The sequence below is a fragment of the Apus apus genome, chromosome 9, assembly GCF_020740795.1.
Source record: "Apus apus isolate bApuApu2 chromosome 9, bApuApu2.pri.cur, whole genome shotgun sequence".
In the NCBI taxonomy this organism is placed as follows: Eukaryota; Metazoa; Chordata; class Aves; order Apodiformes; family Apodidae; genus Apus; species Apus apus.
Window position 1 is genome coordinate 20056346 of NC_067290.1, and position 72089 is coordinate 20128434.

The 72089-nt window shown below is 41.5% G+C and overlaps 1 protein-coding gene across 1 annotated transcript; it reads left to right on the forward strand.

The window, feature by feature from the left end:
- The first annotated feature begins 533 nt into the window (after positions 1–533).
- On the forward strand, positions 534–21698 carry LRRN1 (leucine rich repeat neuronal 1). Its single transcript, XM_051627855.1, has 2 exons — positions 534–588; positions 14415–21698. The coding sequence occupies exon 2, from the start codon at positions 14648–14650 to the stop codon at positions 16796–16798; it is 2151 nt and encodes a 716-aa protein (XP_051483815.1). The 5' UTR covers positions 534–588; positions 14415–14647; the 3' UTR covers positions 16799–21698.
- Positions 21699–72089: the final 50391 nt, after the last annotated feature.

Here is a 72089-nt window from a genome sequence, read left to right on the forward strand (position 1 = left end):
CTGCCCTACATATCCCCACAGAGGGAGGCTTTCCCCTCTACAGAGGGCAGAAAAGCAAACACTTTAATCCTGCAAGGCCACTCCGACACACAGCACTTTGCTACTGTACCTTCTGGAGCTCCTAAACAACCTTCAATAACCATTAGAAGGGACGAATTTGTGAGTCAATCCTCTCCCAACAGCTGTTAACTCTGAAGCCTAATGACGATTAGCGCCACCTGCCCCGCCCGCCGCGGGGCGGGACGGGAGGCGGGGCGAGAAGGGCGGGGCGGGTCTCCAGGTCCCGCCCACGGCGGGCGGGGCAGCCAATGGGAGCGCAGCCCGTCAGCTGACTCCGGCCCCTATCCAGGTGCGCGCCGGCGGCGGCACAGAGCGAGCGGGAGGGCTTCGGGCACCGCATCCTCCTGCTGCTTCCCTGTTTTTTCTGGAAGAAGACGATAAGGAGGAAAAGGAGGGAGGAAGAAGAAGAAGAAGATAATAGGAGTCCTGCCCCCCATCCCGTTTTCGAACAGCAGCAGCGGATGTGCCGCCCCCCGCGCAGCCGCGGGGAAGAGCCGCGGGTGCGCGGCCCCCAGCCCCCGGCCGCCGGTAAGTGCCTGAGCCGGGCTGGGGGAGCTCCGGTGCGGCCCGGGGATGCTCCGGGGGGGCAAGGAGGGAGGGAGGGAGAGAGGAAAGTTTGCGGTGGCGGGGGGAGCCGGTGCCCCCCGGTCGCTGCCGGGGAAGTTCCAGCGGGCAGGAAGGTTTCCCGTGCCAAGGGGGGGTTTCGGACCGTAGCGGGACCGCTCCGGGGGGAGGTTGGGGCCGCTTCGCCCCTCACCCCCGGGGGACGGTGGATGCGGTTGTCTCCGCGGAGCAGCGGGAGCTGCAGCATCGCCCTTCCCCTCTCTCGCCGCTCGGCTTTCCCCCCACACACACACACCTCCCCCCGCTGTAGTTTTGGGATTAATCGGTGCTTTTTTTGCTGACCGCGTGGCCCCGGGGGTGGCCGCGTCCCCGCGGGGGAGCGGGGCGGTGCGGGGGGGCTGCCGGCGTCCCCACCGCCCATTTGCATGCGAATGGGAGCGTATCCCGGCAGATGTCTGCCCTCAGCCATTCACACGGAGGAATTTGAAAAGACAAGGAGTCTTCAGGCTAACAATAGCCCTTCAGAAAATGGCATAAAAGGCGCAGTGTGAGCGGGGCTGCCCGGGACCCGCGGCTCCGCCACCGTCCGCTCAGGGCCGCGGGTATTGTTCGGAGAGCGATGCGGGTGTCACTGCGGGGCGCCGAGAACTCCGCGTGTGCGGAGATGCTGCGCGGCCGCCTCCGCTCGCCGCTCCGCGGGAATCCCGAGCTGGGCTTTTGGGAGGCTCGGGAACCGAAAAGCTGCGCAGAGAAGCGCGGGGCAGGGGGTGGGAGCGGGACAAAGGGCGGGCGGCCCCGCTCCCCTCCCCTCTGTCGGGGCTGCCCCCGCCTGCGTAGCCCCCGGGAGGAGGAGAGGAGGGAGCTCGCATTGTGCCACCGGCTCTGCCTCCCCGGGGGAGCTCGGCAGATGTTGTCCTGCTATTTTCCATCTTTCCCTAAGTTACTTAGTGCTGCTTCGGTGCGTTTTTCCCACTAGGCGAGGGAAGGAAAAGTAACAGAATCAAAACTCAGAGTAGAAAATAGTGTTGTCCAAATGTGAGGGATCAGGCACAGGATGCTTCTGGTTTTGTCCTGGAGCTGCATGATAGTCCCCAAGTAATGAATCTCTCCAATAACAAGTAGTTTATGAACCTTCAAGTCCTTTCCCTACAGCTTAAAGGATCCCTATGAAACCAACATGACATTTCTAAACAAGACTATAAACATTTTATGGGGAGTAATTGAAACGTACATAAGGGCATCTCACAGACGCTCAAATGCCCGAAGTCACATCAGCCCCGACTGCTGTCTGAAGGGTCCTGCCAAAGTATGTCCCAAAGTCTTGTGCCTTGGAATTCTAATGAATTTAAAAGGCACGGGGAAAGAGAGAGAACCCAACACACACAGCTTTCCAGGTGACCGAGGAGTGAGGAGGACAGGATTTGTCGGTCCGATCAGACTGTGAGCTCCTCACCTTGGCCAGGCCACCCTCCCTGTCCCACATCCAGCAGTGTGTCACACCAGAGCCCCAGGGGAGTGAAACCTGCAGAGCTCAAGTGCAACTTTTGCCTTGACAGTTAAAAAGTTATCTGGATAAAATTTTATGTGGTCCCTATAACATGATATATCCTAGTAGGAATTTTCGACTGTAAGAGACCAGTTACTGTGATAACTGTATTTTCCATTTACCTAGGATAATATCACTGATTATTAAAGGAAATTTTTTTGTTTTGTATCAAGTTGTAGAGATTGTAAAAGGATAAAAAACTTCAACTGTGAAAGACATTTTGTAATTGACATGAACAATGCTGAGTGCCTCCAAACTTAGGCTGCAAAACCAAACTTGTGTCCAGGCTGGTGTAGCAGGGCTCAGACACCCGTGGGGCCAGCGAGCCTGAGTTTAAAACCAGTCAGATGTGCATCTGATTCCAGTTTGGGGAGAAAATGTGGTCATTTAAAAAGTGTTGTTAAAGCTTTTGTCGTCATATCATAAATAAACACCGAGCAGCCCTTGGTATTTGAGGAAATAGATAGATAGATAGATCTATAACTTGCTATGTCTGTAGCAGCAAGGGGGTGGGACGTGCAGCACGGTGGCAGCCCACGCCGGGGCACTGCTGCAGCCTTTTGTTTTACCTCGATACAGTATCGTGGCACTGCAGAAGTCGGGGAAAACTTTTGCTAATGGGCATGCTGTATTCCTGCTGCATTCGTCTGTCAGCAGGCTGCTGCTGCCAAGGCAGGCGGCAGCTCCCAGCTCCTGATTGTTTTATTGTAGGGACACTGAAAGCACCTTGGATGAATCATAACCCCACTCAAGTATTACTGGTGCTGCAGCTTGCAGAGTTTAGTATTTGCTGAAAAGGTAACTTATTTGCATTATTGAGCCTACAAAATAATTTTTGTTGTTGTTAGGGGTGATATAAACTCTAGGTTCGTTTAAACAATTATTTTTTTTAATGTATTATTATTATTATTTCTTGCATTAATTGTTTTGAAGCTTTTATTTCTGTGAATGGTATCAATGAGTAAAAAAAAGGTCATTTCACTTTGGCGGGTGAGTTAGAGCTCTGTGCTACTTTATTTCTGCCACTTTGAAACTGCTGCTTCCCCAGGCAGATGCCTTAGAGCGTGCCTGGTCCCAGGTCGGGCTTTTTGTCAGGCTCAGACTAGGACTCAGCATCAGAGATAGACAAAACCAAATAAAAAAAAGTTAAGTAACACTTAGAGAAGAGCACTGGTTGTTTACAGCATTATTTTTTTTTTTTTTTTTTTTTTTTTCAGCCAGCAAAGTAGCATGAGGCTGAAAATGTTTACTGAAGAGCCAAACATTTTCAGAAATAAAAATAATGTTCTTTTCCTGTGCCCTTTGTAACTATGGAGGGGACTGTTCTTTGAAGCCCTGATTAATATAAATGAGTTGTAATTTTCTGACCAAGCCATCCTAGTTCACATATATTATGCCATTGGCAGACATGTGGTCTCCACAGCTGTCCCCTCATTTGTGTATGAAATGGAAACACTGGTGGCATTTGTAGGTTACCATAGTTACACGAACAATACACGTGTGAGGCTTCATCCTGCCAAGCTCCAGATTTTTTCCTGGCAGACATTTTGTAGACACAGAACTGAAGAAAATCTTATGTAAAGTTTTTGGAAGCACATAAATCCTTTTCTCCTCCTATCTGTTTATATAATGCTAATTGAGAGGGAACCTGCATTTCAGCCTCACGACAGCTGATTTTTACATCTCCTCCCAGCTGGAAATGCCATCCTGGGAGATGCACGATGCTCCCAGGAATCGTAAATTTCAGGCTCCAGTCAGGAGCAGTGAAGTAATTAGCAGGCAAAAAAATCATGGCAAATACAAACCACAGCTTTCTTAAAAATAACTTGTGCCATAGCAAGGTCTACACAAACACAACTTTGGAGTTGCAGGAGGTTTCTCCTGGTTGTTTCACAGGCTGGTGTTGCCTGTCGGGTTCCTGGGGAGCAGCAGCAGGAAAGGACCAGCCCCCACCACTCTGCTCTGCAGGAGCAGCTGCACAAATTCAGGACAGTACACTGAAAACTGTACTTGGTTTTGTCTCTACAATTAACATGTACCCACTGTGAGTGGGTACTATGAGGAAAGAGAGACAACAGGAAAGAAAATCATGACTTGGGAACTGATTTTGTCTGTATGTCATAAACCAAGCAAAACCTGGTGTTTCTGTAAGACTCAGAGTGCTTAAATTCTGCAAAGAGAAATCAAAGGAATGCTTTGATAAGGAATAGTCTACCAAGGATGTGCTCGAGTTAGTCAATGATTTTTCCAGTCTCATTCTATTCCTGTAGCTGAGTAATTAAGTCCTCCACTAACCAACTTCATAAGGTCAGGAACAGAACACAAAGGTATAAGAGGTACCCAGACTGAAGTCCTTCTCAACCGTGTCCTCTTGTTCATGGCTGCTCAAAGCCCTGCACCTTCAGTCAAATTTTTTTGTGTGGTTTAGATGTCATCTTTCATCTTTCTACATATTGCACTGAAAGAAGAAAATACTGGATTGGGCTATTTTGGATTGGCCTCATTCTCCTCCTGTTGAAGACAGAAGCCTTTGGCATCAGTGGGAATAAAATTAGTATATTTTTTTTAATCCTACTGCAAAATATTTTTACAACTTCACCTTCTAATTCATAAGATCTTGTTTTCATTACATAAGCCAGTGTTCTATTGACTTCCCAGCCAGCTGAATTATCAAAAGAACAGGTCTAGGTTTTTACCTGGAGCACAGTTTCTAAAGATCAAGTATTTGAGATGGAATAGCTACCTACTGCTTTTTTTTCTTCCTTTTTTTTTTTTTTTCTTTTTAACCTAAAAAAAGACAGGGCAAAGCAACTGTAAGTAGCAGTCTGAAATATTTAACAAAAGGCTGTATCAAGAATGCAGAGAAGTTATAAAAGTGCTGTAGAGAAACAGCTCTTTCCCTTATTTTATTTGGTCCAGTGGTCTCGCTACATAAACTCTCTCATCTAAGGTGCCACCCTTTAGTCCTCATGGTAACACAGGACAGTATTTCCCCAGCCACTTGGCAAACTGCAGCAGACCATTTAACCCTGGAGGCAAAGATTACTTAACGGGGTTTATTGAGAAATCTAGAGATTGTCAGCATCCCATTTCCAGGTATTTAATTTAACAAACTCTGGTGAATCCAGCAATTTATGGATCTTTCAGCTTTGATTAGAGCAGGAATCCCAACTGCTTTTAGAAGCCAAGACCCCCAAGGTATCTCTGGTGACCCCAGGAGCAGTGCTGGGCTCTGTGGGGCTGGGCAGCTGCTGGTTTCATACACGCATCTTCAGTACCAAAGACATTTCAAGGTTAAGGCTGAGACCAAAAGTGGATTCCCCTGTGTTCAGTAAATACCTTTCAAACCTGGAGAAACTCCAGCACTGACAATGCAATTAACCCAGGTCTCCATCTCTGTCCCCTTCTCTAGAGCATTTCACCAGAGGTCACTAGTCCTTATTTTATCAGAGTCAGGTTGTAAAGATATCAGTAACAGTTTGGAGAAGAGTAAGGCCTGTTCCAGTTCCCTGTCTTTCTCCTCCATCTCGCAGATTGATATATCAGATATCACTACTTTTGTACACTCAATGTAACTTAAGTCATTAAGCAAATTGCAATCTTTGGAGTTTGTCCTCACATAAAACTGGATTCACTATAACTCCTCACTAGGCCAGTGGGCACTGCCAGGTCCCCCCAACCCTGGACGTGCACCGTGGGGCAGCTCTGCTCCCAGGCAGCCAAAGCTCCCACATTTGCCAACAATCCTAAAGACTTGGTCCATTTGGACCAAGCTCAGGTCTTCTATAGTCTTCAGGGGTTAGTCAGCAACAAGGTGAAGAACCAAAGTAACTACTAAGAAACATATCAAAGTTATTTGGAGGGAATTATTGGACGTCCCAACACTGGATAGAGTAGTGTTTTGGTTTTTACAAAATATCAGTCAAAGCTTGGATTGTCTTTTTGTAATTTAAAGATGTTTATCATTGATATAATGAAACCTAAATTTTCTGTTATTTCATGTGTCATATGATTCATCTGATTAAGTAAGTCTAAAAATACCTAGTAAGTGCATTGCATACCTTGCTAATGGGCTGCATATAATTACTAGGGTGCAGATGAGTTGGTGATTTGCCTTGCTAAATTTTTAAATTACAAATGATCCATCAGTCTTAACAGAAATAGAGTAAATATTGATAGTTACAGAGATCCACCACTCATAATAGGCACTGCAGTGGCTTGTAAATGCATTGCAAAAATAACTTATTTTACCCATAGATGAACAATAGTTAAATGAGCTAGTTGGAACAAAAATTAAACATCTGCTTTAAAACAGGTCTTTAAAATTAATTAATTCTAGTAAAAGGCACTGAGTAAAGCTAGATAAGTGCTCTTGATAGATTCAAAAATATGTTTTCCTGTATCTTTCTGCCCCCTTTAAGTGAAACCAGTGTAGCATATACAAATTGAACATGACTGTGCCTGAAAGAATCACCTTAATTAGGTAAAGACTTTATCTATAAAGCAACTCAAAATTTTGAGAGAAATAACTTCTATGTTTTCTGCAGTAGGCAGCAATTTTAGTACCTCTATATTTTGCAAGCACTTATGAAATAAACCCAACTTTGGAAAAACTGCTGACTTTGCGATGACAAGACTGAGAACTAAAGCTAAAGGAACAATTTATTGGTCTATTCTTAAACATACAAATACATTGAATATGATGTAAGTTCTCTTCATCTCATGAACTTCTCAAAGACTGTGATCTGTTTTCTGTATGAAACAAAGTTATTCCCAAAATCAGGTGATAACTTGAGAGAAATAACTAAAATCAGGCTATGAACATTTTTGCCACTCTTAGCTGACTGAGCCTTCCTTTCCTGATGACATGGCTGGTGACCTGCTCTGCCCTCCCAGCAACACTACTTGAACAATTTTGGAATGAAATAATGATGGGAAACGTACACTCCATGAAACGTGTTTTCTCAACACAGTCTAATGGTATGTTGGGTTATCAGTTGTGAAAGAAAAAAGGTCTTCTGAAACAAGAGAACGCTTCAGGTAGAAGCAGATTCAAAAGTGCGGGAAGACTGGTGGGAAGGGACAGGGGAGGGTGGTGTAACACAGCTATCTACCTGCAGAGACAAAAGCTTTTTTCTGAGATCAGAGGAAAGCCTGAGTTCAGAGCAGTACCAAAACCAAATTTGTGGCCATTTAAAGGAATTACTTCTATCCTATCTCCACTTGGTTGAGTTCCAAATCTTTGCCTTGGTGCTAATAGCCTTTATATTAGATCTCTCGGCACATCCCATGATAAATCCATTTATTTTGTTATTGGTGTGTTCACAGTCTTGAAAGAACAGTGACTCCGTACCAGTCAATTCCATATATGGTTTTCTTAACATTTGTATGTAACTGTAGCTCAGAAATGGAGAATTTGATCTTGCAACTATATAAATCCTTGGAAAAAACCCCAATAAAAGCCTGTTCCATTCGAAGGGATGCAGTCTGTGTAAGCACGCGACGTGTATACACTGAGCAGATAAAGATGTACAGGAGCATACAGTTTAATACTTAACCACTAATAACTGAAAACTAAACACATAGTACAGCGAAAGGAAGCAGAATTATCCAAGTAGAGAGCAACATGGACTAGAAAAAGAACTTTCTTTTTCTTGCTTGAAGATAACTGCCTGAAGCTCTCACTGGCTGGCTTATTGCATACAGGTCTGCTCAGACACGTACATGTAATTTTTAAATACTAAGTCTTATGCACTTCCTACAGCCAGCATTATTGTGTGATTTTATGAATACATACTGAGATAGATACTGACTCATTTCAGTTTTTATTTATTAGCTACCATGTTTAGCACAGGATTTTTTGGCATCCTTTATGGTAGTAACAACTAGTTACACACCAGGGTCTTTCCCAACTGTGGGGGATCCTGACTGACTCATAAAATGAGAGTTTTGATCTAGAACTGTGTAGGAAGCTAAATAATCACACTGCCAGAAAGCCAGTCAGCAAAAAGAGAGGAAGAGGATTCTCTTTTGCCTCATGAAAATCCTGTGGAGTTCTGGCATCCATGTTTCTCATGGGTAAAAGTATTTCTCATGTGCTCCTTATTTCATCATTAACACTTTACTTCCACTAGTCAAGCTGCCTTTTTTTTTCTCAAAGTAGCAAAAAAAACCCAAAACAAAACACAAATTCTGCTCCCAAATCCAACCCTGTCTTTTAATGGCCTTGTCCCTCTTTTAGAGCTATTTATCTTTTTTTAATTATTATTTTGATTTGAACTGAACTAATTTTGATAAACAGTAAGAAGCAGAGACTCTCTGAGTTCTTCTAGTATGAAATCCTCCAGAGGTACGTGCTCCTGTGGGTAACAAGATGTTCAGATCTTTCCATGTGGTTCTGAGATCCAAATTATGCCAAGACTGCATTCCATTTCTGTTCTTTAAATGAGTAGAAGATGAAGCAAGGTTTCTCTAGTCTTGGTCCTCTTTCATTCTTCAGTCAGCAGGGACACCGAGTACAAAAATAGTTAGAGCAGGTTTTCCAAAATTAGTTATGCTCCGTAAATTTTAGACACTGTACAAGCTAAAACCAATTAGGTTTAAATTCTCCTTTGCATTTAAAATATACAGAAACCTATGAATGCATTGCAGCATAAGCAGGTGGAAATGAAAGCATTTCCCCAGTGGTTTGTCCTCCATCAGCCGCAGGTCGTGGTCCTGCCTCTCCAAGCAGAGGGAAGAGCTGCAAGGAAGGTCTCATGAAAATGGCTTTTAACCTGACAGTGGAAGTTATTTGGTTGGCTGTCAGGAAAGCTCATCTAGTCAAATAATTTTATCTGGTAATTATGTGGAATGAAGATAATAATGACAGACAGGATTCTCCTCCAGTGAATGAGAAATGCTTTTACCACTATGGCTTATGAACAGAGGCAGGCACTGTGTAGCAGGACAGGAAACCTCTATTCATGAGCAATAAAAGAACAGTCCAGATTTTCCCAAGATTTATCCATTTTATGAAAAGAAACATAGTAAGAAAATAGATAGTAAGTTGAGTTTCCAATATAGGAATATTACTACTGTATGAACATATCTTGCCTTTCAGATTTTCAAGCTTTTAAATGGTTTTATGAGTTTTTTCATTCCTAAAGAAAAACAGACTATATATAATTTGACAACTCACAGTTTGGAAAGCACTTCTTATTCCTGGTGTTTCTAGAATGACTTGTTAATCTTGCAAGAGATTTTAAAACAGATGACAGAAGCTGGGTTGCAATTCCATGGTTGAGTTGACAGGCTATCAATATATTTGTGGTATCTAGCCCTTTGTGCTCAAGATCAGTGTATGAATGAATTTTTCTCTCTCCTGCAAATTTACTTCAATATTTTTATGAAAAACATTGTATCTGATGCAAGTCTTAAGAATAAACTCCAATAAATTACAAATTTTAAAGATTTAAATGCTGCTTCTGCAGTGCAGGCATTATGAATCAGATGCTCTTCACATTTCTTCTGTAGAGATAAGAGTAGTATTTTTCAAAAGAAAACAGATAAAGCATGCTAAGGTTGTCTTGAAATACAGCAAATTGCCTTCTCACCAGAGCTTTCCCTAAAATTAAACACTGACTTTATTTTGATGAAATGTGTGTACAGACAAGAAGAAAAAGTAGGCATTATTTGCAGGGGGAAGAAACCCCAAACCTTAAATGTTATAAATCTCTGAGGATGTGTTTTGAAGCTTTATACCGTTATTATATGTCCTGCAGGCTCTTCTTTTTCTATTGGCTGTTAATAACAAGCTCCCACTTGCAGATTTGGGTATGTGCTTTCAACTGACTCGCATCATTTGCAGCTTGGCTCTTCTGTATTTTACACAATTCAGGCTTGTAAACAGCGAATTTCCTGATGACATTGGAGACTTTAAAACCCCAACATAAAAGGCATACTCTCAGGCATGAATCCTCAATATTTTTCCAAATAGACAGGGTTGCACTTGTAGATACGATTCCTGGGAAAGGAGCCCATTCCATGGGTTAGCTGTAAATATCCTGGTTGTTAAACTCAAAAGTCCAGGTCCAGCCTCCTTCTGTAGGACGTGCAAGGCCACTGATGCTCATGAGTGGAGTGAGCCCTGATTTTACTTGTGTGATTTGGTGGGTGTAGCTACATCTCCCAGGCAGCAGTACCTGGATGCCTCTCTCTCCTAAAGCTCTGGCAGAGGTTCGCCTGTAACGAGGCATCAAAAACTGCATTTTTCTCTAAGCAAATGGGTGGCTTTAGAACTGCAAAGGCCCTGCTGAAGCTCAAAGCTAGGCATGGTATAGAATCATGAAGGCTGGAAAAGACCACTAAGATCATCAAGCTCGTTACAGGCCACTTCATCTCCAGTGTTGCTTCCAGTGTCAGCAGTTCTTCAGGCAAGATCTTTGCCACACCAACCAAGCCCAACCCCTTTCAGTGTACCCCATCTAAACAGGCTCTTACTTTCCCTGATGGTGAAGTAACACTTTTTATTGATCTCAGACTAAATTGAGTTTTCTCGATCACCCTGTTCCAGCTGGAGCTGCACCAGTTTTTGTGCCTTGGCACTACCACTCAGTCAAGTCAGTGTGCTCCAGATCCCAGAGGTGCTGAGCTGCCTGAGGTGCATTTTCCTCAAGACCCACCTGAATCCAGCAGCCCAGGATGAGTTTTCCCAAACTGACTGATGAGGGAGGGTGTTTATATGGCAGCAGCTTCACAAACGATGATGATGGGGAAACAAGCAAGCTGCACGAGTCATTAGCAGAACATTAGCACAACAGACAATTTTCCAAGAGACTAACTCCAGCACTTGGGCTGGAGACATGGAAATGTTTCTGTGGAGAGCTGGGGAGGTACTGCAGATCAGTATGTGCTGCTGGCTCACAGCAAGTGCAAAATAAATTGCTTGTCTTAGCCTGAGGTAATTTTCTTCCTGTATCTGATCCCTCAAACTGTTACCTAGGCACATTCAGTATATATGGCTGCCAACCCAAATCTGCGCTAATGCTACCTGCAGTATAAAAGAAATTCTGCAAGAATGAACCACTCCACTGTGGAGAGGGAAGATTTTCTGTGGTGGCTGTTTCAAAGCAGACACAGAAATGTTCTTGTGCAAACCATATTGTTCCTTTTTTCAGCAAATTCTTAATAGTGACCCCTCATGCAGTTGTCATGGAAGTGACAACACTTTGTCTCCCTATTGCTGAGAAAAAATGTTTAACATCTGTTTTTTCTAGTTAGCAAGTTAAGTATGAACACTTTTTATGAACAGTTTATTTCACAATTGTCCCTTCATAGTCTCCTCTTACTGCAGTATGGACTTAAAGGTACTTTTTCTTTGGATCACCTGAATAACTACACAAGCTCTTACCAGCCACCAGCAAGGCTATGGCTGCCAGAGCACACCTCATTCCACCCCGTGGGAATGCTGAAATGAAGTATCTTCTGCTCCAGAACCAAATATTCCCCCATTATGATTTCTTGGGCCAAATAATTCTCATCATTAAACAGTTTTTGCAATCCAGGAGGAAAGAGAAGCCTTACTCAAACCTCCCCCCTGTTTCCAGGGTGGGAAACACAGGAATGCTGCTCACATTTGCTGCCCACAAGGACCATGAACAAGTTGATGTCCCAGCCAGCTGCTGTGGGTTTGCTTCCTGGCAGAAATGTGGTTTCCCAATGCACTGGGTACTGAGAGATGCTGTGGAAAATGCATTTATTCAGCCTCTCATAAAATCATTCTCTCCATATTTCTCCCATAAAATTAACCATTATTTCTGTTGGTAACAAGTCAACAGCAGTGGTTTGGTACACTGGAAAATATGGATTTAATAAATTAAGGGGAAGGCAGAGAACACTAAAAGCTATCCTTTACCACCTCAGTATTTCCTGAAAGAAGGTATAATACCCTCCTACTGTTTAAGGGAAGCTGAGTAGAGGCAGAGAGCTGGCAGCTGCTTCTCACCAACGTGAGAGCTGCCGTGGTCGGGCACATCCTAGATGGATGTAACGGTGGAACAAAAGCAGCCACTGCTGTGTAGATACACAAAAACCTGTGGTTCCCTTTGTTAGTGCTAACAGCTGCCTCTTGAATTTTTATCCAAGCAATGGATGGGGTTTTATAGCATAAGCAGCAGCTGAAGCAAAAGTCCATGACCTGGCTTTTCCCTCATGCTGGGGGCTCTGGGCTGCTGTTCACCTAAGCTCAGCACTAAACCGGACTGGGCACATGGAGCCGATCAGAATTTACTTTTTGATTACACTGGATTTTCCTTCATAGCTTCATCCAAGCTGCCCTGGTCCGGGGGAGATTGGAGACAGTAATGTGCAGGTCATTTCTAAAGAACATTTTCCAGTTAAAGAAAATTAAATCCATTTGCAGTAGAAAATAGCTAGAGAAAAGAGAGTGTCACTTGTAACTTGTAAAACCGTATGTCTACAGTGATCATAAACCCAGAACTCTATTCAATAAAACCAGAAATGCCTTCTTACCAAGGAGGAACAATAAATGGAATGTGCAAGTAAGAGGATATAAATATTCAACAAAGGGAGGATCGAGTTAATTTTTTTTCAAAATCTAGATGTGCTCTGACATATTTTAAAGAAGGCTTTGAAGCCTTTTTCAGGCAGTTTCATTTTTAAAGTAGTACATGATTGGTATAGCCACATCAGAGCTAAATCAGTGCTAAAACATCAGTAGGGCCCGCAGCGTTCTCAGGCATGGACTTCTTCCTCTATATATTTATATATACAGGACAGACTGTGAAAGCATGAATGTTAGGAGCAATATTGCCTCCTGCAGTGCTACCTGGCTTGCTACTGTCCCCACTGGTGCTGCCCCTTTCCATGTCTCACAGAGCCAAGGCTGCAGAGGTGGACCAAGGACATCTCCCTGTGCCTAGGAACAGCAGCTCAGAGCATCTCCAGTACCTGTCTGACACTGCTACTGGGGGAAGTCACTGCCTGCATTATTAACTGGCAAATGCTATCATTTGAAAAATCATTAATTAAATCAATTATACTTTGGATGTTATCAGGATTCCTATAACTGTCTAGTTTGGGTCAGCTACAGATGGATTGTTATTGAGAGAAGCATCCATTACAGTCAGGCTAACTCAGTTCCTGCCAGCCTCCTCAACACTCTGTTCATATATTCCTTGCTGTTATGGTGCCATTAAGATATTTTATTTTTTAATGCAGTTAATGTCTTATTCAATTCTTCCATCAGTTGGAAGTTATTTGAGAAGGAATGTTTGTTCTACATCTGGCTTATCCACCTCCAGCACAGTCTCCTCAGCTTTCATCCAAGGCTCAGCTCCCAGAGAGAAAATCTAACTCAACAGGATCAAGTGGTTTCTGGCTAACATTCCCCTTCCCCCAAAACACCACCACAGAACAACAGCATGCCAAAATAAAACTGCTAGTTTGGTGTGTTCTACTTACAGCATTATATCATAATCTCAAATAAAATACTCTCATTTCATTATTTAATATGCTGATCAGATTTTGAAGTAAAAGTGTTGTATTAATGGCATTCCTGTCACCTCTAACACCATTGGGTTGATTTAAACATACTCTTGCATGAACAACTTCACGCTAAAAAGATAAAAACTGTGTGGTTTACAGTCACATAGAATCATGGTAAACAATTCACACATGGTACACAATGCAGTACAAACAGCTAAAATAAGGACAGTACATTCATTTAATCAAACTTACTGGTATTGTTTGGTGCTAAGCTGGATTAAATCTGTTATCTGGAACTGATTTGATTAATTTGGATGAATTCTGGCAAAGTTTGTGTGCATTTAGCTTGAAACTTAAACCCCAACATCTTAACTCCTTGCACCTGAAATCCAAGCCTCAGGGACAGCTCTGTCTGAGATGGAGCTGCACCTACAAGCATACCCTCCATCTTCAGCATTTCTCAAGCCACTCAAACAAATATTGCACAGTAAAACTGAAAGGCATCTGAAAGTTTGCTGTTCAGGTGATTGCATAGATTGTTGCAATTACTTGGGAAATGTCAGAGAGTTTTCTTATGTAAATACCCAGTAAAAGAGTTCTGAACCCTACAGAGCTTGACTGTACCAGATCAGGATTTCTCTGAGATGAATGTTAAATAATTATTTTTTAATACTTTTTTCTTTATAGGATGGAAAAATGTGGTAATATATGAACTGTATATGAGATGAACATAACATATACCCTAATCTGTTTTCAGGAACATCTTCAGACACTGATTTGCAGAAGATTCTGGAATACAGAGGAGTAGCTGAGATTCTTCAGACCATTTCTTGTCTTCTCTAAACTCAGAAAATCATCTTTCATCTTCTGGATGTTCAAGCCTTTCACCTTAAACTTTAAGCTTTACCTTTTCTGCCTGGTAACAAGTTACCCTCTCAGTCTGTTCTTATCTTAAGGGGCTGCGGGAACTGAACTCAGTAGCTGACCAGCATGGCGAAGGTTAGAGTTGTTCTAACTGTCTGCCAGTTGGTGCTAGAATTGTTAATGAATTCATTAACTGAGTCTTCCATACAGAGTAATGAATGTCCACAGCTTTGTGTATGTGAAATCAGGCCATGGTTTACACCACAGTCAACGTACAGGGAAGCCACAACAGTTGACTGCAATGACCTTCGATTAACAAAAATCCCCAGCAATCTTTCTGGTGACACTCAAGTCCTTCTCTTACAAAGCAACAACATTGCAAAGACCACAGACGAACTCCAACAGCTCTTTAATTTAACAGAATTGGATTTTTCACAAAATAACTTCACAAGTATCAAAGATGTGGGGCTCTCAAACCTCACTCAACTTACTACTTTGCACCTGGAGGAAAACCAGATAACAGAGATGACTGACTACTGCTTGCAAGACCTTTGCAATCTTCAGGAGCTATATATAAATCACAACCAGATCAGCAGCATATCTGCAAATGCATTCTCTGGCCTGAAGAATCTTTTAAGATTGCATCTCAACTCCAACAAATTAAAGGTTATTGACAGCCGGTGGTTTGATTCTACTCCTAACTTAGAGATTCTCATGATTGGAGAAAACCCAGTGATTGGAATACTAGATATGAATTTCAAACCACTCTCAAATTTAAGGAGTCTAGTTTTGGCAGGTATGTATCTCACAGACATTCCTGGCAATGCCTTAGTAGGCTTGGATAGCCTTGAAAGTCTTTCCTTCTATGACAACAAGTTGGTAAAAGTTCCTCAGCTTGCACTTGAGAAAGTTCCAAATTTAAAATTCCTGGATCTCAACAAAAATCCAATTCATAAAATTCAAGAAGGTGATTTTAAAAACATGCTCAGATTGAAGGAGCTTGGAATCAATAATATGGGAGAACTCGTTTCTGTTGATAGGTACGCGCTGGACAACCTGCCTGAACTTACAAAGCTTGAAGCCACCAACAATCCAAAGCTGTCTTACATACATCGTTTGGCATTTCGCAACGTTCCTGCCCTGGAGAGCTTGATGCTGAACAACAATGCCTTGAATGCAGTCTACCAAAAGACAGTGGAATCCCTTCCAAACCTGCGTGAGATCAGCATCCACAGTAACCCCCTCAGGTGCGACTGCGTCATTCACTGGATCAACTCAAACAAAACCAATATCCGTTTCATGGAGCCTCTCTCTATGTTTTGTGCTATGCCTCCAGAGTACAGAGGACAGCAGGTGAAGGAAGTGTTAATACAGGATTCAAATGAACAGTGTCTTCCAATTATCTCCCGTGAGACCTTTCCAAATCACTTAAACCTGGACGTTGGCATGACAGTGTTTTTAGATTGTCGGGCCATGGCAGAACCCGAGCCAGAAATTTACTGGGTCACTCCTCTGGGCAATAAAGTAACTGTTGAAAGTCTGTCTGACAAATACAAGCTGAGCAGTGAAGGCACCTTGGAAATCTCTAACATCCAGGTTGAAGACTCGGGGAGCTACACCTGTGTTGCTCAAAACGCAGAAGGGGCTGACACAAGGATTGCTACTCTCCGGGTGAACGGAACGCTTCTGGATGGTACCCAGGTCCTGAAAATCTACGTTAAGCAAGCTGAATCCCATTCCATCTTGGTTTCTTGGAAAGTTAATGCCAACGTTATGACTTCCAATTTAAAATGGTCATCAGCCACCATGAAGATTGACAACCCCCACATTACATACACTGCCCGGGTCCCGGTCGATGTACATGAATATAACCTCACACATTTACAGCCATCTACAGACTACGAGGTGTGTCTCACGGTGTCAAGTATCCATCTGCAAACACAGAAGTCCTGTGTTAATGTTACAACAAAAAATGCAGCTTTTGCTCTAGATATTTCAGACCAAGAAACCAGCACAGCCCTTGCAGCAGTAATGGGATCCATGTTTGCTGTCATCAGCCTGGCCTCCATTTCTGTTTATATTGCAAAACGATTTAAGAGAAAAAACTACCACCACTCATTGAAAAAATATATGCAAAAGACCTCTTCGATCCCACTCAATGAGCTCTACCCTCCCCTTATTAATCTCTGGGAAGGTGACAGTGAAAAAGACAAGGATGGTTCTGCAGAGACCAAGCCAACCCAAGTCGACACATCCAGAAGCTATTACATGTGGTAACTCAGAGGATATTTTGCTTCTGGTAGTAAGGAGCACAAAGACTTTTTTGCTTTATTCTGCAAAAACGAGAAGTTGAAGACTTTTGTATTTTTGACTTTGCTAGTTTGTGGCAGAGCAGCGAGGACAGGTGGATATTTCAGAATTTTTTAGTATAGCGTATCGCAATTGTTGGACACACATGGCAGCTTCACCTAGCTTCCAATTCTTCTTTTTCTTTTCCTTTTTTTTTTAGTTACCGTGCTAAACTTAATGCTGTTCTAACTACAGTGCTGAATCCAATGAATGAGAGGCTGGGGTTCCCCTGGGGTTCAAAAGTAGCACCACCCCATCCTCCTGAAGCCATCAGCAGAGCGCAGGATCTCACACAGCTCACACACAGTTTTGAGACTGCATTGAACTAGGTTTGTAACGCTGGTCTGAGGACTCGTACTGAGGAAAGGAGACCTGGAATGATGTTAGTTGACTGTACTGTAATGTTGTATCAACTGATTTGAATGTTTTTGACTTGGAATGATGAGTTTTCCTTTTCCTGTTTATTTTTGTAGTAGTTGAGAAGGCTTAGGTAAAGCTAACAGGCAGTTTTTTAATGTAACAGACTAAATGTTAATTGCTCTCTTATTCTTTTTATTATATTTAGTAGACACCTTCAAAGCATACTAGAGTTTTGTTGTGTTTAAGTCACCAACAGGTGGTGATTTAGTTTCGTTCTGATTTTTTTATTTTAGAAGTCACAATAGTGTATTTGGTTTAGATATCACTAGTTTGACTGGTGATCATGTTTTGACATAAAATATATCCAAAATGTTATATACAAATATTGTGTTTTTTTCTCAATGGGATTATGTTTCAAAAAAAGTTCCTTTTTAAAAAAAAAAAACAACATTTATTTTAATAGCAGTGTTTTCTCTGCACTAGATGCAAAATACTGAAAATAATTTAGTCACAAAAATGTATGGGTACAGCTTTTTGACTGTAAGTCACATGCAGAATCAAAACTGTTTGGCATAAGGTAAACAACAGAAATAGTTTACCAAGTGTGTAACAAAACATCTGCCTTTTTGTATACGTTTCTGTTTATATTTTGAGCTAAGATACAAACGACGCTGACATTTAGCTGTCATTATGATCAGGTAGGACAAAAAAAACCCAGCTCAGTGCTACCAGACTAAAATAAAACTCTTGAATCCTGGCATATAATTAAAAAAAAAAAAGGGGGGGGAGAATTGGATTAATATTCCTTCAAAAGCAGAAATTAAGATAGCAAAAACTAACAGGACAGTAATAACTTTGGGTCCAATACTGAGCTGTATTTTTTACAGGCTTAAAAATACCAGTACTCTTAAGTATTTTACTGAATAAGTCAGAAGTGTGAAAATTCAAAAAGTGGTGTTTCCATGTGTGCACTGGGACTAACATAAATGCCTAATTTGCAGTTGAACCCACAGAAGCTTTGTACAGTGTCTTTTCTGAATCCATGGCAGCTCTCCCAGGGGCTGCACAGGAGGCCCATGCAGGGTGGGTTTCTGGGGAAGAATGTGGTTGCAGTTACAACAGGTACCTAATCAGCAAGCACAGATTTTTTACACTTTATGACCAGTATTAATGTATGACTTTTTACATGTTTTTACATACCAGATACATTGTTGGTAAGTAAAAGTTAATTGTTAAAATAATTGATGTGCCTGGGTTTGAGCTGGCTTGCTGTTTTTTAACTCAGTAGCTTCTCAAATATATCAAAGACCCCTCCCAAAATTTACAAATAGCTTCAAGCTTAGTTTTCCCCTTCAGCCGGCTGTCTCAAAATGAAAAAGTTGCCTGCACAGTTTCACTAATAAGCTGCTTTGGTGCAAAAACTTCAGTACGTCTCTTGGATACATGTCGTGTTGATCTTGCACTTCAACGTGGAGCTGAGTGAAGGTATTAATGATGCATTTAAATCAAGTACTTATGCTGCTGTATGCAATCTTTTATATGTTTGTGAGGTCTCATCCATTTTGAATTATGTGACAGTTAGATGTTGGGATTAGGCAAATGTTTTTTGATCATGGAGAAGTAGCATGGTGGAAGCATTTATTCATCACCTGCTCCTGTATTTGTTTCTAATGTTAATGGAAAATTTCCTCTTGCCTTCTCCAGAAAAGCTTCAGAGCAATAATTATCATCTTGTCTAACCTTAGAACTGCCTCTGTTATTACAGCAGGCATGATGAATTCAAACTGAGACCCCTGTTGCTGTGAGGATTCACTCTACTTTTTCCGGAGAAAAGGACACAGTGAGGAAAAAAATGACAGCAAAATTATGGCTTCCAACTTATGTTACATCATAAAATTGTCTTTAGAAAATAATTAATTGAACATGTGTCAGACGGTGCAGAGCAAGCCCCCTTCTCCAATCATCTCCTCAGCTTCCTGCAGCACTTGTACAGCTATACCATAAATACTCAGTAACAAAGATCACAAAAAGCCCACAGTGCTTTACCTGAGCATCCTGCCAAACCTATGGCATAGACCACTTTGGGCCCACCAATCACCATAAGCTAATCAAGCTTGGGGCTGCCCTCCAAAAGAGAGATCCTGCTCTTCCTGCTCCTTGTCCCCACCTCCCATCCTTGACTACACGCAACATTAAGATCTCTCTGCCTTCTGAACGTGCTCATATTGACCAGTCCCTGCTGGTGGAGACAGAGCACACCCAGAACTCTCTGTGTGTGTGTGTGTGTGTGGCCGGGTTTGCTCACACCTGGCTATCCTGCAGTTCAGGTAGTTTCAGAAACAGAATGACGGGCACAAAGGAAGGTGGCAGGGATGCGTGGCCAAGGAGCAGGACTGAGCAGCAATCAACACTTCAACCAGCAATTGCCTAGAGAGGCTGGGGGGGTACAGGAAGTAAAACAATGTTCAACATTTTCCTTTCCACTGGGGAAATAAGAGGCCTTTTGTTCCCTGCAGGCCTATTTGGCAGTTTTATTTCATTTATCATCTTTTCAGAGCAATGCTGTTACAGAACAGCAGGAGAAAATGGCCTTATGACAGCCATACACCTCTCCAGGATGTGCTGATTTGCAGGATTTCAGGAAAGCTGATGTTGCTGGGAGACTTGGGCAGAGAGTCTCAGCTTACCTGAGAGCAGCTGTGCAGCAAGAAGCACCTCATTAACGGGGTATATTCTGCACACACAGCCCTCAGCAATCAATGGTTTCAGCCTTGTAATTTGACACCTTAGAATTCTGTACAGACCCCCTGGAAATTTAAAATTTTGCTAAGAAAAAAAGCAGGTAACAGATTAATCACATGTGGCATATAATCTGAGTAAATAACCTTCACCCTTGTGCTAGCAATTTTCTGCTTGCAGTTTATTGTGAGCAAAAATAAAAATACTCTACCTAATTGCCTTCAAAATGTATCTGTATCTACTATCCACTGAGGACAGAAAAACACCCCCAGTTTGCTCAGAAGCAGAGACTGAGACTGGCCACTTTGCAAACAGTATGGGGAAAAACATCATTATCTTTCATTTGGCTAACAGTTTAGAAATGCTGTGGTAGGGTATGCATTTCATACCCAACTAGCCTTCCACAGTGTTACTTCCACTTGGTTGCCCAAGAATAAAATATTTCAGTCCCCTGAAGAGTAAATAGCTCACTCAAGTGTGGTATGTGGTACTCCAGCTAAATCCACTTCATTTCCTCACCTAAATCACAATATCCTGGACAGAGAGGGTGTTTGCAGCCATGAGCCAAGACTCCCACTGGATATGGTCTTGGAATAAAGTGCACAAACACAGATACTTTCATAGAGCTTTGATCTGCCCTCCCACCCTGCCTCATGAATATGTACTCAGTTACTAAAAGAAGGTTATGAAAAGACCAATAGTTGGACCACTGGTTTCATAAATGGGTTAAAACTGGAAATAGGTCAGCAAATCTGAAAGCCAGTGAGAAGTGCATCGACTTGACCTGTTGCCACTGACAAGCTGGGATGTAAGTGATAAAAGGAGTTCACATTAGGCAACTCTTTTTGCTTTGTGCTGGCAATCTTGAAACCAAGACTGTGGACAAACCACCGCAATGGAAATTCCTGAAACTGAGTGGGATAAGCAGCTGAGGGCTATTGCAGCATCACCACAGCCAATGCAACCTGTATGGGAACAGAACAGTTCACCTGGGGTGTCTAATCATTGCAGCACCCTGCAAAGCCTCACGATGGACACACACACAGTGTGAGTCATGGTGGAAAAGCACACAGGCACCTGGGACAGGTGCTGGAGGAGCTGTTTCACAAGCCACCCAACACAATAGGAGTAGCTGTTCATTACACTGTGATCCTGTTCCACCACCCACCACTGAAAGCAACGCCATGAATCTGCTGCAACCGGGATCTGCCTTCTCATGCTTCCCATGCCCACAGCACAAGTGCTGCAGCCCCAGCGCCCACAGCGACAGAACCCCCAACCGAAGGGCAAGGTGAAGGTGCTGCCATCAAACTTCTTCAGGAAAAGCCAGAGTGCCTGAGTTGGAGATACCAAACGCTGTTACACGTGGCCCTTGTTAAAACACTTGACACTGTGTCCCTGCAAAAAAAAAGAGACTACTGCTACCAAGCCCCCTGGATAGCATTTCTCAGCAGTGTCATACACAAGTGGTTTGTTTCCCCTGAACTGTCAAATCTTGTAATCTCCTTTTCTGCTCTTTCCAACTACTGCAATTTTTTATGTTTGAGAACTGTTATCCACCCACACCCCTGTACATTTGCTCTGTATTCAGCCTTTCCCTGGTCTCATCCTGCTGCCCACCCTTCTGCCAGTCAAGGGCAAATCCTTACAGCCTTGGTCATTGTGACACCTTGTGAGATTACACTAAAGGACTTCAAATGTGTATTTAACTTTGCAGCTACCTGTTTCCCTGCCAACCTTCTCCCTTCACCTAATTCTTACCCTCTTTTTCTTTCAGCCATTTCCCTTCAGAGCCCTCAATTGCTGTTGACTGTCAGTAAGAGCCAGATCAAGGATGCAGTTCCAGCAGCAGCATTTTGTTTCTTTTCCATCCTGTGCCTCCCCATTTACTGCTAATGCACAGAACTTTTCCTTCCACTTAGCAAAAAAAAACCCTAAATGTCTTCCCATGTCTCTGCTCCAGTTCTCTCTTTGCCCTTATTCATGAGCACATTATGACCCTCTTGTTTTTTTTCTACTGGTATGAAAGCAACAAAAGACTGTTCTTCTTGCTAGTAAGGTAAAGGAGATTTAACATAAAATTTGTACTACTGTATTTATGTCAAGTAGACCAAAGGAATGCTGAATCATAATAAAAGAGTCATAACAACAATTTTTGAACTACACAAAAATAAATACTTCAGAAAAGCTGGAATTTATCATTAAGTACAATTTTCAAAAGTAACTAAAGGACTCAAGAGCTCATATCTCATTAACTTCAGTGGTACCTTAGGTGCAAAATCAAGTGAGTATTTTTCTCAAGTGCATCTGGAAGTATTAACTTCCCTTAAATTCTGAGCAGCTATGAAGAAATTTTTTTTGTGGAATATTATAACATGGACTTTTTTTCAAAAATCACTTGAAACCATAATTTCTATCTCAGTTATGGGGGTGAGGGGATGCATTTTAAATCCTGTCATCCTCCATGGAGTTAGTTATTAGCAGTGATCTAATCAACATCTACATCCTTAAAAACTGCACTTCTAGGTTTCTGCTCACAACTGGAGTACAAGTACTTGGCAGATTTTTTTAAACAGTGGCCTTTCCTACTGCAGCCTATTCTGCTGGACTTGATCCCAAGCAAGAATTAATGTATGTGTATAAAGATCAGGGTAGTGAAGGAAGGAGAAAGAGCACTGGAATATCAACTGCTTCCAGTTTTGAACAAGATAATTTAATGTGAACAACCCCCAAGACTCTGCAGGTTGTTTGAGGACTATGGGCAACCTAAAAATGCAGGTTATTGACAAACCCATTGCTCTCAAACATGAACAAGAGGAAGCATTCATAACTAATCTTTTTGGTTTCAGGTATGAAATTACCCTTTCATCCTTCATATTCCATTTGGAGAGCTCTCTATAATAATAAATAAAAGGATTCTACATCCTACACAATTGCATGTTTGTCTTTCACTGCAAATGGAAGCACACCCAGACCATATCAATGCTTGGCAAGCTGCTGCAGCCTGGGATGGATGCTCCCAGCAAGAGGAGAAAGGAACAGCCCCAGTCCACCCCTCTGAGGTTTAAATGGTGACACATGCACATGGCCACAGGCTGAGGCTGCCCAGGCACACACTTCTGCACGTCCAAGCCCGCGGTAACATAGTGTGGATGTGTGTTTGCTAAAAAATACACATTGTCACCTCTTTCTGTCAACAGACACCACAGTTTTTGTTGGGGTGGCTCTTAAGAGATCCATCCTGTGCCTGGTAACTGCTAAAATCACAGTAGTTTAAAATGAAGCAGTCATGCAAAGCAGTGCCTCAACCGAGCATTCCCATGGGAGGGAAGAGAACTTGCTCTTACCAGCAAACATCCTCAGCCTTTGCCTTTGTTGTCATATTACCCAAACAGAAGAACTACCCAATTTCCTCTGAATTTGATCAGGAGCACACTAATACAGCCAGACTGTCCCCAGGGAATAGGGCTGGATGCAGCCACACTCCTCACAGCAAAGGCTTGCACAGCATCTCTCTCCACACAGGACACTATGTCCAGTGGTGGGGGGAGGTCTGGTCATGAATGCCTTTGGTGTGGCACCCCCTTGGACTCCAATGTACCTGCTGCATCCATATGCCAGCAAAATCCTTCACTGATGTTTTCCAGGGGCCAAGCACTCCCTCCCCACACTAGGGAGCTCCAGTTCACTTCAGGAGTCAACTGCTCAATATTTTGTCCTCTTCTTGCTGCTCCAGAGAACTCCCCAGTGTCTCATTTGCAGCAAACCATCCCTCAGGGGGCTGGTGCTTCTCAGGGTAAACACTGCAAACACGCAACTGGATTCAGCTTCAAAATATTACTGCAGGAAAAAGAGAACTAGCTAAGTAGATTAAGGCCAAGAAGTTTGGGTGCCTAATTTTATTTCTCTGGACCCTGAGTTTTCCAGCGTATTTAGTGTTCAAACACAGCTGCCATGACACCTCTGTGTAGCCAATGAGGAGGATATAATTCATATTGTCGATAAATAAAGACCAGGTTTTTCTGACTTGCCTCACATCCTAAAGGATCCATTTCTAGAGATCAGCATTCACTTGCCTGAAACTTCACAACACCTTTGTCTCATACTTAGCAGCTCCTCTCCCTGCTCACCTCTCAGCTTTGAGACATGGAGGCCAAGCTGCCAGGAGAGCAGCCCCCTTTTCCATCCAGGCTTGATTTCTACCTCAGGCAGGTTACAGGGAACAAACCCACCTGAAAAAGTTGTGGTTGGTGCTGTAACAGGATGATCACATACAACGTGCGTGCTCTGGTGAACGGTGGACAAACAATGCTTACAAACTGCCACTACCATGGTCTTCCAGTGCAACTTTGATAATTTAAGAATTCTCCTTTTTTGTTTCATTTCTGTGTACTACATGGTTAGTTACTACATGTGTTACTACATGGTTACTACATTAGTATCTAAAAAATTGCAAAACAGACTTTACATCCATATCAGTACTGACAGGAATCAGAGCAGAACTGAGACAGCCATGCATGTATGGAAGTTGATGCAGGTCCTGCTAACTCCAGACAAGCCCTGAAGAGAGGTGGGGCACTGCTCAGCAGGATTCACAGACAAAAATGGCAGAAAACCAGCAACATGCAGCAATGCTAGTTTCTGGACTTCACAAGAATGCTTTAGGGACCACATTTAATATTCCCCACTCTAGCATGAATACATTTTTTACTGACCATTACTGATCATCTCACTGGTTTCACTCATACCATCAGTTTGGCAAACTTCTGCCAGTTTGTGTAGGAAAGAGAGCTGAACCCCGGAACTAAGTTCCAGGACACTGTGTCACCAGCTATCTGAACTGCAGACTAAACCATAGCCCAATATTCTGCTGATCAAAATACAGAAGGAGGAAAATCACAGTATGAGCATCTGCACAGCCTCATATCTGTAGAATTATTGAACAATGCTGAGTTTGAGAGTGAAGCCCAGGAGAGCACACAGCTGTTCCTCCCCCATTCCCACACTGCTACTGAAGGGGGAGCAGAAACATTAGACACAGCAACTTTTAAAGATTGACCTAAACTTGTCTTTGGGAACAATTAAACAAAGGTGCAGATGTTTAAGTGCATTGCTGAACAGCACTTCCAACGAGCTTCTTCAATGACAAGCGCTATTTAAGGCCATTTACAAGCCCCTAAACAGCAGATTAAAATTGGTTTTGTGGAAAATGATGCCGTTAGCAGTTATTGTACTGCTCCCTATCCTCCCCCAGTGTGAAGTTTTGCTGTCACATATCACATGGGACTAATGTTAGAGAAGTGGTTTCCGTGGCTTCCAAGTACTTTCATGCCAAGGCTGAAGCTGAGAGTGGCCGTATGAACATTCAAGGTTATCAGATGCAATGAACACTTTCAGAACTAAGTTTATCAAAAAAAGGCCAGGAGAGCTATGCTCCAGCTTCAGTTATGTTTTAATAGAGTTTGGACACCTAATTTCCTTTGGAACAATTTGAAAATCCCATCTTGAAAGAGTTTTCAGTTAGTTTGTTTTCCCCAATGATTCATTCTCCTTCATGTAATTGCAGGAATGGAGCTTACACAAGGTCTCAGATCCTTATCTTCTTCAAGTCAACAGGAGCTGTACTACTTCTATAGGAAACAGTTCATTTCCTTAGCCTTCTTGAACTGTCTTTGAGAATTTATACAGGAGACTACCTTGATAGACAGAGACTAGGGAAAACACAGCAGGAAATATAAAAACAAAGACATTACAAACCATGTACAAGTGCGCATTATTTCTTTATAATCCTTTCCTGTTCTCTCCTCTTTCTTTCTTCCCTTTTCCAAATTTTAACAAAACTCTATTATATTTTTCCTGGGACGACCCACTGCCTAGTGCCTAAGCTGACCTTTGGCTAGCAAGTAGAAACAAAAAGCTACATGAAAAACTTACCCATACTTGACTATTGCCAACAGCCCTTTTTTTAATGTAATTGCAGTAAAAATTAATACCCTGAGCAAAGAAATTCTAGAGAAGCATTCCGATAAGTCTCAGCCAAAGGTGTGAACAACTTTTTTGCATCATTCCCTAATTCTGTTCGTCATCTCATTTCCTTTGATCAAAACATATTTTTACTGGTCAGCTGCTGCACATTGACTCTGATTCCCTGCAAACAACAGCAGGTAATTCCACTTCACAGTGAACTCAGCCATGGCGAGTGTCAGGCTAGAGGCACAGCTCTGTCCCTCCTCACCCTGTTGTGCTGGGAGAACTGGTACCTTGTCTCTATTAAAGACCTGCAGCAGGACAAACACTCGTGTTATTCCAGCATAAAGAACATAACCTTCTGTCAACAGAGGCAAGGAGCCTTTCTCTCTTCTGATACTGAGATCAGACCCACTTCACAAAGCTCCCACTTGATTCTGCACTCACACTTACCCAGTAAGCAAACAGAAGCATAATAGTACAGGTCAAATAACCAGCACATAAAAAAGACACACTTTGACTATCTGCCTACAGCCAATCATCAAAAAGCTATCTAATAATTCAAATCATATGCAAAACAAGACCACTCTAGTATTCAATATCAAGCTTTCTTACCTATATAGTGTAGTCTGCCTAGAAACTATCAGAATTTGGTGGCAGAGGCCCCTGAATAAGTGGTTTTAAAGGGTTAATAGCATTTTGGGGCTCCTTATCTAAAAGGTCCTGATATTCTCCAACACCTTTAAGCCAAAGTGTTTCTTTACTTTCTTCAGCTGCACCTACTTTTCCATGACCCCAGAGGCAAGCATGAGAGCTTCTTGTCCTTCTGAAGCTCCTAAAAGCACAACCATTTCCTGTTTTCAGAGCACAAGCTGATTCAAACCCTCAGTTCTGCTGGAAACCAACTCCATTCTTCTTTTAAAAAGAGACAGGCAAGATGTCTGAGGTCTCATTTCCTCAAAAGGAAGAGCTGCTTTTTTTTCTTATCCCTTAATGTTCTGAATGTGGAAAAATAGTTTACACATAAAATCATTAATCTTAATATTTTTCAAATAGTTACATGCAATTGTTCTAACCTCTGCCACAAAGGAAAGCAATAGCTGTCAAGGAATAAAAGGGCAAATAAATCCTTAACAATTCATCCAGAAGATGAAGCTGGAAAAACCTCCAGCCTCTCAATCTTTAGCAAGTGCATACATGTCCCTGATCTACTCCAACTACATTGAGCTAAACAGATTTCTTATAATTTTATTTGAAGGGCTAACTGATTGATAGATTGGGGGCATGAGCTCGTATTATTAACAATCTGAAGTTCTGCCGGTGAAGAACCGTGGCCATCGTGTAACAACCACTGCCTCTCTATTCCATAGAAACTGAATTTTCCAAGCAGACAAGGTAAATAGGCTCAGTGCAGATGGAAAGAGAGGAGACAGGCTGCTATTAGGAAGTAAAACTGCATCTTCTGCAGAAAAATTAGTGACAATTTCCAGGTTAATTAAATACAGGAATAAGTCAGTAACACAGTGACGTGGAAAAATGACAATGCTTTTGCCGAAGGATCTTGGACAATGGGCTTTATCCCTGTGGATGTAAAGTGATTGCATCACTGCTCCCCTGTGCTTCAAATCCCAAAGCAAGCTCTGCTGTGCCCTTGTCTTCCATCTTATACCTCAAGCATAGCACAAGGTGTGTGACAAGATCTTCCAGGGTCTTCTCCCCTCACTGTCGGCAGGTGCCCCCGGCAGTGACGCACAGCCCCTGGCTCGGGCTCTGGGAGGGATGGTTGGCTTTGGGTAACTCATGCCACAGCATGTTGTTCAGGGGGAGGCATGAGGCTGAATGGAGCACTTCTGTGGGCCATGTCCTGGAGAAGTATTTATGGGAAGATTCCCTCATCCATAGGCAGAAAGGCAAAAGAGACCTCCAAACATTCTAACCTGATACACAGTAGCACCGAACTTAACCTTCTTTTCCCCTGTGCCAATGGCTCTAATTTGATTTTCTTTGAACCATGTCATTTAAAGTCTCCTGGCTTGACCAGAAGATACCAAGAAACAGACTTTCCCACACTCCTTGGTAATTTGTTTCAGTTATAAATCATTAAAACTTGTGTCTCGATTAAATTATAGTGTCTTGAACTGCAGCCACGCTGTTTACTGAGCTAGACTGTTCTCCTCCAGATCAGAGCCCTTCAGTATCCAACACTCTCCCCTGTGCGGACAGTCACATACTGCAGTTGAATCACATCTCTATCTTTTTGTTAAATCAGACAGATTATGTTCTTCAACAGTTTTCCCTCCCCAGTGCTCACTTCTTTCTTTAATCTCTCCAGATAAGCCATTGGCACACAAACAACAGACAACGCTGATTTCAGTTGTTTTCTACTGAGGATTTGTCACTTCTATAGAGACAGAGCTTTGGGACAAAACATCATATTTTCACGGGGAAGTTTATACAACATGACATGCTCCCCAGCAAAAACAATTAATACTGACGGGGTTTGGTAACGCTATCTAAATTGGTCAATGGACAAGGGAAACAACCTCCTTGTCTATCTACCAACAAAGAGGTGAACAGGAGGGTGTTTCTGCCTGAATTCACCATTCCAGAATAATGAGCTACTGATGAGACATTTCCTGTAGCTAAATTCTGAATGAGCAGAAACTACATCTCTAAGCAGTGTAATTCTTTGAAGATTCAGTGCATGGCACATCTATTAGAGACAGGATCACCAAAAAAATTCAATGCAGATACTGGCCCAGGTCTTGGCACTGGCCTGCAGACACCTGCCTGTGCAGAGCAAGAGGGAGGAGCCACATTTCTGTGACTAAGGTGTGTAACAAAGACCACTTACTCTGGTGGTTTGGCATATCACAGCAAGGGTTAGGAAGACAAATGGAACAACAGAAAGCTCAGGAGCTATCAAAACTGTGTTTACTGAGCCTCTGATCCTGGAATTTATCACATATGAGGATTAAGGGGGGGTTCTCACAAGAGCAGACTCAAGAAGAAACGACTGGCCTAATTCTGGTCCCCTTGCATTCATAGCCAACAGAACTGAAGACTTCTAAAAGCTTTTCAAATGCCATTAATGTAGTAGTATTACTTAAAGGTAAAAAAAACCCCAACAATGCTCTATATAGTATAATCCCTTACATATACACCCTGATACATCTTGAAAATACCAGAGCAGTCGGGAAAGACTGCTAGAAAATGCTGTGCATTGGTACAAAGAACTTCAGAGACAAAAACAGTTATAGAAAAAGAACAGCGTGTGATGGTGCCTAGAAACAACCAGCACGAGCTCTCAGGGAGATGCAGAATTTCAGCAACCCATATCTAGCCCTGCCTGTGTACCTGGAGTCCTCTGCAGTTTTGATCCCCAAAGCAAAAAAATACAGAGGCAAATTTGAAACTCTTTCTTGTAAAGAAAGGGAACCAAAACAAGCAAAGAAGTAGAGAATATTATTAGAAAGAATAGTAAGGAAAGGGAATGTATTCAGGCCAAAGGCATCCCAGTGGGGTTGTGTTAGTTACCAAGAGTAACATCACAGGGGAGGAAAAGGTGCAATTTATTCTGGGCATCAAAAGCAAACTGAAGAACAGATTAAAATATATCGATGGAAGCTAGGGCAAGAAGGGCTAGGACTTTCTTGTCTGTCTTCCCACACAGCAGCAGGCATGGATTTCAGCCACTGTATTAAGTTCAAATAAGTACAATTAAACAAGGCTTGAAGAAACTTCAGAAAGACAGAAAACCTGAAATAGAAAGCACATGTGATAGAGGAACACTGGTCCTTGGAAAAGCAGATCCAGTCACATGTTTTTTTTTAATGTCCATCAGTAATAACTCTCATTTGTAATTTGAATTTTACTAAGTTTCTCTAATGTTCAGCCTTTCATTAATACAAATTGACCATGACAAAGCCGTGGTGGAACAGGCTGCACACCTGGATGTGCAGAATACCAATACGTTTGCTACGGCTTAAGCAAACACCCACCAAAGTGTAAAATCATGCTGATGTCAGCTCTGCTGGGACAACATCTACTCTAATGTGGCACCTCATTAGAATCAGCAACTGTGCAATTAACTCCTTACTCACACACAATTTGTACTGTGACAATGTACAGTTTTGCTTAAATAAAAATTTTAGTGTTTGACTTGCAAGTTATACATGCCATGGAAACATGGCTGATGACTGATGAGATCCTTTCTGTTTTAATTGCAATTCTACACAGGAAGATGGTGTTCTCCCATGCAAAATAGCAGTAAATCACATATACGTATTCCTGTCACGTGAGGTAGGAGGAAAAGTGCTCTCAGTACAATAATACTGCTTTGACTTTGCATATTTTTCTTCCTCTCCTCTCTGGTATGTGCCACTTACACTGTGACAGAATGGAAGAGAAAAATGTAGAAGGCTGGCATGTTTGCTTATTAAACAGCACTTGCAGAAATGAGAATGACAGCATGAGCCACCAACTGATCTACAGAAAATGATAAGCATTCATTCCTTCACTTTTCTAGCCTTATTCATCCCACCTTTCTATTACATGACTGAGACCCAAGTGAAGAGACACAGCCCTGTGTCTGCCAGATGCTGAGCATGGTCTGTGCTCCAAAGAGCTGGAGAGGGAAATAATGGCACAGTCAAATGAGGCAGAAGGAAAACTAGAAACCACCATCCCAAACCCCAGGGGAATTCAAAGTTATATATAAAAATTAAAAATAAAATATTAACAATATAATTACAAAAAAATTGTTGAATAAAATTTAGCAATTTCCTTCATGTGTATGTTAAAGTATATAAATATGGAGGAGGAGGAAAAAATAATGATGACTTCAGAGAAGCAGGGGGAACCTGCCTCTCTGTTCCCAGTCCCTCCCAGTTGCTGTGGGGTTCCCTGGGCTCTCCAGGACTGCCCAAACCTGAGCCTACTGAAGCAGCTGCTGCATCAGGACTGACCACCATGAAAAACAAGATGCTAGACGGATCATGAGCCAGTTCTCCCACAGCAAAGTCGTTTGTTCCCATAATCTATAAAGTGTTTTAGAAATGCTGAGTGCCACATTTTTCTGTGAAGCCCTGACAGAACTATTTACAGGGGCTCCATAACATTTTGTAAAGACATCCACTGACATTATCCACACATCTCCCATAAAATTGCTTGCCTATTAAATCTCTCCCCAGAGGAAAAAAAATTACCTTTGCCACAGCCTTTTTTTATTGGCTACAAAGGTCCCTGCCTTCAGCTAAATCTATGCAGAAGGAAAGTCTCTCCACACCCTGGGATACGCTCCTGGTCGTCCTCAGTCCATTACCTGATGTTATTTCATGTGATGGTAACATCTGCACTTTCAGAACTTTGAGGTGCTGAGGAGGCTCAGGAAGATTTCCTGCTCATTGCACTGATACTTGTGGGTGTGCAGAGTGACAAGAGAGCAGGACTTTGCTGAAGTTTTTATATACACACGGCAGAAAATAGTAATATAAATGATGTATCATGTGTATTTTGTATTTTTTACATATACAGTTTAGTACTTAGATGCACAAGCTATATATAGAACTGTATACTTATATATACATATCTATACACACATATATATATACACACACATATAGTGTTACAGGATATATAATCAGGATATTACTAGAGTTTAATTTAATAGACAGCTTGGGCAAAGACAAAGCAGTCACCAAAGGAAAGGCACACACTAGGGCACAGGCAGCTGCAACAGTGACTTCAAATTTTTAATGATCAATGGGTAGAAAACTTCACAATCTGAGAAGACAAACAACTCTTTATATACCTATATTCATCTCTGTGTGTAGATACTAAGCATCACACACACACACACACACCTGAAGATCATATTGCTGTTCCTGTACAAGCTTTCTATGCAATATTTTAATCAGATTTTCTGTTAAGTAACATCTAAAAATCACAAGAAAAACAAAACATTATGTAACAAGTTGGCATTTTAAAAAAAGCCCTAGAATAAATGTATAAATATCATTAAGCTTCAGTGCCCTAGGTACAAAATGACTTTTTATAAAAAAAATAATCCATTACTATTACACAGGAAAACAGGAATCAAAAATGAGCCTAGGCTAGAACTGAGACATATAATAGCCAGGATTTTACTTAACTGGAAATCACATCAGCGATTAACATCTCCTGGAGACAAATGACCAGTAAACTCCCTGCTGGAGGGAGCAGTAAACTTTCATTATACCACTTACAAGAGATTTACCTACACCGTAAATGAAAATAAAATTCATCCCCATAAATGTATAAGTAAAATGCCCCTAGAGATAAATAAAAAATGTACAAAAATTCCTGCTGAACACCAATATTGGGAACATTACACTGACACAAAGGAATTAGCAGAACTGCACAGCTCTGGAAACAGTCTGAACTGGGATTTATATACACCCCAACTGTAAGACTTTCCAATTGACTGAGGTACAAAGCCAGGACATCAGGATCATGACAGATCTTCAAGGAAAATGCCACAGACAGATTTGCAATCTGGTGGATTTCCTGCATTTAGACAAGTCAGGACAATAACTCAACCTGTCACCAGGCACAGGCACTACAGTGCCTGGCTACCAAAATAACAGGCATAATTCAAGGGCAACCAGTGCCTAATGAGCCTGAATTTTGATTTGCAGAGCTGTCCTCTATCCCAGCCAGCCCTACACAAATCAGCCCTTGCCATTTCCAAGAAAATGTCATTTTAGAGATATGGAAGAGTATTCACTTGAGGCGAGGGTAATGCCAGCAAACCAGACACTGCCTGAAACGCCATTTGTCCACAGATCTGCAGACAAAGCAAAGCAAACAACTGTATCAAATGTGTTGGAGCAGATCGACTCCGACCTCCCTTCCACAGCATCCCTGTCTTCTTACTTTTCACTTCTCATTGACAAAAGAAAATCACAGTGCTTCTAGATGTTAAAAATATTAACACTATGAAGAAATTAATTACAAACGTGCTAGATGGCAAATAACTCTTCATTCAATAACTGCAACCAGAAAGGTCGCAGTCTAAAGTCTAAAATTAACATAGCTGGGAGAAAGGGAGTGACTGTTCTGATGCAGCCCAGTGACAAAGCCAGGATCTAGTACTGTCCATGTGCCCAGGGTTTTGCAAGTGACTGAGGCTCCAGTTCACCCTTGAGCCACTCCAGATCTCAACTTTTGGTATTGGGTGTTTGGGTTTTTTTATTAAAAAGAAATTAATAAATAATTTTTGATGAAATGTAATTCTCCTGTTCAGAATATAAAACATTAGCTTTCATTCTGCATGCAACCTGGGCTGTCACAGCCATTAATACACCAAATGACTGTGCAATTACTGGGATTACATTTAAATTCATATCAAATTTATATGGAAACCTCTGACAAATGTCCACCAGCTCACACAGAAGTAAGACAGGACCCAACTCTGATGCACTTTTGCATATTCTTTTCTACAGTTTTTAGGTAACTTTGAGACAGAAACAGTTACTATATTTTCAATAAATATATAACGATAAAGTTTCTAGTTGGTTTAAGTATGTCACATTATCTATCCCTTGGCATCTCCTCCTGGGGAGAGTCTCAGTGAAAAAATACCTGCTGTCATTAGAACCAGCAGCACACTGGAACAGTCACCCCGTCAGGAGCTATCCAACATCTTCAGGAACTTCAGGCAGTGGCTGTGCTTGGCAGTGGTGACAGAGCAGACCTTGTGTTTCAGATGGCAATTCATTACCCTCATGCAGCTGAGGGACAAGCCATGCTGACCTATAAAACCCACAGGTTATGAGTATGCACTACAGGAGTTACTTTCAAAAAAAGGATAATGAAGGCTTCATAATGAAATAAGAAGTTCTTGTTCTGCTGTTGGATCATGGTTTTAGTCAAGGTATTATGAAGCACTGTTGAAAGCTCTTGACTTTTTTGTTGTTTGTTTTTCTATGCCAGGTGATTGCTTTGTAACGCTGTAAAAAATTATTTGAATTGCTATTTTTCTGATGTGCTACCACACAAAGGAGCAGAACTCCTTCTGGAAATTGGTTACAGCATGAACAAAACCATTTACATTTACTACAAGCCCCCAGACACTTAGCAGTTCTGTGATTATGAACAAGCATAACTTGAAGGCAACATACCCACACCAGAGGAGGCATTGCCTTGCTCTGAAAGGACATGGTTTTAAACTAAACACAAATTTCCTTAAGCTTCCAGAGTAATCAAAACTATATCAAACAGGTAAAAAAAAATGTTAGGCATTAATCAGAAAAATGCAGTTGCTGCATGGATGCCAACATGCAGAAGGAGGAGAGTTAGGGGGGAAACAGAAACAACACTTGCTGTACAAACTCAGGGGGGTGGATTTATACCTTTATCTTGTTTTTTTGAGACAACAGCGGCACTGGGGTCAGCCAGTCAGGTTATTATTTACTGCTCCACAGAAGCTGAGATAAAGCTTTCATCTCTTCCACAAAGAACAAAGGTACAAGGGAGAACACGAACAGCCCACATTCAGCATTACAGCTTCAGGTCTCCCTGGGTGCAACTGCAATGTGACGTGCAAACCTGGAGTTTATTTTGCAGCAGAAGACAACCCATAGAGCTGCATGAGGCAGTGGGACCAGCAGGTCACCTCGAGGAGCTCCCAGTTGCCTCCCTTTGGGAGCAGGGTCCTGCCCACCTGGGGACACGGTACCACCGCCTCTCCACTGTCACCGAGCTGAGACACTCCAGAGCCCTTCAGCATCACGGCCTCAGCCCTGCAGATACACAGACCTCATGTGGTCACACGCAGTGCTGCTAAGCCCAGGCAGGGGGCAGGGAAGGCAGTGTCAGTTCACAGACTGCTCCACACCGCTGGTCACTGCTGGTCACACGGGAACAACAGACATGACCACATAGGCCACTGTTCCCACTGTGAAGAACACACATTCAGTCTCCTCTCAGGTTTACAAGTTTTCACATAGAAAATAAGGGGGAAAGAATATTGCAGGTGGATCAGAACAAGTTATGGCTAATTCCTCCCAAACTCAAGGTCCCCTGCTCCCAAGTGGCAGATGCTGTGCTGCAGCCTCCTGAGGACAGAGCTGCCCAGGAGCCAGCCTGGGACTGCCCAGCCACCAGCCTGGGACTGCTGGCTCCAGACCTTGGAGAAGCTGGAATGAAAGAGAAATATTTACTTTCTCTCTATGCTTGGTCTAATGCATTTCTATACTGTTGTCCACATGAAGCTTGGGCAATGCACATGGACATGTGGATGTGTCAGTAACTGCTCAGCACTCCCAGCAGCCCACCCTGTTCCAGCAGGTTTCAGGAACCCAGGGTCTGCTGCAACTGGTAAGTGCTGAAAAAAATTCTGCCGCCTTTCCCCATGGATTATAGAAGTCCCGCCTCATATTCCACTGGGCAGGACAGATGGGAGGCCTGAGTTTTCCTAACTCAGGTGCTCCAGCAGGAGGGTGGGACTCTTCAGCCCTCGCTTGTGGTAGCAGGCAGGAGAAAGCCTAAGGGCTTCATGTAATGCATCTACCACAGCAGACAGGGAAACAATTTGCCTCTGGAGACAAGAACGACCCTGGTTTGTGGGGTCCTGGGATTGTTTCTTGAATGCAGAGACAGAAAACTGCAAGTGAACAGGGTGCAATTTACAGCTCTTTCACTAAGCTGCTCTGGGGACAAACTGATAAAACCCTGCTGCTCTCTGCAGTCAAGCTGACACATTTTCAATCTCCCCTAAATCATTTTTGAACTTCTAAATGAAACTTTGTATTTAATATGAATGGGAAATAGTACTTGCTTAGCTCTAATACATATTTTTATTTAATCTTGGCGGTTGGTATGGGAAAAATATTTTCAGGACAACATGAACAGATCAGGTCGTATCCTACAAACTCAGGTCCTGCAAAACTCTCTCTAGACTTCAAACTATTCAAATTACTAATTAGCTTCAAATAAAACTGAGATAAGAGAAGTACAAGAAAATGGCACAGACCTTACCCATTTCTTCTAAATAAGCAGGTAATGGTGTCAGTTATTAACTGATATGAGTAAAATTTGGGGGGAAAAAAATCACATAAAAGTGAACATAAGGGACAGGCAGAATAAAAATAGGAAGTCAGGAAACTTACTAATGCTCAGGTAAAACCATAGAAGGGCAGAAAGCCCAGACCTGGAGGCACCATCACCAATATTACCTTTTCATTTTCCTCCAGTTAAATATGCCTCAGCATACTGCAGCTTCCATTGCAAGTTGTGCATGATACAAAACACACACTGTTCAGCAGCACCAAGTCAATATTGCTTTAGGTGTAAATGCAACTGCATTTTCTAATTTTGAGCTCTTTTATCTTTAGAAACCTAGCATTATGTTTCCTTTTTCACAGTTAATAATTAAATGCTTTTGCTAACCAGTTAACCAGCCACTAATACCAAACTTTTTATGGTATTTTCACAAGACATACACTGTCAGACCAGCCTGAACTTCTATAGGACAATCTTTGTACAATCTTGCTTTGAAAAAAGTGACTGCAAAATGACATTTGCTTCTGCTTTGTAGTTAAAATCAGCCTATAGTACAGATACTTGTTAAAATGCACTTGACTGGATGAGAATACCATGCACAGTGAATTGCTTTCCCTTCAGGCACTAATAATCAGTGTATCTTGACTGTTCTCCACTCTTTACATTCTTTGACGTTTCATATCTTCCCTTGATTGGGAGCAACCAGCCTATAAATAGATTAATTTTTTTGCAGTAATTGGGAACAAAAGTGACTAGTATGGACTGTAAGCATTCAGAAAATTTAGCCTCCAGCTGAAAAACTGTGCAGTTTTCAGATGTTTGACATACTCCCTTGCTGCCTCTAAAGGTTATTTTGCATGTAATGAGTCTTTGTAGGCTTAAGGTAAGGAAAATAAAAATATTAAAAAGCTTCATAACAGAGTAGCAGAACTTTTGGACAAGATATGCAGGTTTGGTGGCCTGGCATTCTGAAGCCTGTATGGCTGCTACAGAAGTGAGAATGACTGGGATGTGTGTGTGAGGCAAACACTTTCACCCAGAGCAGGGTGCTGTGCCCAGGGAGCGGGACGGTGCTGAGCTCGCCCTCCCTTTCTCACAGGAGCTGATGATCTTCAAGGTCCCTTCTAACCTTAACCCCTCTATGGTTCTATGACTCTCACTGACCAAAGTTAAGCTTGGCAAATGCACCAGTTCTTTTTAAGAAATACCTCTTTGTAAGAATCTTGTTTTGCATACAGAATCCATTTACATGACAACGCAAGCCTACAATGGTTAAATGCCCACGTGCACATTTGTTTCACAGCATGAAGCTTGGTCCTTTAATTAACCTGCAACAAGAGGGAAATCTTCCCATGTCTCACCTGTTGTGCAAGGAAAACAAAGGTTTTACCTTTTATAACCTATGGAAAACAGCTGCAACAACACGTACTTTACAGCCTACAGTAAGGGAAAGGGAAAAAGAAAATCAAAATGTTCAAGCCTCTAAGATATCACTTGTCTAATTTGAAGACACAGCCTAGCCACATTTGTAGCAAAATCTCTAGAAGACCCAACCTATCGACCCACATTTTGATTATTATGATGCACACCTTCAGTTCTCTGTCAGATTCCTGCAACATTACATAGCCAAATTAACAAACAAATTCTGACTATTCATTGATTCCATGGAGCCAACCAAACAGAGTAATGGTATTTCTTGTAGCCCTGCAGAATACATATTTTGCCAAAAAAAAAGCCATTCCTATCACTTTGTTTGGAATAATTAATATATGGACATCCCTGTGCTAAATAAAATATAAATAGTAATTTATAGAAGTTCCATGAAGAGTAATAGTTCAGAAAAGCCCAGTATGAGATAAATTAGGCCTAGACCTTCATGAAAATCATTAAAAGGTAACTATAATGATTTGCCAAAGAATTATCACTCAGATAGGCTCAGCAGGAACCCTGCCAGATGTCAAGCCACCCTTCTCTCAAATGCTTAAAACTACAGCAGAGTGTAAGACTTGGGCTTTGGTTTTGGAGAGATGCCAGGAAGTCTGCTGGAACTATTGGTGTTGAGAGTCTACTGGGATTCAGGACAGGGGGGGAAATCAAATCCCAAAACTCCTGCAGAAAAGGAACACTTTGATTTCCTTTACCAGAGGCACCTTTGTGCTTTCTCATGGCAGACGCTTTTTCTCTCCTTCAGCCTCCAAATTCTTTTGTATTTCAGATCTTCCCACATTATCTCACACCTCAGAGACATGACCCTGCACCATGACATGTTCATTTCCTTCATCTGTTTGCTTTCATCACTGTCTTTGCATACCCTTGTCAGATTATTATTCCATGGAGTTCTGTAGCCAAGAAATGTATGAATTAAGCAACACACATGAAAGAGTGTTAGGAAATTGAGGCACATCATCCTCAGTTGTTCCTATTAGCAATACAAACGATGGGGGGAAAGTGGTCTGTGGCAGCCTAATTAACTCCCTTCTACCTTTCAAACAATTACTGGATTTACTTAGTGTGGAAAAAATAAGCTGCATAAATTTGGGTGAAGACCTTAAAATTATATACATATTACAACTTCAGCTACCTGAAAGAGTATTGATTAAACAGACTTCATTTCCAAATTTATTTTTTTTTTTTAATATATTTAAATAAAAAAATAAAGGAGGCCTGCACAACATATAGCAGTCTGTGCTCATATGACTGGGTTTCATATTGAAAAGCATGTCAGTAGCACCCCTGTATCAAGATGAGGATTCCAAAAAACGGCTACTGCCTTATGTCCTTTTTCCAAAATAGAAAGATAACAACTCATCTTGTGTAGAACGATGGTATCAGTAATAAAATATTCAAGTTTATTTTTAATCCTGATGATAGTAAATGTGAAAGGATTGGTGAAAACAAGCTCTAACAAACAGCTATTTTTATACAAGCAGTGTGCCATGTGGTAACATGATTTGGCTGTGGTTTACTATCAAATTGACAGCCACCTCCTGAGGATCTTCCCTAGTGTTATGGAGATTTATGCTCTTTGTACTGGTTTGATTAACCCAAATCCAAAACAGAGACAAACTTTTTTGATCCTATCAAATTGCTGCATTGTTCTGCTCTTAGCTTACAGTGACAATAAATGAACACTGAGGACATATTTCTTAACTTGTTTTTGTGTGCGGCTATAATTTCTGAAAATTATTTCAACGCACAGTCCAAGTAATTGGCAATCTCAGCAGAAAAGAGGAGGTTGCAGAGGGATATTGACACACAACTGAGACATTTGTCAACAAAGTTTTTTGAAGATCATTTCCTTGATGTTCGATATCAAGCTCTGCTTCTGTTTACTTCTGAACAGAAAAGTGGTAACAGCCTGCACTGAGATCCCAGCAAAGCTCCTCTCCTGCAAGGCAGCCTCTGGGGGAGAGCGCAGGAGAGCAGGGCCACAGTCTCAGCACAGCCCTCCCTGCCCCAGCCCCCAACACTGCTGCCAGGGCCGGTTTTGAACTCGGATGTTCCTGATCATTTAAACTGCATCTGCCTTCAGGCTTTGCCCTTGCAAAGCCTTGACACTCTGGAGAGAGAAACAGTCAGTTCACCCGTACACATCACTGGCTTTTGTCTGTAGTAGCCAGCAGGAGAGACCAGGAGGAGTTTGTAGAGCAGTACAGTTGGTGCCGAGGTCCTGCCATCCATAGTACATATTTCAAAGGGATTTTTTTTCCAACTAGTGCTACCCTTGACCTGCAGACTGAATGGCCGTAAGTGGGTACAGCACACAAGCCCTGCTCCCCACGCACACATCCCAGCCAGCTCCTTCCAAAAGGAGCCCAGTCCACATGCTCCCAAAGCCTCCTGTGCACCCACCAGAGCAACAGCAAGGACTGAGTTGCCTTCCAGAAGCACACTCCTGCTCCAAAGCACTGTGCTACTGCAGATGCAGTAACTCAAAACCACGTCAGAGCTGGTTTTAACTAGTGGAATAGCCCATTCAGAGTGGGAGCCCGAGCAGCCAGACCCCCATGCCTGGAGCGCTTTGGTAGCCGCGCTGCAGAGAGTGGCTCCATGGCAGCAGTTTTAGTGAGAGCAGGAGCTGACTTTCTCAGCAGCTGTCAGGACTATCTCCCCATTCCTGGCTCATCCAGGCAGGCTGCCAGACCCACTGCTGTCTCTCTCCTGAGCTGCTGCCAGGCTCCCACCCCCCTCCCTGCCCACTGCTGCAGCTCCAGCCCTCGGCCTCCCCTATCCACTGCCTGCTCCCTCATCCCAAAGCCAAGGTTACTGAAAATGCTGCAGTTCCCAATACACATACATGTCCAGAATCTTTTCCACTTTTTTCTGTCTGAAAATACAGGCTGGTATTTATCTCTTTTTCATAAAGAAAAAAAAAGAAAAGAAAAAGAAAAAAAAGGATGCTGTAGATATTTGGTAAGAGAGTAAGAAATTCCACTTAAAATCCAATTTCTTTACATGGATGCAGCAGCAAATAAGTTGGGTTTTTTGTCTTCAACCCATCTTGTATAAGCTTTTTTTTGCATACTTGTTGGAACCTCTTACCTGATCAATCAAGTAACAGTTAATCATCAGAGATTTGGAAATACTGTTGCTTGGCTTTTCCTGCCAAAGCTCTTTTAGTTCCCAGCAAATGTAAAGGGTGAAAAGACTCACACTGGCTGCTCTGGAGAGCTGCCAAGCGCCCAACAAAACCTTGCACGTGCTCCTGAATTCCACATCTATCTTGCTGCTGTGCAGGCAATTGGCACTCTCTGTTATATTGAAGTGGTACAGAGCTCAAAAGAGACTGAAAGAAGAGATGTATACAAGGAATGTGGCCTTGTGCAGCCCCCAGCACTGTGTAACCCCAAAAAACCTTAACTGGAAATTGAGAAATCTCATTTCATTTCTTTATCTGTAAATGCATCCTTTGCAGCACCACTAGTGGATTGTTAAAAAACAGGCACCTTTGTAGCAACAAAAACAAAGAAACCTTCTAATATATTAAGGATTTCTATGTCTTATCCATGAAGAATCAAGAACCACCATTTCACAGAATGGCAGGGGTTGGAAGGGACCTCTGGAGATCACCGAGTCCAACCCCCCTGCCAGAGCAGGACCACCACAGAATCTAGGGCAGGTCACTCAGAAACACATCTAGACAGGTCTTGAAAATTTCCAGAGAAGGAAACTCCCCAACCTCTCTGGGCAGCCTGTCCCAGGGTTCCGTAACCCTCACAGTAAAGAAGTTTTTCTTATGTTTAGGTGGAACTTCCTGTACTCTAGTTTGCATCCATTGCCCCTTTTCCTCTCACAGGGCACAACTGAAAATATACTGGCCCCTCCTTCTTGACATCCACCCCTCAGATATTTATAGACATTAATAAGATTCCCTCTCAGCCTTCTCTTCAGACTAACCAGCCCCAGGTCTCCAACATTTTCTCATCAGATAGATGTTCTAGTCCATTCATCATCCTCTTAGTCTTTGTTGGACTCTCTCAAGTAAATCCCTGTTGCTGCTGAACTGGGGAGCCCAGCACTGGACACAATACTCCAAATCTGGTCTCACTAGGGCAAAGTAGAGGAGGAGAAGAGTCTCTCTTGACCTGCTGGACACACTCTTCTAATGCACCCCAGTATACCACTGGCCTTCTTGGTTTGCAGACCAGCAGTTAAGAGAAGGCAGCTGTACTGAAGCTTACTGAACCCCAAAGCCATCACACCGAGCTGCCTGGATGCTGCTTACGAACTTCTGAATGACAGTGAAGGTGGTGCTGTAGAGATACCACCTGCCACCTGGTCACACAGAATAAAGGAATCATCGAGAAAGCAATTTCTGTTCTGCAAACACACCACAGCAAAGCTACTCTGCCCATTCAGCCCTACACCAGTGCCCAGCCAGTGACTTCCCAGGCAGCTAACAGACCCAGTAATCCAGCATTATCATTAATAACAATCCAAAAATAAAACCAAAATAGGATGGGTCAAAATCAGATCCAGTACCTGCAAAGTAAAATCAAAACACTGTTGTCAGAACACTCAGAGGGTGTTTATGTGGCATTTTTCAAGGTCTCACATCTGCATTTTTTATTTGGTGCCTTCTCATTTTGGCTCTTCCCACAGTGATGGGAAGTTTGTGCACCATGAAGACCAGAAGCTATCCAACAGAAGAAATGTTTACTTTTGTTTCACTCCCACTATTTCATTTATAATGACATTCATCTTCTGTTTATATAACAACAGGCAGGTTTCCCTGCAGTGGCTGTGCACTAGGACAATACATGATTTGTTTCCATGCCAGAAATCCACAGGGAAAGAGACCTTAGCTCACATCCCTGTCTGTTTAATGTGTGGGCGTCAGGCTTGGCACATCACAGGAACAGATGCTGGGATAACTTCCTAATTAAAGGGATTCACATGCTGACAGGCCCTTTAGACCTCATTCCTTTGCACCTTAAATGCAGTAATACCTGCTAGATAGAGGCATGAGGGCTTCAGTACGGGACCAGTTGTCCACTTCTGCCAGGCTGACATTCTGAAGGAGCTCTGTGCTGACCAATCCGCTCCTCAGAGGTTGAAAACTGCAAACCCACTGTAATTAAGAGACATTGCTACATCCCAAGGGTTCTTAAAACAATCTGAAAACAAAAAGATCATGGGGCAGGGGGGAGGAGAAAGAGCTTTTCTTAAAGCTGGGGGCAGGTAACAGGAATAGTATGTTAAGAAGAAGATACAGAGCTTGGTATTGATTCCTGGTGAAACGGGCCAGGGTAAATGGGTGCAAGGCTTGGTTAAACACCTGGCTTCCTAAGGAAGGAGCAACCACCCTTTGTTTGTCCACTGGATCTGTGCTCTAATGAAACAGCAGACTGGAAATCTACAGAAAACAACAGAAATTCCCACAGGAAATTCTTTTTAGTCTGAACTGTTATATAAATGATTCAGTATAATCGACAAGAACCCCATTAAAAATAGTGAAGTCATCTTAAACTTTTAGTTAGAATTTAAGGTAAAAATTCCATGCGGTCTGATGCAATCAATACAAAAGTCACTCCCAATACCCAGCAAACACAGAACAAAAGAAAAAGGCAGATGAAAATGAGCAGCTGGCTGCTTGAGACCAGTGAACTGTGAAACTAAGCATTTAAATGTTTACAACTGTAATGGCTTTTGCTCTGAAGTTTTCTGCATTGTCTACAACATGCTGAAGGTTGACTTGAGCTACATGATTGAGCTACATTGAGCAAATGAGCTATAGAAATGGCTGAAAAGTCACTCACCAAAACTAGGTACATAACACCCAATAATACAGATGGCAAGTTTTTAGACTCTGCTGGTCAGAACAAAGCTGGTAACACGGGGAGCATCTGGTCATCATTAAAATGAAAGCCTAGAGAAGGGTCTGTGTAAATTTAATCCTGCTCATTAGGAGAGAAGGACACTGCAGACAACACAACTATTACACTTCTCTGTTTGACTTCAGAGCCTCTTTATCGTTTTAAAATCTTTTTTACTTTCACTTGAAACAATCAAATGAATCTAACTCTTGACGACAAATAGCCCTTTATCTCCAGCATCTCCAGAGATCACACACAGCTCTGCATCCTTGAGGGAATATGAGCAGCAAACGATACACCATTCCTAGGGTGGAAAGCAACTTAATTAACAAAAAACAATGTTTTTAAAGAAGTTGTTTCTTTCTTCAAGTTAATGGCAAGCCCTGCACCAACTTCCCCAGAGCTCTCTTCTCATCTCAGTATCATCACAGCCCCCAGTTCCACTGATAAAATGCACCAGTTCAATGTTTCTGCTCTTTGTTGCTATCCCATCTCCATCTGACATAAAACATTCATTCATTTACCATTCCTCTGCTGGGCTGAATAGAAGCATTTCTAACTTTTAATAATCTCGTATATTTGTAGCAAAACTTATAAGATGTTTATACATCTAGAAAGTGAACCTGGAAACATAAGACATGCTTTCATCCTAGTATCCTTGGGTCTCACCTGGAATCTCAGTTCTACTTTATCTATTCCAGTTGCTTTCTTTGATGATGTTGAATACATTCAACACTGACCAGTTTCCACACCTATAGCAAGTGAAATCCTGTGGCATATATTAATAATTTTTATGTAAAATTTAGTATAATAAAGTTAAATGAAGGTCACCAGTTTTTTATCTTTTTTTTTTTAATAATTTGAAGTGCCTTTCACTGTCTATCAGCAGGGGGGAAAAGAAGACAATTATGTTAAAGCTGATGAAATTGGTATAAGTAAAGGTTAAATGTCAGGATAGGAACTGGAGGCTCAATCTTCCTCAACACACAGCAAACCAGCAAAAAGAAGTTAAAAGATGTGTATTTAATCAAGGGGGCAAAAAAAGAACTTTTGCAACAAAAATATGATTGCAAATTAAAATAAATCAAGATCTTGATCAAAGATTACAGAGTTTCCAGTTTATGACTATTCAGAGGCCAGACTTTTTGGCAATAGATTAAGGCAATGAGACGGAGCAAAATCAGTTCTTGAAAAAGCCAAGTTGTGCTGTGGGAGTATGTGGGTGCAGAGAGGTTGGAACAGCCTGTACTGCTGGAGCTGGGCTCTTGTGCCATTGGAAGGGAAACACTCCCCAAAGCAGCTGATCAATCCCTCAACCATGGAATGGTTGGGCTTGGGAGGGACCTTTAAAGATGGGGTAGCCCAGCTCCCTTCTATGGGCAGGGACACCCCTCTCTAGGTCAGATGACACAAAGCCCTGTCCAGCCTGACCTTGAATTGAACTTCAGCATCATCCTCATACAAGGGCAAATGAATCAGGCTGGGAAGAACACAGTCACTCTGCACAGCTTACACACACAGCTGTCTGCCGATATTTTAGGCTACGAGAAGTTACTGCTGATATAGAGCTTGGGAGAAGGTGAAATGTGAAACAAGAATAATTTTTCTAAGTCAAATATAGTTAATGAAGCTGAGAAATACAAGTAGGTTACTCTACATGACAGGGAAAGGGAGTTCTTGAATAAGCAGTTAGAAAATGTTAGAAGAAAAGAGTACGACAGTGTAACATTTCTTAATAAATAGAAGTGGAATCTAAGGTTTATTATTGCATTTCCTTTTCCACAACAAAAGCAGGTTGTAAAGAAGAATAGCCTCATCATTATACTGGCTGCTTTTATTTCCAAGTGTTGGTGCCAAGATTTTATCATAGGCATTTAATATTTTTCATAATTTCAGTATTATCTGTATGAGCAGCCGCTCATCCTATCACTGTTACTCCCTGGAGGCACCTGCGAGTGTGTGAGTGGAATAATTTCCCAGCACAGAGAAGCTGAACCCACAGGGATGTGGCCCTGGCAGCAGCAGCACTGCACAGACTGCAGCTCAGCTCGGGGACAGCTGATCTCATCTGCATGGTGCTTGTCTCAATGACACTACTCCATTTAATCATTACCTAATTATTTATTGCTTAAGAAATGTGAGACACTGAAGCAGTGGCCACAGAAGCCAAAACCAGTTGCACCTGCAGCCAAAATATCCCGACATAACTTCGTAAGGAGAAAGCCAGGGGGCTACACTGGAGTTACTTTTAAATCATAACCTAAGAAGGGAAAAGGTTTGGGGTTTTTTGTTTTGCTTTTTTTTTTTGGGGGGGGGTTGGTGGTTTTTTAAAATACTTTTAACATTGCTACAGTGGAAAACTTTTCTATTATAAAGTTTCATTAAGAATTATTAGAAACATGAGTATAGACATAATAAAATGTGATATTAAAATTACTGAAATTTTCAAAAAGTTAAAATATTTTCAATCCAATTGTTTCCATCCTGTCAATGTACCTGCTCTGGAGCAGTGCAGAACACGAGCAATTGTTGGTCAGTGCTGGGTAAGACATGCAAATATCTTACCAATCCACATTTTTATAGTCATTAAAAGATATGTAAATTATATAGAAAAATACACATAGGGAAATTCCTGTGTCATCAACTTTTATATTCCTCTAAAAGGGACTTTTTAGAGAATTCACAATACAGAGAGTAGCTAGAATCCCAGGATAACTGTCTGCCCTATATGTCTCAGACTAACCTTAAATAGTATTTTATTTGCTATACCATATGCTCCAATCTCTGTCTGCCACCTTCAGCTTTTAGTTCCTGCACTGCAGAAGAAAACGTGTGAAACAGCAAGAAGTCTGGTGGTAAAATCATGTTAGATTTCTCTCCTCAGAGTGCAGTGATGTTGGGTTAAAAGCATACCTCAAAGAGTCTTCTTTTTGAAGATAATGAAACAAACCCTGCCATCATAGGGTGAGGACATCAAGACTCATTACACTGATGTCCTTTCAAAGCAAAGGGTCTAAATGCCTGGGGCCCCTTTTGCTGCAGGGAAGTCTGGTCCATTGGCCTGCTCTTCATCAGGGTCTTTAATCTATGGACAGCCAACCACACCTGATTTTGTTGCTGCTTAGATTTAGGCCAAGGGAATATGGTATCATTCTGCAAATCTTTTATCATGTGAGAATTCATCTTCTAATGTCTGAGATGGATTGGGCTCAATTTGTCCAAACCATCGAGTTCATAAAGAGAAGGTGATGAGTAGGCTCTGTTACATGAATGTGCTGTGGATAAGAAACACCAAGATGAAAGCATTCATGTTGCCAAACAGGACATCAACTCTGAAGCATGGGACAAAACAATTTCAAAGTCAGGAAAACTGTATTCCATTAGACCTTCTGATTATGAACAGACTTTTACCTCCCAGCTCCAGGCCCTCATTCAAACACCCCACATTTCTCCAAAAATTACTCCTCTTCTGTTGGAGTGTCTTGAATTGCATCAGTGATTTGTTGCTGCCTTCAGAAGAGGTGACTACGACTGAGGGACAGTCACTAGACCAACACCAGCTTCATAACAGTCTTGCAGCAAGGAAAGATCATGCAGTTTAAAACTTCTGTGTTCTTGGGAAAAAGTGACTAAACTTGGCACTGCCTCTTTCTTGGGAATACAGTATAAATGTCTACACAATAACTTTTTCAAAAGCTGTATGAGGAAAATAGGAAAAGTCGCCTTATGAGCTGTTCACTCACAACCTTATCTGCCTCTGAGCAGCACAGATTAGGTGGATACATTCCAACACCACATCCAGCTTCAGTGCAGCTGTGTTTTGGCAGGAGTCAGGACCCTGTGGATCCAACACTGCAGTACATCACGTTTCCCCAGGACAGAGTGTAAGGCTGGCTATTTACTGCCATTCACAGAATAGAGTTCGGGTTGGAAAAGACCTCTAAAATCCTCCAGTCCTCTCTTTAACCTAACTCTACTAACCCAGCTCTACCAGCCCACTGCTAAACCACATCCCACTCACACAAGGGCCAAACACTGTTCCTCTGCCAGCTAGTTTTCCAGTTTTGCAGCCACCATCAGCACTAATCACACACAAGAGCATGGCCAGGAATCATCCACTGGTGCTATTCCTTGCTCTAACACCTCCAGATACTATAGCCTTGACACAAAATGCACTGAGGCCAGAATAAGTCTTTTTTCAGTTCATCACTGGAATTGGCATTGAGTCTGGTATTAAGTTTCACCTCCAAAAATAGTTCTTGCAGCTCAGGCAGTTCATTTTCTTCCTAAGTTGTTTGGCAGCTGATCAACCAATGCTGCTATTAAAAGCTAGCATTTGGAGATGGATGATCTAAGAGCTGGGTAACTGGACTGGGAAATAGTTTAAGCACCCTATTAGGACTAAATGAAAATCTGCAGGTTTGTATCTCTTGTCATCTGTGAAATGAAAAGGATGGGCTCAGCCTGGCTGGGGAGCACCCAGGAAGGCCAGGGGCTCCCACTGCCTCCCAGCAGACACAGTGGAGACTGACCCACTTCCCTCCACCACTGATGGGACCTTGTGGGGAAGCTCGAGCCCCTCTGCCTGGATGCATTTATTCTATCAATACAGAGAGACCTTCAGCCTGCTGGGCTGTCTGGAATTTGTCATCCATGCAGTAATTCACCCCATTTTAATAAAAGCTTAGGATATGATTAACCTCTCCTTCATATTCCCTGAAAATGAGAAATACTCTCTTATATTATTAATGACATTATTAAAAGTCAAAGCACCATTTAGTGAAATAACATTTTAAAAGTATGATTACATTAAAAACAGAATGCCACAGTTTTATAAAAGCATCTGTCTCTTTTAGTCTATACTGAGTTAAAAAGTAATCTGAAATCACGTTCATGGCTCAAGACAAAACTCCTCTCTGATACACAAATCAATACTTGATTTAATTGTGGTTTATTGCTGCTTCTGCTTCAGTCTGGGGTCAGGAGAGACCCTGAGAACATCCTTTTTTCTGTTTTCCCAAGTCATATTAACTCAACATACACCTGTTTTTTAATTCTAACCTTCAAGCTCTCTCCAGCTGCAGGGCAAGCAGGAGACCGAGAGTCAGGAGAGCAAGTTCATCCTCTTTCTGCAGTGCAGCTTGTTGAAAGGTTTTTCCTTCCAAGATCATCTTCTGAAGATGCCAACAAAATCATAATGGCAATGGCAGATCTAAAAGACTTATTACACAGAAGTGGTCTGCACCAACGAGGTGGCTCTGCTAACACCCCAGTGGTCTCTGAGCACAGCCCAACACACCTTTTTGCTAGAAGTGCTGCTCTGTACACAGCGTGGCTGGGATCGTACTTCCAGCTTTAGGGGGAAAAAATTAGATTAAAAATGCAGTATTTCATCAATACTAGACTAAGATTTTTTAATTATTATTATTTTTTACTTTCTTTACTCAATGTGCTTCAAAATCTATCAAACACTGTTTCAGGGTTGAACAGTCATTTTTCTCAGAGGCAAACGACAGACAGGTTTCCAAATACACAATGTTGGCTGGTATCCAAAGTTAGGAGCACTAACCCTGCTGGATACATTCTCATGCAGTATGGATCGACCTTTTTAATCCCTCATCTTTTTCTAACAGTGGAAGAATTTCTGAAAATTCTTAGCCTGAAGATAGAAATCTAAGTACATGCTCTCTATTTAATCTCTATCTTGTACTCTACCTTTTTAACCCCTCTCTCTTTGTCCTTGTACATCAATACAAGGACTCAGTGGCTGTTTTGACTTATACTCTGGAAAACAGCTAGAGTTCAATTAGAAGCAGTAAGAATTTTAAAACTAAAAGCTAACACATTATTTGAAAAATGAACTGCTGATTTTTATTCTCTTTGTCTTTAAGGAGACATTCATTTTTTATAGTATTTATTTAAAGTTTTAAATAAAGCTGAAACGTATTCTGCCTTGTAGGCTGGAAATGTAGTTCTAAGGTAGTTTAAAAGAAGTAATTGAAAACTGTGTTTTAGCTTGAGATGATGTGTTCATCCAGCCATCCTTCCCCAAAAAGCCTTGTAGGCACACAGCTGAAAACAGACCCTGACTTCTCTCTGTCATGCTGCTCCCTCTTGTTCTGCAGCATGAAGACCAGTTGCTATGTATTGCCTCTCAACCCCTACATACCCCTCTGCCATATCTCTGCACCCACAGACTGAACAACCTGCAGAGAAAATTGTCTTGGATGCACCAGCCCCTCCTCCTGAGCCTGGTTAAAATAAGCACTGATTCGCCACTTCTTACCACTTTTCACTGGTGAATAAATTTGTCAACTGCAGAACTTTTAGACAGGTATTTTTCAGGATACAGAAATAGAAAGACTTTAGAAATTAAGTAAAGATATCGGAAGATCCCAATTACGTGAAAAAAAAACCTGGCTCCTGGAGAACGGTGTGGCAAGATAAACCTACCCAGACGTGTTTATTATTTCTTAGTAAACTGACATGCGGGAAACAAAGTTACTGCTTGCTGCAAACAACCAAAGGATTTGTTTAGTAAGCTGAAAGCAAAACAAACAAACTCACCTCAGCTATGTTTATGGGTGAATTCCACTCAGGCACATCACATTTCATTTGCACAGCCAGAGCCACACAGGCTTAGGTCCCGCCAAAAGCCACCTTCTTGAACAGATACATCCTTGAGGAACAAAAACTGCCTTTTGCACTTTCTTTCCTTGCTTAATGGCCATAAAAAAAAAATAACCCACTGAACTAAACCCATCACCTAGTTAGTGTTGCTGGGGTCCAAAGGTAAAGGTAGAAGAGGGGCACAGAACCCTGCTGGCAGCTAGCTAGTTAAATTCTTTTCTGTTGTTTTGTTGTTGGGTTTTATTCACCTGCCTTGCTACAAGCACCTCTTGATTCCTCATTTTCTGAGGAAATCTGGACTTCAAAGTTAATTTTGCATATTCATATATGCTCAAGCAACACAGAGAAATTAAGTATGTCCCCTTTTTCTACCACTATAACAAGTGTAAATCCATCCGTAACCTAATTACTGTTCCAATACATATTGTTCCAATAGATATAATATAAAAACACTTTAAAAAAATGTATCAGTCGTATTACTAACACTTGCCTTGCTCCATTTTTAACAACTTTCTGAGTAAGTCAAGGTTATGATAAATCTTTGCGGTGATACTCAATATGTAACCAAGCATGCATCAATCCACTTGCTCCCACATGCATTCCTGGAGGAATGTTGTACATGACTGTGACGATGGGAAGAGCACAGGGACATCCACGTTCTAGTTCTCGTGTATGCAGCTCCCCAGAAAAGCACACCTCGTGCCCTCCTGTTTCTGTGCTCACACACAGGAGCTGCTGCACTTGCTGGATGCTGGGGTGACCCATCCCATCTCCTGCAGGAGCAGCTCCTAGCAGTGTCCTTCCTCCCTGTTCCCACTCCACGCACCAACGGGTGCAGCAGTCTCCCCGCAGAGCATCCGCCACTTTTGCTACATGGGATAAATGAAATACCTTCTAACTCAGAACTGTCAGACTGATGACAAACTCTGGAGTATGAAGGATGAGGAAAGCCCTGCAGAGCTGGAAGTTACACAGCCAACAAAGGAAATAGATAGGAAAACACACGTTGTCAGGAAGAGATGAAGTGTGAGAAACACATCCGCTGAGCTCTAACCATCCATCATGGGAATATCATCAAATCACTCATTTTTTGTACTGAGATGAATAAGAAAAAATGCCAAAGTAAAATGTTCTTGCAGGCCCACATACCTTTGATCCTAGTTTACATCTTGTCTGATCAGCTGAGAAAGCTTTAACACAGAATGCCCATCCAGCAAAAGTCTGAGGATTTTGTGTTCCTTCTAGCATTATTTCAACTATTTGCTGATTCCACGTTCCCCAAATGAGTTCTTTTTTCTGACATACCTCAATAAGCAATACGTTCACACAGGTTAAATAACTTTCTTTGCATATTTGTAAATATAGTTTGGATTTTACTCTCAGACATGAGCATGAAGCCACAGAAGCTACCTAGGGAGCTACTGCATTTGCAGCAAAGAATTGAGGCTTACCCACTATTTGCACCACAAATCAAAAGAAAGGGGATTATTCCAGTATTTTCCTCCAGTTTTGACTAAAGTGTATTTCTATGAGCATAATTACTCAATATTTTCCTCTAATTGAAGCAGTCTTTCTAATGGTGCACGACAAGAAAGCCTTAATAAAAGAGCTCAGTGGTAGAGCCTGTGAAGTGCCACATTCTGGGCAGAAATTTCACCCTTCAGCCAAAGCACAGGGCTGGTGTCAAGGAACTACATTTCTATTCCTGCCTCTTCCACAAATTTTCACAGAGCTATTTCAGTGTTTCTGCTTCAGTTTCTCCTGGGTGTGAAGGATGGTGTCTCACCTACCTCCCCAGCCAGCCGAGGACATCAGAATAACAGCTTCCAGCCCAGATACTGAGTTGCATATGAGCAATGACTCTAAATTACAGCAGATCTGTAGCTGACACAGGGCACTGTCACAGCAGATACTGCACTGAGTGTTGCATGGCAATTTATTCTGAAGATCACTTATTTTTCCTAAATTGCTTACTAAAAGGTTACAGTCTACAACTATCTTAGCTCAATTAACTGAAGAGAAAATTAACTGATGCAGCGGCTAGCTGAACACTGGCTAGTGGTAGAGGGGAGTTCTTGGACTTATCATCAACCTACCTTTCATACTCCTTTACGTATAACCCTGCATTTAGGTCTTCTTTTCAGTGAACAGAAGGTTTTAGAGCTGCACCCAACAAACTCGTAGAGTGTTTTAATAACTAGTTACAGAGATCTTCAGTTGTGATTACAATCTGCTACCATTTTAATCTTATCCCATAATTAGCTGCCTGGGGAAAATGTGTATTATTTAGAGGACTTAGGTGAGAGAAAAAAATAGCTCCTCAGGTATGAAACTCATTATTTAGCTCCCTTACAAAACAGAAAGCTGAATCAAGGCACATCCCTTGCTCCATTATAAACATTTGACAGTTTTACTCTGCAGATTGCAAAGTGCAGTCCTGAAAGATGAATAAATATAGTACTGCAGAAAATCAAAATTACTTATTTCTGATACAAGAGAACAGCCTGAAAAACCTTGCACTTAAAGATCTCCACCAGCAAGTTATAAAGAGGCTGCAAGGTACTGTACAATATTTATGAGTATGAGATATATACTATAGATTAATTCAAAACTTCTCCATACATAATTTATAGTCTATTTACAGAGTGAAACAGTCATCACACAGCAACCACCACAAATGCATTCACTTAAACTTAAGGGCATTTATAATGACTGCTCAGAAATAAGAGAGCCATAATAAACCAGCCACAGTGGATGACAAGCTGACTAAAATGCACAGGAGAGAAAGGAAATGCATTTTTAAGGCAGCTGATGTGCTATAAATTTTTAATGCTCTATAAAATCTTTAATTTATTTAGAAATATTTATATAGTATTAAGTACATTACTCCAACTCAGAGTTAGAAATTAGTCTTACCTTGTTTTACAGAGCACGTAGGTTTTTTTCCTAAATTTGATCCTCACAGTAGTGATACGCAAATTGTTGCTCAACAAATTGGTACCAAAAACACATTTCTCCATTTCCTTAAAGATCCTCCCTGAACATGACTCATTTTTCTCTAGCTATTAATACATTAGATTTCTAGGTATTATATGGAGTCGATTTGATGACCAAAAGGCAGAGCAGTTAGGCAGTGCACACAAGTGTGAAGCACAGCTCATGCAGCTTGATATCACTTGACACCCTTAGTATGTAACATACTTCGGTATGTGTTTGCAACCTTGAAAGAAAAGCAGAATTTACTGCACTAGCAAGAAAGCAGCATCTTGTGACTGCTACAGCTCTTACACACTGGAGGGAGACAGAACTTATCTGGCTGTCACTGGAGGCATCAGCACTGCAGAGCAACGAAAACAATCAGTTGTATTTACCATTGCACCGTTTCCGAAGCCCCCCGCACTGCGCTGCAGCCACGTGGACAGATCCACTGACACACTGCACACAGGTGCAGGGAATGTCTCTTAAGGAACGTAGGCAATGTGCATCCCCCTTCATTAGTTGGTCTGAGGAACAAATTGTGAAAGAGCTTTGTGACCAGACAGCATGTTTCCCATCACAGGAAGAAGATGTTGCAGAGCAGCAGAGTTCCCGTGAGTCCCAAGGCCCAGGACACACAATCAGCTGTTGGGGTGGCTCCAATAAATGATGCCATGTGCCTTGGCACAAAGCCAACATGTCACCTTCCTCAACTGAGCAAGCTTCCTGATACAAAGTACACTATCCTCTTCTGATGACTATTTTTGCTCTTTAAATGCCTTCATAATGTTCCTCTGCATATATACAAATATTTTAATTGCTATTTAATATTAATGAAGTTTTCAGAATTGGAGAAAAAGACTTTTTAGATTTTTTTTCCTTTTATAAGTCCCTATCAGCTTCAAAGTTGCAGCTCTAGGAAGGAGTGTCAGAGATGAAGATACACAGGAGCCATTCAAGTGGGTAGTTTACCCTGTACACAAGATTATAAACCTCTCAACACCCAACATGCTCCTTTTTTAGTACAGACTCCCCAGAAATCTGTCATGACCCCACAAAACCTGCGAGAGCTGCCTGGTTCTGTCAGTGACACTGTCACGGCCTGGATGAGCTCTGTTATTTAGAAGGCACAGTTAATTACTAGGCTTAAACTTGTTTAACTCCTCTGTGATTCAATCATTTAAAGTGTCATTTTGGACATGTTTGATAGCAGATTAATTGCTCATGTTTCTAATCCTAGATTTGCCGAGCAGATAAATCTTCCAGCTTGGCATTTTTCTTTCTCCTAGAGGTGTTTTAATTGACTTCTATGGACAAAGCTTATTTTATGTATTTCAGCTTCTTTAATTACTAATCACTTCCCTGGTTTTCTTTAACACAATCATATGACGTATTAGGTTATTTAAGGAGATTAGTGAGATTTACCATTGAGAACCACGATCACAATCACAACTGAAACATACTGTGCTTGAGCAAGAACATTGAAACTCATTCTGAATGTGTTCCCTAAGTCTGTGTTACACACACAGTTCCACAGAGCCTAAGGGTTACGAGAAACAGTAAATCGAACACTGCTTGAAGTATCCAAAGGACAAGCCTCCACCTACAAAATCTGTAGTTACGCCTGATTTGCGTTAATCCTTACAAGGAAATAGAAATCCCCAAATGAAACAGAAAAAGCAGATTAGGAGTAAAATTCTGTTGACAGCACCTCAACTGATTTATGTCAAATAAGATTATTCCCATGCTCTCATGGAAGCACCTCTCACTCCATCACTAGGACTGCCAGGAGCTCTCCAAGCTAACCCAAAGAAGCACAATTCTGTTTCCCAGAGAAAGAAGGACCTGTCTTGAAGTTCATCCAGTGAAAACTCTATTACATTCAACACAGCTTCAAAAAGCAAGCTTCAAAGCTATCAAACAGCAACAAGAGAAAAGTCATTTCTCATTATACTTTCAAGATGCTGCTGAAATCAAGCTATTAAACTGAGTGCCTGATACATGCAAAAGGCTGAACTATTCCAAAGCGGCTCCAGGCACAGCTCCCGCGGCGATCAAAGGGCACGGTGATGACAGGAGTCAGAAACTGGGTTATTTTCTTTCAAGAGAGGCTGAGAGCACACGTGCCCATACAACTTCGAGCCACATTCTCAATCTAGCAGGAACATCTTCAGAAAATCATTTTGCAAGCCAAGGCAGAAGAGCTGCCATTAAAAGCACGTTACTGTTAGTTCACCAGGCTGCCTTAATCAGAAACCCGCCTCAGCTCTCATTTTCCAATTCATTGTTGGTGGCTGTGAAGGAAAAAATTTCCCACCAGTCAAAGGCTTCAATTTGGCCCTAGATATGAGCAGGGCTTAATGATGATGGACAAACATTAGAAGAAATATCTGTGCCATCTGAAAATACCTGTATCTGGAAATGTTAAAATATGGAAAAATTTCTCCAAAAGCAAGAACACACTCATCAAGACTCACTGGCACCACCACAGAAGATGATGAATCTAAGGCAACCAGCAAGTATGCTAACATCCCTGGAAAGGATAAGCAAAAGTGCCAGCACAGACATGCAATTTAAATGTTTGGAAATGAACAGGCTGGGTGATGTAGGGGGCCCTGTGCAATAACCCCTCTGAGCTCCAGCAATCACACCTCAAAAGCTGCTCCCAGCAGCCATCCAGGGAGCAAACCCCCACTGCTGGAATGTGAACCTCCCATGGATTACCTGTGTATGGTTGGAAAATGCACTGTAATGTTTATCTTCAAGGAAAACTGACTGAGAGAAGTGACTAATAAAATGCAAGAACACTTAATTGGCATATTGTGAGAAGAACATTAATTGCCAACTGCAATACAGGGAATAAATTAGCATAGCCAACAAGCTGAGGACTGACATGTATTACTGTGTACTTCACACTGGCTTGTTAATTATTCAGAAAGCAAATAAATTATTTTCAAGCTTGCATTTTCTTCTGTTTCATGTTGTCCTTGTGGTTTTAAATATGTTTTCAAATATTTTTCCTTTTAAATTCAAGTCTACTGAGCATCAGGAATGAATCTCCTTTTTTTTTTCCTTCTACAGCAGCGTATAGATGGGCACAGGAATGACTGTCCCACTTGCAACATCTGCAGGATTTTAGCCATATTTGTAAAACAAAAAACTTTAAAGGTTCAATAACACAAATATTACCTCTCCAGAGGAGGAAGAGCCTGCTGATGTCAGTTTAAGGCACATTGATGGATTTAAATATGGTATATTTATTGGTGTTGAGCCCCTCTACCCAAACCCGATGTTAGCCATATTTAAATCTAAGTAACCATAACGTGCTTGGACCAGTTTAATTACATTTTAAGATGTTGGGTTTTTTTAACAACCAACACGCTGATTTTAACAGAAAGGCCCTTTACTACAGGCAGCTTTGATTCTGAGAGAGGTATCTCCACTCTCTCCCAGTACCTATCATTCACAAGACTGTGCATATCCATCTCTAGTTCCTCCTTTCAGACTATTTTTAGCCAGAGCAAATGTCAGTGTACAAATAAAATTAAAAATGCAATTAACATTACCAAATATAATGAGATGTTTAATTACCCTTAAAACTAGGCCTTGTGAAGAACCAATAAACTTTAAAGTGCTTCTGTTACCAATCAAACTAACCATCATAAAGAATAAGAGACTGATTGCATTTCCCATGCACAAGGGTCTAATAGTCGGGACACCAGAGCAAGGCAAAGATTTTGACATTAACCTAGTGGAGAATGCTCAGCTTTTCTACCTCTGTCCCCTAACTGCCAGCAGCAAAGCCCTTCAGAGAGGACGTTGTCCTCAGTGGGCCTGGCAGCACCAAGCCAACCATGTCCCAGCTTCTGCTGACTCTGCTGCCCACAACCATACTGCTCCAAGACTGGTAAGGAGAACCTGCCCTTGGAAGACACCAGGGTTGTTTGTGAGAAAACATCTACATTTACTTAAAAGCTGTCATGTCAGGAGGGAATTGTATTCCAACCCACTCACCTCATTCCAAAATGCAAAAAGCCCTGAAAACACTGTAAGCTTCTCCACATCCCACCAAATGATACCACTGCAATTTTGCACTTGTAGAACTACTCCAGAAGACAGTGAAGTATTTTGACACAGGGCCCATGGCAAGGTAAGAGATCAAGCCAAGACTGGAATCCATGTCTCTAACCTTCAGGCTGCAACACCGTGGTCCTGTCCCCTACTCAAGGAGCTGTTCCACTGCTCCACAAGAAACTGCACTGCTCCCTGCCCAGATCGCTGTAGTTACAGTACCAGGAATGTCCTCTGTGAGCAGGAAAGTGTTTCATCCCCATCCGTACTCAGCATGTGGCTGCTCTGCTGGAGAGCCAACACCAGAGGATGGCAATTGTAATTACAGCAGTGGCTCTTGTGACACGAACACAAGCCATTTGAAGAGAATTTACTTCTCACAGAGCTATGAAGCATCCATCAAACACTGACTTCTGTAATTTCTGTCATTCCGGGTTGCATTTTGCTTAACTGGTCTGAACTAAGTTCATATAAAAATACCAGTGAAAGGCCCAAGAGCTTGTCTGCTCAATAGAATAAAATAAATTAACCAGAATACAAAACAAAAAGGCTTTGTACTGCACTACCAGATCTTCGTTCCAAGCAAGTATCTGTCATGTAAGGTTAGATTAGCCTTTGTAACCACATTTGTTGTAATGGAGATCCTGACAGGCTCTTCACTATAGTGGCAACAAATGGCAGCAGAAGAACTGCTCCTCATCTTTGTTAAGATAATTTTCCTGCAATTGTGAAGCTTTTAGCACAGAATAAAATTATAGCCTTGAGTATTTCTCAATTGCAACCTAGCCTAGCATTCTTCTGTCACCTCAGAGGGCACTTCCACTTAATTATTTGAGGGTATCCTCGAATCACTGAGACAGGGAGGAAGGATGCCCTCTGGAGACCCTCCAGTCCTGCTCTCCTGCCCAAAGCAGGGGCAGCTGCAGAAGGCTGCTTGGTTCCATGTCCAGACAGGTTTTAATTTGTTATTGCCAGACATGGAGGGTCTCATCAATTCAGTTCTTCACTAGAAGAGCAGCTTTTCCTATGCTTTAAAGAGAGGAGAGTAGACTGAGAAGCACCAAACTGCTTTCACAACTGAAGATCTGATATTCAGGCCATATAACTGCCCTGCTCTTGCAGGAAGTCTGGCAAAGCTCAGAACTGAACTCAAATTCCCTGAATTCTGATGTCAGCTCATTAATCACTAAGTTACATTCTTTAATTCATAGTGAATACTTTAAAGTAGGAGATATTAGACCAAGTCTCCTTAATTGGTCTTATTTAAGTGCCCTATTAGTGATTAGCTTCTCCTCATTATGGCACCCGTTCAAACACAGGCTGTCAGCTAGAGACTGTTTCAGAAGCGAGGCCAGGCTGGCATCCTGCCCCACAGCTCTGCAGCAGGTTTCCCGTTCTCACCCAAGGGCAGCATTTGGACCAAACTTTAGTTAACACATAATTATAAACAAGCTAATTCCTGACATGCAAAACAATCTTCCTTGAATTAGGAAAAGTGATGTTTCTGATGGATACATCAACTTAACCAAACCGCCCATCTAGCCACATAGGAAAAAACAAGTAGATGAGAAGACAGCCAGCACAGCAGTCATCCTTCAAAGCAATCCTTCAAAGCCCAAAACCATCATCATGACTTGCTTCTCTGGCACTCCAAGGTTTTGGAAATTGCAGTGGTAACAAAGTTGTGATTAGCTGATTTTAACAAACTGTCAATATACCAAAGATATTCCCAAAGAATGTTTCTCTTTAAGCATATGTTGGAATGAATGACCACGAGGCTCCCTAGCACAGCAGATCAGCTTTATACCACTTTTTTGTTTGATGCTGCATGTTTTAAACATTTCACAGATCAACATGACATCAGACACTATGTAAAATTCTGCAAAACATTTGCCAAAATGAAGTCCTTATCTAAACATTGGAATCAGTGTAGCCAGGGGGTATGTAGGTGGCTGTACACCCTAGGGTCAAGCAACACTTCCTTACTGCTCTGCCAGAGCCTCCCTCAGCTCTAACCAAAACATCAATATTGGTAACAAAATACAAAAAGCAGCCTTGAACTCCAAGGCTTCAGTGAACAGCATCTAATTCGAAGCCATACTGACCCATATGAAATGGTACCAAACACTGCACTTGTAGAACGCAATGAGACATTTGTCACTGGGCTCAGCAGGAGCAGAATTTGTTCCATTATGTTTTGATGCTGGAAATGGACCACAGTTCAAGAAAGTCAGGACATTTCTCATTTACCTCTATGTGCATTGGCAGATTAAAGCCCTTACATCAGGTCTAGTTTTATCTACACTGATGAAACTCTGACAAACTCAAGGGAATTGCTCTGAGTTAATGAATTAACTTGACAAAAGAATTTTGTGTTCAACCCTTTGTTAATAACATTTTCTGAAGGTTAAATCCAGTGAAAACTGCCTCTCTACAGCTGCAGTTTCTGATAGTTAATTAAAAACCCAAACAATCCTGTATGGACTTTTTTTTTGCACAAGTTCATATGATGATTTTTCCATACAGGGGAAGACATTTATGTCATTATCACTTTTTTCTGGACAAAATCAACCCATAGAAATTTTTTACTAATTTGCTGCTTGATGAATAGAAAGTGAGCTTGTGAAATTACCAGAAGAGGTAAATAAATGATTCATGCAGGTTGGTTTTGCATGAATAAATTATTTGTTCCTTCCCTGCATTTCATTTGATAGAAGAATGCAAAATTAATGCTACTCTATGCAAACAGAAAGCCTTTTATAAAATTCTGACCTAATTGTAGGTGTTTGCTAAGAAGCACCTACTTTAGTTTTTGGGAAAAAAATTCTTGGCACCACATTAGTGCCATGGAAGGAAAGACTGAAACAATAAAATATGTCATTGGAGGTTATTTAGTAGAGAGAAATATACATTATTAATATTTCTGTCTTTCTAAACCATTTTTTCCCTTTTGGAGAGGTGATTAGGTTGGTACCCCAAATACCATCCCTACAGCTAATGTTTTAATACAGCCTATGATTCAAATGAAATCACTGCATATCATGCAAAGATGTGTATCCCAGGAGATTTTCATTAATGCCAATAAAATAGGTGGCATTTAAATTACCTTGTAGCCAAGGAAACAGAGAAGCACCTGACAAATATTATCCCTCAGCTTTCTCCTTTAGAGGCAGCTGATATGAGCAGTTTGGTCCAATCTTGCAACAGCTGATGGCCAAATTAATTCTTAGAATGTTAGGCCTTCAACCACAACGGTGTCTGCTGCCTTGCAACAAACCTGAAATAAGAATTGTTCACAAAAATAATGATAAAAACACCAAATTACTTCCTGATAACTACCATTTGAAACCCTGGGTAACATCATTACCTTTCATCTACATGTCAGCAAATTGGGAAGGATGCTGCAGAGAGGATGGAGAGGAGCCATCATAACTAAAGAAAAATTTGCTATCAACCACACTATTTTCCACAGGATTATTTCTTCAGACATTCTAAGAAAACATACAAAGCCCTTCAAGAACATGCTTAAAGATGTATTTTAGATAATTCAGAATAAATTAAACAGATCCTTCTTGTGTGAGCAGCCCTGCATACCTCTAGTATGTTCACACAGCAGCTCTGGCATATTTGCAGGTATTTTCCCCCAAGGCACTTCCACTGCTCTCACACTAACTCAAGCAACCGCTGTTTTCTCTGTGATAGTCAGATGGATTGATTGACTGATTGATTCAATTAATCTGAGGGTTCCAAGTGGTGTTTTGCAACAGAACCACACAAGAAGTTTCCAGCTTTTCTGACCCTGCCTCTGCAGCTGCTGGTGCTTCAGACATAGCCTCTCCTCTTCCTGCTCCTTGATCTCTCTCCTGGATTACACCACATATCACTGAATGATCCCAGGTTAAAAAATTATTTAGTCTGCTCTATATACTAAATATGGACAAAGATGTACTGATTACTCTGTCAGTCTGACTGTCAATTGCAAATTTAAACAGCAATAACTCCTACTTGTTACCAGAGATTGAACAACAGAGACCGTTCAGCAGTGGTGCCGCCTGTCAGACAACAGCCTTTATGTGTCTGCACTGAACAATGGAACTCCACCTCAAATATGATACATATTTTATTCAAATTTATGGGAAATACTTATTTCAGATGTCTGCCCACGAAGTAACACAACATTTCTCAAGTCCCAGTCACCACCAGCAGTACAGGCATGATCCTACTCTCAGATACTTCCTCAGTGCAAGACACACCAGGCATTTCATCCACCAGGAGGAAGCAGTTAAACCAGAGCTGACTTCCATCTAGATAAATCTGGCAGATTTTACAAGCAACGTGGGTAATTATCAAGCTACAGGTTAAACAATCACAGCACTCTGGTAGTTTATTCAGAGCTTGAATGCCCTTGATAGAAATCAGTGAGGTATCTACTCCAAATATTTTTGTTTCTGTACACAATGTGGCTGTTACAATTCAAAACAGACAATTTAGTGGGTGGATCTGCAATTAAATTATTATGGCTGATATCTAATTAAAACAGATTCCAAGGCACATTTCAAGCTGTGGTTGGATGTCAATTTTAAGTTGCCTCACACGGCTTGGCAAGTAATCACGCTGAAGGAGGGCAGAGAGAAACAGCGTCCAAGACTAAGAAGAGAAGGATCTAAAAATAAAAATGTTTTGGAATGGCTGCTTTTCATTTTGAACCCAGGATTTAATTATTGGCTTGACACCATCTCACACCACACATCTCTCAATCAGGCCTTTCCACTCACAGAAAGAAGTAAGAAAATGCCCAGACCATGTTTGTATCTGGGTTCTAGACACAGTATAACAAGATGCAGCTGAATAAAAGCCTTCCTGCTTTATGGGAAGCAGTTTCAGAGTGAATATATAATCACAAGCCAGACTAGACAGAAAGGTATAGCCTGATAAGGCACACTATACAACCCGTGATCTTATAACAATTTTGAAGTATCAAGTTTTACCCTGGCACACAGATCATCCCAGCTTGTTTTGCAGGACAGACACAGGCACCAGACACAACTGTAAAACTAACAAAGGCAAAACTGTTTGTTAAACTGAACATACACCTTGTGTCTTAGCTTTGAATTCAGAGAAATCAGCCAAGAAACAACAGGGGGTTCAGGACCACCTTTTCAAACTATATAAAAGGGGTTTGAAACAACGAAGTTTAAAAATGTGGCTAATTTTTTTTCTTTCATTTTCTTTCTTTCACCCAAGCAGAATTTTACTTCTACATAAACTGTTATGCTAAACAAAGTTGTATATTTTCAGAAGACCTCAAAGTGCTGAAGCCTCCTTTGGGTCCTCCCTTCGAGCACATCCATTCTGTTCACTAATTACTTCATCTCCTCTTTTTTCTGTACTTTTCTATATGTACTTAAATATATTTGAAATATAATTGCATTAAAAATTGCCCATCCAGGAATTAACAAGTCCATGTACCTGCTATTACCAAACTGGAATCCAAGGCACTGAACACTGGCCCTGCTAAGCAATTAAGCCAGAAGAACTATCAGCAACTTGAAGTGCTCTTTCATTAGTAGAGAGAATGCAATTATTTTTCTGTCACTTTCTCTTATTCTATTAGCCTGACATGCAGGAACAGATAAGCTAAGTAGCCTGGTTTGTCACGAGGCTCCCTGCCTCCCAAAGCCCATTTAGGACCTGGCCGTCTCCAGTGAAGTTCTTCAGGCACAACTGAAGGACTGCTGGTCAACACGTGGCATGTGGTATTTTTTGCTTTATTGTTTTTTACTAAAGGCCTGATGTCTTCAGGAAGGAAAATAAACACACTGCTGAAGCACAGCTGCTCACACAGTGACACACATGCTTCATAAAATTCCAGGAATCCTTTCTGAACCCATGCCTTGCTATGTAGTAGAGCATATCTTGCCTTTACAGAATCACAAAATTTCTGGAGTTGGAAGGGACCTTAAAGATCATCAAGTTCCAACCTTCCTGCATGGGCAGGGACACCTTCCAGTAGAACAGGCTGCTCAGAGCCCCATCCAACCTGCCCTTGAACACCTCCAGGGATGGAACCCCCATAACATCTCTGGGCAGCCTGTTCCAGTGTCTCACCACCCTTACACTGAAGAATTTACATCTGATCTCTAACCTAAATCTCTCTTCTTCAGCTTAAAACCATTACCTCTTGTCCTCTCATTGTAAGCCCCTGTAAAAAGACCTTCCCCAGCTTTCCTGTAGGCTCCCTTCAGGTACTTTCTCTTTTTTAACCTAATTCTGAATATATGTTTATGACAATAGCAAGTGAAAATGCAATCTTGTAATTTCTAGGTATATTTTAGGCTCTTGCCTCACTACAGCTCCTAAGCAAAGCAGTGTCAATTAGCAGCACTATTTGTATTGATAACTTTCAAAAGAAATTCAAGACCCTACTGAAAGTGACATGAATAATTCATTAAGCCACCCAACAGAAATGAGCAAGATTCAACCTAGTACCAGGGGGTCTCTAAACAAACAGATGAGCTGCCTTTTAAATTATTCAAAAAGCTGAGATCTCCCCGCTCACGAGCATTCCCAGAGCACGTTTAGCCACTGCAGGCAGCTGGGCTCACAGTGCCAAGTGGGAAGCAGCTTGGGGAAAGCTGTAGGCTCTCTGCAGGGCTGGCCTGGACAGTCCTCGTGTCCCTCAAACCTGAGGGAATCATTCCAACCAACTCTCCATCTGCAGCCCTGCTCAGGCACAGTGAGCCCATATCGCCACTGCACGTTGACTCACTACCTTTGAGTTTGCATTGAAGTTTTTGGGTTGGGTTTTTTTTTATCTTAAATGTCTTATAGCATCTGAAGGAAAAAATCCCTATGTACAGATTGTAGAAGAGAATTCAACTCTAATGACAGGCTTCTAACAGAGAAGGATGAAATTCCAATGTAATAAAGGATATTCATTGAAGAAAAATTGAGCAATGGCTTAGCTACAGATTTTCTCTAGCAAGCAGAACTAAAATGAAGATGGAAACACAAGTTAATGTATTTTTCATTTTAAAAAGTCAGAAAGGATAATTCTCCTTGATTTCCAGTGGTAGTGAACTTCTCCAAGCAGCTTGGATGAAGTACCAGCAGCCATAAAACCCTGTCCATGAGGCCAATTTCTGCTGAACTCTAATAACCAGTTGTTGTTCACCTATTAGTTCTGCAGTGACATTTAAAATTTCCTGTCCTTTACAATAATAAAATTAACAGTTCTACTGCTGTTGCCTGGAAAGCTATTATCTTTCACTCAGGCCACTTGGCAAGCTTCATGATTTCATGAGCCAGTAGCCAGGGTAAGAGGTTGCTTTTTCTGTTTATTCCCCTTTTTTTTGGCAACAGAAGATGGTGACTGATAGCATAGAACATTATTGTCCTGTAACATATATGAGCAGATGTAACAACTGAAATGAGTTATCACTCAGATTAGGATTGGGCTGTACCTGGGAGAGCCCCAGAGACACAAGCAGTCCAGGCTGAAACAACTTTGCATCATTTTTGACATTTAAAGCTGCCCTGCACAATACCCCAGGACTCAAGGGTTCAGCTCACCAGCACCAGGACTGCTGGAGAGGTGTACACCAGGGCAGGACACAAATACAAGTAACTGGATTCGACAGTGAAATCCATTTGAGATTAATTGGTGAGTAATTAACCTGACGAAGCTCATGATCCTTGAACTAAGAGTGATACAAAGGTGCAAAGTCAACAGCAAAGTGCTCACAGAGTTATCCCTTCTGTGAGGAAAACAAAACACTTTTTTCTTTGGCTGGAGGCAAAGGCAGCATCAGATAATTTCAAAAGTGACAAGTGCACTTTCTCTTGACTGATTCTAAAACATACAATTAAATAATGCCTTTGCTCTTTAAGTAACCTTTGGTAATTGTTGGGAGGAAAAAATATTTGCGATGCTTTTCGAGTTGAGTGCAGCAAGTATCAAATTTATATTGAGACATCTAAGCAGTAACAGGAACATCTTGCAGGAAGAAAATGGGTTTATTTACAAATGCATAGATGCATAGAAACTGTATTTAAAAGTAACATTAGGGATGCAGAAGAAGACATGAAAAGCTATAGTGGAAGATTTCCCCATAATTCCTTATGCTTTTGGAAAAAAACAAACAAACCAGGAAACACCCACACACACATCCCAAAAAAACAAACAAAGCCCTTAATCCGGAAAGTGTTGGACTTAAAACCCACATAATTAGAAACTGATTCATTCTAACATAAATAAGAAGCAAAGCTTAACTTGGCTCCAGGGTCAAAGCTGCAATTTCAAATATAAAAATGAAGTTCTCCCCAGCTTACACACATTCTGTTCTAGGAAATCTCTTGTTGTGTTGTTGGTTGCTTTTTTCAGTTGCATAGTTTCAACTAAATGTCAGCAAACATTAAACACTGTAGTATTTTTAAAGGATTAACCCTTGAAATACTGTAGAGGACTAAGGCAGCTTGTCAGTGTTCCTCTACACCCAAGCACAGCAGAAAAGCTGCTGCAGTCCTTGAATTCAGTGGAGTCATGCTGACTTGGAGCTATTCAGGATCCGGCTCATGGCATCAGGTTTATTTCCTCACGATTATTGATTTGCAACAGAGTATTTCAAAGCCATAAAGGGCCATCAGAAATGCCAAAGTATGAGTGTTTCACAGAAGCCTTTAATAATCCTGCCTGCCTCTCCCTTTGTCCAGCACTGAACAGAAAACCCCTCTGAGCCTTTGTATGAGCAGAGATAGGACCTGGAGAGGGTCTGTTCAAGCACTTCAGACACATACTTGGCCATTTGTCCTGTTATTATTCTGACCATCACAGGAACTGCCAATTTACCTCTCCCTACAGTCCCAATTTCCCTCTCCAACTCAGAACCTGTCTAAACAAAACACCAAACAGCTCACCAAGCTGAAAATCAATTCTTTAGGATCATTATTGCATTCAATTGTTTGTATATTCAGATCTTTCTAGATGTTCCCCAATCAGTTCTCCTCCTCCCTGTGCTCTCACAGGGAGCTGCACTCGTTTCTTATAAAGTACTTTGTTATTTCATTGCCACCTCATTTGACATCCACATGGCCTGTGCACAACTACTGTGTTTGCAGCTTGATTCTGTCTGGAACAAGAACGTTAAAGAAAAATAATAATAAACAACACAAAGAAAATAATCAGTAGAAAAACAGTGCTTTCTATTATTGTTACTCAAGTCTTTGGTACTGAAAATATTAATGACAACCCTCCTACCCTCCCACCCAGAAAATCAGATTTCCCCTCAAAGGTACAAGATGGGGAGAACTTAGAGAATTACTTCTTTTCATTTCTCTCTTCCCTCACTGGCTCTAGGAAAACAGATTGTGTAATCTGGCCATTCCCCACCAGACACACCTCTTGTCCTGGGAGGAGAGCATCCTAAAGAACAAATAAAGTCAAAACACTTACAGAGAAACTTCAACAGAAGCAAAGGAAAAACACAAGCTACTGAAGGAAAAAAAATCTCTTGCTGCGGTATGAGGAAAATGCATTTCACAGTGTCAATCACCAGTGCAAATCTAGTAAAGCACAATATTGAAGTAGAGGTTGCACAGCTTGGTGGGAGCAAAAATAGAGCATTTCTTATCAAGGATTTGTACATGGTGCTATTCACACATGAAGAACTTTTTCCATCATTCCTAAGCAAGGGCAGGAGGTGCCATTTCTAATAAGAACTTTTTTTTTTTTTTAAAGAACTCTTTTCTTAGCTGCTATTCTCAGACAACCCTTTAATGACTATCCTCACCTGCTCAGCAATACCACAGCAAACAGAACTCAAGGCTGCCCTTCTGCCATCAGTGGTGTCCCCACAAACCTCACTTCTCAGCACGACCATCTCTTCAGTGCACAGAACCAGACCCAACCCTCTTTACTTTGTATCTTTTCACCAGAATTGTGTCTCCTCAGCAAAAGCCCATCTCAAGACCAAATCTTTTTGCTCCATAGTTTTAACAGGAATCTGGTCCTGTGCAAACACACCTCGATGTGCATTTCCCACATCAGCATCACTTCCATCAGCCCTGCACTCCCACAGGAGTTTGAAGGCTGAGGAACACCATCAGGGACATCATCCTGCCAGAGCTGAACCCCTCCCCAAGGCTGCCAACTTGCTTCAGAATTACTCATCTTTTACTTAACCTGAGAATACAGCAAACTTTTCAAAACTTTTTAAAAGTACTCTACTTTTTACATTTAAAGGACAGGCACGGAGCTGGGTTTTCCTCTAACAAATTCCAGACATGGTTCTGGGCCCGTGTTACAACAGACGCCTTTGGCCGTATTGTTCAAACTGCTTGAAATCAAGTTAAACAGCAAGAAGAACAGAGTTCCATTTGAATCAAGTAGGTAAAAAAAATAGAAAACAAATATGCTACACAAGTAAGGATTCTAGCTGTGCATGCTGAGGCTCTTTAGCATGCATATTTATAATGAGGATTTACTGTGAAACCATCAGTGCATCTTAATACTAAAGAAATTCAAACTGAATACTGAAAGAGACAAAGACTGCTTGAAATTCAGCTAAATGTGTGCTTCTATCTGACATACCAGCAACCAAAGGAAAAAAAGGTTTTAATTTCAGTGGGTGGTACAATTTCATGACAGAAGGAAATAAATTTTCATTGAGAATGATTGACATTTCTGGAAACTGTGTTAGCTTTGTTTCCAACTATCATGTCAAAATAGATTTGGGTGTTTCTGTTCAGATCGGCAGTGTAATCAAAAGACTAGAAAACATCTCCTTCCTACACCACCATTTTGAAGTCATCTCTTCTTTTGCATTAGGGCTCCCTTCTGATCTTGAAACTTGCAATATTTAATAAGTAAAGAAATTCTTCTTGAAGACAGGGCCAATTTTCTTCATCATCTTTATAGTATTTCAGGAGTGACAAAACAACTTCTCTTTTGATATACTATATTGTCTTACAAAGATTCACTATTTAAAACATTTCTGTGCTTTTTCAAAACATGATGCATTTTCTGAACTGTGATTACTTTCAGAAAGTCATATCCAACCTTAGCAACCTATGGTAACACTGCTTGCTATATCCATGCTGAAAGCTGAGCAGCAGGTGGTGGGAAAACTGTCCGAAGATCATAAGGATGGGTTGGTACCCATGACAGGGCTTCACAGGTTGTCAGTCTATCATGACAATTCCCTGTGGAGGTTCACACAGGTCCAACCAGGCAAGAGTTACTTTCCTCTACCAGGAAAATAGCTTTCCCTACACCCTGCCCCTGGCGCTGCCTAGAATCACAGTATCTAAGACACTGAGAGCACCCTGATCTATTCATTCCTTTCAGTAAATGCAGTTCTGCCCAGAGATGCTACCACAGAGAAAAAGAGCAGATTTCCAAGCAGAGTGAGGCAACTCAGTGCTCAGCCTGGGGTCAGCTGAGCTCAGCCAAGGAGCAAGGGCAGCTGCAGGGTGTCAATTTTTTTATATCCTGAAAGAGAACAATGCATCTGCCAAAGTCACGGCACAGCAGGCTGGCCTGTAACCTCGTGTCTCTGACTTTGGAGATGATCTGATGTAAGTACCCCCAGTTCATGAGCTGCTTCCAAGTTTCACCTCCCAGCTCTGAGGCTTCTCATGCTCATGATTTATCCAGCTGACCACTGATTTATATTGATGCAACCCAACCATCCAGTTCAAAGGTTTAAGTATCAGCACCAGATTTATGGCTCCTTCAAAACATCTTCAACAATTCACTCTCTAAAATACAGTAAGATTATTTTTTTTTCCCACTTTGCTGAGTTTGAACTGACCTTTCTGAAAATGACTGCAGTGATGCAACAGCAATGATCTGAGATTATCTTGCTTGGCCATCCTCTTGCACAATTCTGGCCACTTACAGTGGCAAGAACACAGCAAACACATTTTTCTGCCTCAAAGCCATTTATTAGAAGAAATCCTTTTCTGGGCCCATTGTCATAAGGTCAAAAGACACAGAATGAGTGATTAGGAGAGACTGGTGCTAAACATTCACACCTAACTAGTTCACACAATTACTGGTGGGTTTCCAAATACTGGAGATGTGTAAATTAAATGTAATTTACCTTCAAAGAATAAAAGCATTAAGAGATTGTGGAAAGACTGTGACCTTTCGTAGCATGAATTGGATTCACATGGATGCAGCCTCCACCCACACATGGGCACTTCTGAGAGAGATGCCTCACCCCTTACTGGGTAAAAAACCTTACAGGCAAGCCACCTGCTATCCAAGAGAGCAGTAAAGCAGTTCCTGAAGTCCAAATATTTACAGGCAGAACCAAACCCTGAGCTGTGAGTTACTGGCACGTTGTGACTATACTTTTTCAGAGAGCTTTCTCCTTACCAGCTGCTCAGCAGCAGCTGCTCAATCGAAGTTCCCCTCTGGTCAAATTAAGGCAAAAACTGACTTTAGAACCGAGGCAGTGACAGCACATGCATTTCATCAGCTGCACAGCTCTGTACAGGCAAAGAGAAAACAAGACTAATCACACTAAGAGATGTGAGAAACACTCACATGAACATATTTGACAATTATGAATATATGATTAATATGAAAGATAAATAGTGAACTGCATTTTTATAAATAAGTATTCCCCTCTAGCCAATTACAACTCTAACCTCAGAATTCAAACTCCAAAATGCAAAATAAATATTACCTAGCATTTTCACATGCTACTAATTGAATCCATTTAACAATCACACAGAATTTTGAGCTATGCTACCACTGTGTCCATATATATAATACAATGGTAAATAGAAAACATCTGATACACCTTTGAACCACTGGAATGGTGGGAAAAGTGTCCAAAGCTGCTCTCCACAAGCGTGGAACCACTTACTTTTTCCCTACAGCTGAGGACATAGTGGGATTTGTAAAGACATCAGATGCTGACCAACTGCAGCAGAATACTTTGATTTGCATCAGGATTTAGTCTCTAGTCAAGCTAAAACAACAATAAAGGATGACAAGAGAGAGTGAAAAGACCATGTTGCTCACACTTAATTGAGCTGCTCTAAGCATCAACTCTGTGAAGCTGGGAATAAAGCCCAAAAGTGGCAGAAATGCAGAAAATTAAAATAAGTATTTCACAACATGCAACAACTTATTTTTTCTGTTTTGAATTAGAGCAGATGAGGTTACCAGCCTCTTTTTTGTAATGGCAGTACATTCGGGCAGTGGCCTGAATGTGAAAAAGGTAATTGCAATCAGAGCAAAACCTCAAACCAATGCAAAAGAGCTTCTCCTGTTGTGCAGCATTCTGGAACACAAGAGCTACTCTCAGCACAGGTTGGCTCTAAAATCAGCCATCTCTCTCAGCTCTTCTCTGCTTGCTGTGAAAAATAATGATCTGTTGATCTTGGTTTGTCATTCAAACTGTGTACCCACTAAGTCAGCATCTGTCTCTTTACTGGATCTTCTCTGATGTTTACCAACTGTCAAAACAAAACAAAAACAAAACAACAAAACTTCTCAAAATACTTTCAAAATTGTGTTAGTCTCAAAAAGCCCTGACAGTAACGTCCATCAGACTTCAAAACAATCTCATCCACAATGGTATTATGATCACATATATTTCTACACAGAAAAGCATGGATTTATATTGTACTTAAAACATCAGTACAATTTAAAGTGGATTTACTTTTTGCCCTTCCATTATGGAAAGTATGAATGGTTTTTGCTCAGTTATAAAACAGAAGGCAAGGCTTTGCAGGACAAATTCACAAAAATAAAGATTTCAACCTTCAGAATAATTCTTTTATCGTCTTCCCATTTCTTCCTAAGACAGCAGATTAGCAGGCATTGTCTCCCACTCCAAAATATGAAAGCTTTCAAAATAACTCCCTGTCAGGGGGTATTTTACCTTACACTGTCTCATACCTTCTCCATAAACACAATGAAAAATGTACCTAAATGGCAAGGATGAGAGTCGGAGATTTGAAAGTAAAGAAACCACTACAGCTACTGCAAGACACAATTGAAACGGAAGGATCAAAGCTTCACTGGCAGAGCTAGTGTGGCAGGTGTGAGCACAAGCAGCTCTGTTTAATGGGTGTATGTCTGAAGTGAATGTCCAAGAAGCCTCATTAAGTTACCAGATCTTTAAAAAAATAATTAGACATTTTCTGAAACAGAAGCAGAGCAGAGCTGGGGAAAATCAAGCAAAGGGGAATGTCCAGGACAGATAGAGGCAGAGAAAAAGGTGCTTGTGACTTTGGCTGGGCAAGGGAAGAGCTGTGCTTTGTTCTACTAGAGGATTTTGTCTGAATTAGTATGCTTGAATTAATAAACAGTTCCCTGAAGAGAGAGCCTGAATGAGATTGATTTGCTTACGGGATTTCAAATCTCCTAAGTGCAAGAAGAGAAATTTGTTAAGTACCCCAGCACCTGTTAGACCTGTGAAGCTGAGAAGCCCATTGCATCAGTAGATACCAAATTATCACAACTTTCCAAAAGGAGCCAAAAGAAAGTATTCAAATTACAAGATCTTTGAAGTCAATAATTTCTTCAGACTTCAAAGAAAAAAGTCTGAAATGCATCAGAAAAAAAAACCAAAGCATTTCATCTACCCATCAGTGACCCTACCTTCCCTTCAACGGGCCATAACTGACCTTTATCTTAACACTTTCTGCAGTTCCCCATCACTGAGCAGTGATAAGAAAAGCAAGTCATCTACAGACCAGGTTGCAGTAAGAGATAGCAGCAGCAGTAAGACACAGATTGATGCCAAGGACGAAGCAGATGAAGAATACAAACAGCCCTTGATGGGTTTTTCCACACATTGCTGCAGTATGACAAATGCTGGGGAGCAAGAAATGATCCATAACGTATTCCATTTATCAGCAGCTGGATTTGGGAGAAGAGAGAGCAGGGATGGACTCTGTACCAGGCCCATGTAGGTAGACCTGCAGCCCCACTGACACTTTCCCTATTCAAAGACCAAATTTAACTCCTCAAGGAAACAAGACTCATTAAAAAAAAAGGATGTGTATTAATTACACTTAAACTGCAGCTTAAGTAGTAGTGTATAGTAGCACTAGTATTGTGTACTAACTATTGCCAGGACCTGGCACTGGAGATG

What these genes read in the sequence shown, in the direction of transcription:
- LRRN1 (XM_051627855.1), top strand. Translation starts at nt 14,648, where the DNA reads ATGGCGAAGGTTAGAGTTGTTCTAACTGTCTGCCAGTTGGTGCTAGAA.